The sequence below is a fragment of the Jatropha curcas genome, chromosome 4 (assembly GCF_041381405.1).
Source record: "Jatropha curcas cultivar XTBG-Jc1 chromosome 4, XTBG_Jcur_1.0, whole genome shotgun sequence".
NCBI classification, from domain to species: domain Eukaryota; kingdom Viridiplantae; phylum Streptophyta; class Magnoliopsida; order Malpighiales; family Euphorbiaceae; genus Jatropha; species Jatropha curcas.
Genome location: NC_143154.1, coordinates 23,361,576 through 23,423,223, shown reverse-complemented (window position 1 = coordinate 23,423,223; position 61,648 = coordinate 23,361,576). Strand labels below are relative to the sequence as shown.

General features: G+C 30.4%; 3 protein-coding genes and 2 long non-coding RNA genes across 8 annotated transcripts; 2 read left to right on the top strand and 3 right to left on the bottom strand.

Annotated features, from left to right (window-relative positions):
- The first annotated feature begins 1,148 nt into the window (after positions 1-1,148).
- Positions 1,149-5,016, top strand: LOC105636135 (glutathione S-transferase F11). 2 transcript variants are annotated; one of them, XM_020680104.3, is made up of 3 exons: positions 1,149-1,318; positions 3,047-3,095; positions 4,386-5,016. In XM_020680104.3, the coding sequence occupies exons 1-3, from the start codon at positions 1,172-1,174 to the stop codon at positions 4,835-4,837; spliced, it is 648 nt and encodes a 215-aa protein (XP_020535763.1). In that variant the 5' UTR covers positions 1,149-1,171; the 3' UTR covers positions 4,838-5,016. The 2 variants fall into 2 exon arrangements, with proteins under 2 accessions (XP_020535763.1, XP_012074702.1); XM_012219312.4 differs by having other exon boundaries at positions 1,150-1,318; positions 4,389-5,016.
- Positions 5,017-25,485: 20,469 nt separating this feature from the next.
- LOC105636177 (uncharacterized) lies at positions 25,486-26,304 on the bottom strand. The gene has a single exon (XM_012219376.1). It carries the CDS (start codon positions 26,302-26,304, stop codon positions 25,486-25,488), a length of 819 nt encoding a protein of 272 aa, XP_012074766.1.
- Positions 26,305-29,166: 2,862 nt separating this feature from the next.
- Positions 29,167-31,557, bottom strand: LOC149497019 (uncharacterized). The gene is made up of 2 exons (XR_016320684.1): positions 30,968-31,557; positions 29,167-30,040 (listed from the first exon to the last, which is right to left on the bottom strand). It is a non-coding gene; the product is annotated as an uncharacterized LOC149497019 (long non-coding RNA).
- A 4,019-nt stretch (positions 31,558-35,576) lies between these two features.
- SUA (suppressor of abi3-5) lies at positions 35,577-45,909 on the top strand. Of its 3 annotated transcripts, none has more exons than XM_012219309.4 (16): positions 35,577-35,738; positions 36,251-36,384; positions 36,601-36,641; positions 36,882-37,632; positions 37,729-37,800; positions 37,897-37,989; positions 38,077-38,156; positions 38,480-38,627; positions 39,723-39,810; positions 39,893-39,984; positions 40,069-40,137; positions 41,457-41,636; positions 42,212-42,401; positions 43,293-44,249; positions 44,412-44,602; positions 45,478-45,909. In XM_012219309.4, exons 2-16 carry the CDS (start codon positions 36,337-36,339, stop codon positions 45,664-45,666), a joined length of 3,189 nt encoding a protein of 1,062 aa, XP_012074699.1. In that variant the 5' UTR covers positions 35,577-35,738; positions 36,251-36,336; the 3' UTR covers positions 45,667-45,909. The 3 variants fall into 3 exon arrangements, with proteins under 3 accessions (XP_012074699.1, XP_012074701.1, XP_037496924.1); XM_012219311.4 differs by having other exon boundaries at positions 38,477-38,627; XM_037640996.2 differs by lacking the exons at positions 36,251-36,384; positions 36,601-36,641 and having other exon boundaries at positions 38,477-38,627.
- A 306-nt stretch (positions 45,910-46,215) lies between these two features.
- LOC110009707 (uncharacterized) lies at positions 46,216-46,883 on the bottom strand. The gene is made up of 2 exons (XR_002284586.3): positions 46,573-46,883; positions 46,216-46,475 (listed from the first exon to the last, which is right to left on the bottom strand). It is a non-coding gene; the product is annotated as an uncharacterized LOC110009707 (long non-coding RNA).
- Positions 46,884-61,648: the final 14,765 nt, after the last annotated feature.

The following is a 61,648-nucleotide window of genomic DNA, read 5'->3' as shown; positions in this document are numbered from 1 at the left end:
AAATAGTTCAAGTATTGTTGTGCACCTAAGGTTGGATTCGAACATCAAATCGTCATCGTTTCTATTAAAGAAGACTTGGATAATCTTAAAAATCTAGTGGATTAAAAGTTAGATCTAGGTATTTGATATATTTTTTTATAATGTTGGTTTGTCTCTTACCTTATAGATAACATAATGGAGAATATCAAGAGGTGTTCTTGAGGGGTGGATGGAGGGGGGTTAGTGTCGAACCACTATAAATTAATCCTTATGTTTATCTTTTTTTGACTTTAAGATATTGCTTGATTGGACTTGCTCTATACACACATCTATTTTATTTTTCTGGAAATGCAAAGTTGTTCATGTTTTTTTATGTCTAAATGTGTAATAACTTTATCGTTGTGGAAGTAATAGAATATGGAACTTTTATCCACGATTTCTCCAATTCTAATTTATTCTACTATATCTTAAGAAAATCTAAATCTAAGCAGTATTTTGTGCTTTAACTTTTTAAAGATTTACGAGGAAATTCTAACTGTGATAACTTGCTCTTATAAACTTTTACTATTTCCATTACATTAGAATTTTGATCTTTGGTTTTTAAAAGTTAAATTTTTAGAAAATCCAATTCACTCTCCACTCTTGTGCTATATATCGAGACCCACACTTAGGGTTGCTGACAGTGTGAGTTGCTCACAGAGAATCTATCAAGTGTCTGTTAGTTGTGAAGTCATATCAGATTCTTTCAAATTTGTGGTGGGATGTAAAGAAAATTATCTTAACAACACAATCTTCGAACGTAGAGATTCTAAAAGTAAAGATGAATGACCATGTGAATGTGGAGCTGGCATTCTTTGAGACCAACTAACAAGCAAATATACAACAAACTAACAGATTTTGGATGGAAGCTGATTGACAAGAAAAAGTAAATTTAAAGTAATATTGATAAAATTAAAAGTATTAACTAAAATTTTCAAAAACGTCAAATTTTTATGTTTTCTTTTCTGGTGATTTAGCCTTTTATTTGATGGGTTGTAATTTTTGATAGTGACAGGGCATCAAACATTCAGGAGCATAAATGGGGGTTGAAGTCTTACTGGGGGTTGGGGTCTTACTGGGGGTTACATAGAGCATAAGACGTTTTGGCACTATAAAACAATATCCGATGCCATAATGCAATTTGGTTCCCAAGATGGCAATTAAAGTTTATGGCCCTGCAAAGGCTGCTTGCCTACAAAGGGTATTAGCTTGCTTTTTGGAAAAAGACCTCCATTTTCAAATTATAACTCTTGATCTCAAATCCGGGGACCATAAGCATCCTGACTTCCTTCTCAAACAGGTATTATTATTATTATTATTATTACTAATTTTTCTCTCCCCTTATTTGCAATAAATGAATTCCATAAAATTTTTTTATGGAATTTATTTAGAAATACATATTTTGTGTTTGAAATGAAAAAAAAATTGTAGATTTCAATTTTAAGAATTCAATTCCATGAAATTAGACATGACTAAATGAAGGCAAGCGCTTTGCGCGGGTTAATTTGTCAGTTTGTAATTTATAATTCATAATGATAGGTAATTATAACATATAAAATGTACTGATTTATTTTCGCGGATTACTTTATTATATTACCGTATTATATATCAATTATAATTTCGTTAATTTATTTAAATAATTGTAAACTTCAATCAATCCTAATAAATTTTTAGTTAGAGTTTATAATTTAAACAATTTTAAATACTATTTCTTATTCTAGATAATTCTATATAAATAAAATTCTGCAATTCAAATAATGCCCATGTGAATAATATACAGCAAAATTTTGTATAATTTAATTATTTAATGATAAAATATTTAATTTTTAAACTTAAAAAAATCCAATGAAAAAATAAAAGAAAAAAAGAAAAAAAAAATATATACCAATTAAAAAAAAGTCAAATTATCTATATATATAGAGAGAAATAATTTCAAATAGATAAAATAGTAGCAAACCTAACCGACTTATGCTTATCTACATCAAATTATCCTCTAGGTAAAGGTCTGTCATTTTTAGGGAAATTATTTTAAATACTTGGGAGAATTCATAGCTACAAATAAATTATTCTCTTGTATCGGAGTCGTTTTCATTTTGTTTGGAAACAAATTGAGAAATAAATTACCCAATAATTTTAGTATTTATATCACTATATGTATCCATGGTTTTTAACTGTAAATCCAAATTTAAACATAAATAAATAGGTGTATATAATTAACCTTTTATCCCTTTATTGTCCAATTTTTTATCTCTACAATATAAAAAACATGCAAATAGTAAAGTAAACTTTTAAATAACATAAATAATAAAATGTTATAATTTCACAAGTCAAAGCCATGATTTTACATTTTTTAAGCTAATATTTTCTAACTCTTAACTCTTTTCTAAATTCATAGTTATTATTTAGAAAGATAAATAGAAAGGCAAGAAAGGTGATAAAAAGAATACAAAATTTTGTATTCAATGAAAATCAAACTCACATTTAATCTATGTTTTAGTGAGTCACCGGTAATATTTTTTTAATACGTAAACAACCTATAATTAAAAACTGTAGTCAAAATAATTAAAGTAGCCTGTAATCAAAGAGTATGAAGGCAGCAAAATAGCAAAAAATTTTTTTAAAAAAAAACTCAATTTAAGAAAAATAGCAACAAAATAAAAACTCAATCCAGGAAGAAAAGCAAAAAAAAAAAAAAAAAAATCACATAATCCTGCATTAATGAAACAAAAAGAACAACAAATATAAACAATATATAGTGGATATATGGTTAGAGAGAGATAAAAAAAAAAGGAGAAATTCAAAAGCTTGAATTTGCAAAAAAATTGTAAAAAGAAAAAAAAGCTCAAAATTTTGTAAAAAAAGAAAAATAGGAATATTTAAAAAGTAGAGAGCCAACTCATCTTTTTTTTTTTTTTTCGCTATATATATATATATATATAGAGAGAGAGAGAGAGAGAGAGAGAGATGTGAAATCAAGGAAATTTGTCTTTTTAGTTTTTCTGATCTGATTTTCCGATTTTGACCCTAGCCGTTTGGGCAAGTTCCGGTGGTAGAAGATGGCGATTTTCGACTTTTTGGTAAGATTGCTTAGTCCTTATATTTTCTTTCCATTTCTTTTCTACTTGTATGTTTATGACATATTCTTGTAATTGTCTTCTAATTAGTAGTTTTCAGGTTTTCTCACATAAAGCATCTCAGCTGAGGTAGAGCTAATTTATAACTGTGAATTATAAATGAAAAAATTTTCCTTTATACTTGATTTGAAATAAGATTTAGTCATTGTAGACAGAAAAATAAGATCACTAATAATTTTTTTATAAAAGTTTAAAAACATATATCTATTAAAAGAATAAAAATTACATCAATAAAAGTAATTTTATTAATAATAATTTTAAAATGAAGATTATATATTAATAATAAATTTTTGTTAATAATTTTGAACTATATATTAATAATTTTGAAAAATTAGAGACACAGTATTTTAAGAAATGAAATGAAGATTATAAATTACATCGAATCTTTTCATAAATTTAATATATTTATAATACTATTAATTATCAGACAAGGTTATAAAGTTTTCAAATTAGACTGGGGTTATTATAGATAATTTCATTACTCCCCTCATTATATATATATATATATATATGTTGAACTTTTTCCTTTAAAAAAATTGATAAATTGATTAATAACATTTTTCAAAAAATTAATTTGTATGGATTTAAATATACATTCATATTATTTTTTGTTTGAAGAACTTATTATTTAATTTTTTTAATTACACTCCAATTGAATCTAATGTGATATTTTATTAAAATCTTCAAATTTTAACCTTTGAATTTAAATTCATTTTAAGCTAATAAATTATGTGAGGATTAATTTTGCCAATCAAGTCTATTTGTAAAGCCTAAGGTGGCGATTTGTGGATTAAGAGGTCCAAGATTTTTGTGATTTTATTTCCACATAGATCTTCTTTCTCTGACTGTCCCTCAGTTTGATCCCTTTTAGCTGCATAATTTAACTTTTAAAATATTATCTTGAGCAATATTTTAATAAGCTTTGTTTTTTCTAGAGTATTGGGGGAGTTTCGAATTTAGAGGTCGTATATGCATTTATCACTAATCTATGCATTGATGTGCACATTTTAATCATCTTAATCCTTTTAAATAGAAGGATTTAATCAATTGATACTTGATTTAATCTTCATTTTATTGTTAATAAAATAAAATATATTAATTATTACAATATTACAAAATATATTATTTATTACTTTACATATGGTCCTGTTAATTTTTCTGTTGCTAAAAATTACTACTAATAGTAATAATTCCAATGTAGCTTGTTTGTGCTTATTTTATTCACTTTCCAAGTAGAATCGAGGGCAATTTTGAGGTACTATGCAGCCAAATATGCAGACAGAGGGCCAAACCTACTGGGCAAAACCCTAGAAGATAAAGCTTTAGTAGATCAATGGCTTGAAGTCGAAGCACACAACTTCAACGACCTGGTCTACAATATTGTGCTTCAACTTGTCGTCTTTCCTCAGATGGGGCAAGCTGGAGACCCAAAGGTAGTGCAGAACTGCGAGCAAAAGCTGGAGGAAGTATTAGACATATACGAGCAAAGATTGGCGACGAGCAAATATCTTGCCGGAGATTATTTCAGTCTTGCTGATTTAAGCCATATGCCTGCAATTAGATACCTTGTGGATGAAGTTGGGAAAGGGCATTTGGTGAGAGAGAGGAAGAAGGTTAATGGCTGGTGGGAAGATATCTCAAGCCGTCCTGCTTGGAAGAAATTAATGGAGCTTTGTGGTTACTGATTAATAATTACTTTCTATGTTGTATTGTTAGTTTATTACTACTATTACTATTAAACTTCGTCCTGTAATCTTAGTTTATTACTACTATTACTATTAAACTTCGTCCTGTAATCGCGTATTTGTGTTGATTTAATTTAAATAATTTTAATTAAATGATAAAAGGTAAAATTATGTGTTCTTTTTAAAAGCATTAAACTGAAATATTTATTATTATAATAAATTATTGTAGTTTAGTTAATATTATTTTTTTCTTTTTGAAATTATCATATATTCAATTGAAATGCTTATTAATTTATTAATCTTTTATAATTAAATGAGGTATAAAAAGATTTAATTGTGGTGTAATAGATTGAAATTCTATTAGTTTACCACATTATTCTAACTCCATTATCTAATTAATGTTTATTAATTATAACTACATTAGATTCTATAAGTTTGTAATTCTATTATTTAATAAAAAAATTTAGTAATATTTATTAAATGTTAACTCCATTAGATCCTATTAATTAGCTTATAACTACCATCATTTAATAAAAAAAATTTTAATATTTACTAAACATAAAAAAAATATTAATTACAATGAAAAATAAAATAAAATGTCACATCCTTATTTTAATATTTTAATATGTTGTCATATCATCATCAATGTTTTAGAAACCATATATATATATATTTTAAGGTTTAAATGCTTATGTTGCAACATATTAGAATATTAAATTGATGATATGATATTTTATTTTTTTATTATAATTAATATTTTTTTCATTTAATAAAAATTAATTTTTTATAAAATGATGGAGTTACAAGCTAATAAATTTAATGGATGATTTCATTATAATTAATATTTTTTGCATTTAATAAATATTGAGTTTTGTATAAAATAGTTTTTATCTATAAAAAAACTAATGGAGTTATAATAGAGCTATAATTAATAAAAATGAATTAAATAGTATAGTTACATTAACAAATAGAATTAAAATATTAATTTCAATTCACTAAAATTTTATTTCATTAAAATTAAACATTCTTATACCTCATCTAATTTGAATATATGAGAATTTTAAAGAGAAAAAAATTTAATTAATTAACTATATCAATTGAATTAAAATAATTTACTTATAATGATTAATTGTGTTAATTAATATTTCAGTTCATTACTTGAGAATTTCAAAAACAAAAAGCTTATAATTTTAATTGAAAATAAATAAGTAAATTATTTAAATTAAAGCAACATAAATATAAGTTACAATAATTTTCTTGAAAATTAAATTCAATTTAATTTAAAAAATATAAAATTATACAGTCCGCACATCGCGCAAGCACATGACTAGTTTATATAGATACTAGTAGTGTCTTGATCCATGTTCCTTAGATTTTGAAATTGATAATTTAATTTTCTTTATATTTTTATTATATTTAGTTTTGATTTCTGTATTATTTTTATTCGTAGTTGGAATTAAGCTTATAAATTTAATATTGTAAAATATTAATATAGATTAATATTTTTTATAGATATTTTTTAATTACAATTTTTAGTTGGTTTAGTATTTATTTTCTACTTATTTATTCTATATATATGGCCCCTTTGTAGTTTGAATTGCTCTGAAACAAATTTTTATTTTGTATTCAACTTGTTAGGAGTAGGTTTTGGCTTTCCCCTTTCTCTAATAATAAGCTTCCAAACAAAGCTCCTTCCTTCAGCTGGTGCGCAGGAGCGCACTTCCGTTTTCCCCTTACTATACAAGGGGGTGTAATGAATAGAGATCTCCCGCCAGCAGTCTTCTCTTCTTATCACCTCAATTTGCTCGAGTGATTTGATCTCATTGCACCTCACCGGCAGGGGAAGGAATGGATGGTCCGAGAGAGGGCTCGTACCCTCCCCCCCCTCTTCCTCTTCCCCACGCCTATTTGTTCCATCGGCCCAGCAGTGGAGCTTGACCCTCGCCCTACGCCGATTGAGATCTTTCCTTATACAGGTAAATTTAGCTATGGAGGGAATACCCCGATTTATCGGAACTTCAACCAAAAGAGGTAGACTTGGGTTCCTGGTATAGGTATAAGAAAGCCAATACAACTGAAATATTTTTTGTATTCCACCTTCAATCTCACCCACTCTTGATTTACAAAGAAGATGGTCGTTTTTCTGCTCCTCTGCTCTTCATCGATTTCTTTATATGTGCATGGATCAACTTCACTATACCTTGTGTTATAATCATAGCACAAGCAAATGCACCTAACTACCAATAAAGTTCGTCAATTTCAATGCCCACCACCTTCATTTCTATTAACATAATCAAGGCTTCGTTTACCATTCCTTACCTTGCATACCTATTAACTATTACACTATAAGAAACCAGACTTTTTTCAATACTTTCATCGAACACCTTTCTAAAGAATGGTAAGGAATGGTACTAGTTAATGAAGATTGCATGTAAGGACTTAATCTAAACCGTGATCACAATATTTACACATGAATATGCTTATCTTTTTTAAGGCCATGTTTGGTATGATATAATCAACCATGGAATGGAGTGAGAATTACATTACATGACTGATTACACTGTTTGGTTAGACTTTTTTTTTAATAGTGTAATGTAATTGAGATTGCATGTGTAATCTTTATTATTTAAATTGATGTAGTATTATTACATAAAAAAATATAGTATTGTTCATTATATCAATCAAATGTAATATCAAGTACATTAAGCCATCCTAATCAAAACTTTATCATTCAAGGTTATTTGACACTACTGCTTCACCACCACCACAACCACCGTTCCACCACCATCATAATCATCACCTCAACCACCACCACCGCTCTGCCACCGCCACCAACACCACCACTGCTCCACCTCAACCACCATCATTGTTGCCGCTCTACCATTACCATCATCATTACTGCCCCATCGTCACCGCCACCACCGATTAACATGATGGTGGTGGTGGTGGTGGTGGAGTGATTTATCGTGATGGTGGTGGTGGTGATGTTATGCTAGTTACATTAGATATCTATAAATAAACATAAAAATAAAATGGTGATTACATTTCATAAATTTTCTCAATTACCAAATATAATAATAGAATCTTAATTACATTGCATTACATCAAACCAAAGTGTCATTATATTCGATCAATATATAATCATTTCAATCTAGACACAAGATGTTTCTAGCTAGTTGCTGCTATAAAAGAAAGAGAAAAAAGAAAAAAAAATCAAAAATAAAAATGAAGAAAAGTAAATCACGTTGATCTATATCTACACTATATATAAAAGTGAGAATATGAGAGTAATAATAAGATTCTCGATAGCGCCATTGATGAAATTTGAATATCCTAAAATAATTTTAGTCATGACCAATTAGAAAATTATATGTTATTAGTTGATTGGGTATAATTTATTAAACTTATTTTTAAAATAAATACATATAAATAATTAAGTATTTCAAAATTTTAAGTTTTAACTTTTTAAAAATTTATTTTTAATAAATGTATATGAGACATTTGAAATTTTTATATTTTATTTTTTAAAATTTATTTTTAAATATTTTATTAAGGAGAGAGATTTAAAAAAAAGAAGAAAGTATATTTTTTATAATATTCTTTTTTTCTTTATTTTTGTATAATTTGATTGGATATATATTTAAAAAAAAAAAACATTTTCAAGTAGAACATATATAATTTGGCCTTTTAAAATTTTAAAATTTTTACATTTTATAATTTATTTTTAAATAAAATGAACATGTGCGTGTATTGGATTGCGAATAATTGAAAATTTTAATTTTAAATATATATATAACATTTTATTATTACATCTATATATTTATGCATTGAAACATATTTATTAGGTAAAATTATAGAATTATACATATACAGTTATAATTTTAGATAAATGACGATAGAAATTTAATTGAAGTGTGTGTATAAACGTACTGTTGTTTTATTAATTAACCATTATATTTACATTAATCACATATAAAATTTTGTTTTAACATTATAAAAATCTAAATAATATAAGACAAAAATTATAATCAATATTTAATATTAAAAATAAAAATGAGTATAAATAACAAGTGAGCAATAACATAAAAAATTGAATGAGTACGAATAACGAGTATAGTCAACGTACAACGCACGTCATAAATAACTAGTATAGTAAAAGAGAAAGGAAACTTAAAGGCCTAATACTAATATTAAAATTAAGTTGAACTTTATTCCTAAGATCATAAATCTAACTCTTATTATATAAAGTGTATAATAACTACAATATAATGAAGACAATGGCTTTTACTACTGTACATATAGTAATTATTTTGTATTGATAGATATTTATAGAAACATGTTGCAATAGATTTCTCGACATGTTATCTGCTTCTTATCTATATATTTTCTAACTTTATCATTTGTTTTCTTCCGATTTGTCTTGTATCCTCTCACCTATTATATATAATACATATATATATATATATATATATATATATATATATATATATATATATAATATTTTAATATAAAAATTAAAAACATTTTCTTTTCTCATTCCTAAATCTCATGATAAATATACAATTATCTATAAAAAAATATTAGAATTCAAATTTCATTTACATAAACATTTTCCTTTCTAGTGTCATGAATTTTTTTAAAAAATAAAATTCCTCATTATCATTGGGATTATGTATATGAAATATCATATAAGAGTGTTTTTACATATATAAAAGATAGGTAATTATCATAAGCATAAATTTCTTTTATATTAAGAAACTTGTAAAAATATATTAACTATAAATTCTATATTTCAAATTACAAATTTAAGCTTATAAATTTATGATATATGGATCTTTATATTATATGAATTCTAAACCAAACAAATTTTATTTACAAAGCTATATGAGTATATAAAATTTTATTTTTGAACAATGTAAAGTAGAATTTACGACAAAAATAAGATTGACCAAGTTGAAATTTAAATATTAATTTATTTTTATAATAATTATTTTACATATATATATATATATATATATATATATATATGGATGTGTAATTTGATATTTTCAAAAATTAAATAAATATTTTTATGACTAAATATACAATATGAATTATCTTTAAAAATATAATGAATTTAAGATAACAATTAAGATTAGTTAAACTACAAATTAGAAGTAACAAGGTAAAATTTAAATAGATTAATTTATATAGTTTGATATTATAAAAGGGTAAAGATTTACAAGTCAAGCATTAGAGTTATATAATTTAATTTTTTAATTAAAAAATATTATATCAAAAACATATAATATAATTTAAGTTTCATGATACATGATAAATGTTTTAAAAATAAGAAACTTATAATTATTTAATAAAAATTTAAATAATTTATTTTGAGCATTGAATTTGAAGTATTATACAATTATTTATTTTTGAATTTTTATGTTTTATAGAATTATAGTTGTGTTGAAATTGCTTTTTTTTAGTTTACACAATTAAATAGTTTTTTATATTTTAATAATAAAAAATCAAATCCTCTTCTTTTGATAACACATTCTATAGGTAAGAAGTCATTTGATCAATTTTAAATTTAATGGTTTATGTTTAATTAGTTTAACTCTAATGGTGAAAAATAATTATGTATTAGTATAGAAATTTTTAAATCTGTACTCTTGTTTACATGAAAATAATAATTACAACATAATGAAAGTAGAAGTTACAAAGTTAGTAGTTTTTTGAAAAACAAGTCTTGGCATAGAGTTGTAACCGTTGACCCCCCTCTCCCTTTCGCCATTAAAATTTTTTTTCCCTTCTCTCCATTGAATCACAAAATTCAGCATGTAGATATGGGGAGGGGCTGACTCTTGTCTCTTGTGATAGCCGCTTCTCATATTTTTAGTTTTGTTGCAAATTTTTATATTTTTTGTTAAATAAATTACAGATCTATGTCTATTCTGGCATAGATTCATGTTATTTATGTTTTTGCTACTGTTTATGTTTTATCTCCATCTTGTATGGAGTTTATGATCTCCCCATTTTATATGGAGTTTTGTTTTGTTGTTTGCATTTGTTTGATTTATTTGGATAGGTTGCAATTTATGGAGAATTTTTCAATTATATGATGATCTTCATCTTTTGGAGTCTGGTAGTACAGCCTGTTCCTCCATTGGATTTAGTAGTTCAAATCCTCTGTATTCGTCATAAGTAACTAATTCGTGGATAATTATGCCATGTATAGAAGATTCGGAGAATTTATATAATCAACCACTTTTGAAGATCTATTTGTTTTCTTCAAGTTCACCTTCTATTTTTTCTTAGGATTTCTTATTAGATCAGCGAACAATAATTATTTTATAATTTTTATTCTATGTCTGGTCTTCAAAAGATGGGTTATATCCTCCTATAATATTTGTATTGATTTGAAGTTTTGTAATGAAATCCTATTATCTTCAAAAAAAAAAAAAAAAAAGTTACGAAGTTAGCATAATCAAATTCACTCATAAATTTTACATGTTTAACTTTATAGTAACCCGAACTTTGTGAATGACATATTGTGCACCTGAATTGTCAAATTTTGGTAATATAATACATCTTTCACACTAATAGTAATAGTTTTGAGGATTTTTAATTTTTCTATATAAAATTTGATTTCACGTGTAATTAGCATAATTTTTGAAATAATAATTTTTATATTTTTAGCTATTAAATATGTGTTAAATTGAGCTAATTTGCAAATTAAAGTGCTCAATAAAATAATTCCACAAGTTGAAGTGTTCAATAGTAGAATTTTATAAGTTTAAGTGTTTAATTGGTGAATGTAAAAGTTGAAAGTGTTATAAAGTTAAAGTGACAAAATTCGAGGGTAAATTTATGTATTTAGTCGAAAGGATTTGATAAATTAGAACACCTATGTCATTATCATCCACATCATCCATTAAATTCTGAATGTTAACTTTGAAGAACGAACAAAGAAGAAAAGCGAGGACCAACCGTAGCGTGGAGAAGAAAAAGAAAGAGAAGAGAATTTGGGCCTTTATTAGTTAATGAAAAATAAAATAAAATAAATAAATGGCCATGTCATTTAATGGGCTTGTTTAACAACTATAAAAACAAAAATGATAATTATATATTAATGAACTTATAATGAGCTAATAGTATTTTAAATTATGGGCCAAAAATATAAAACTAACAAAAGAAATAGAAGGCTCTGTTGGACGACATTCTGTAGCGTTTTGACAAAGTTAAAACTCTATCTCTATTATTGTATCATTTGCTAATATAACTCTTTTATAATAACTTGTAAGTGTTAAGGGATTTTTTTATGAAACGTTAAACATTATAATGTTAAGCTTTTATCTTTTAGCATCTAGCTTTTAATTAATTTTTTTGGGCAATTACATACCCATTGTTTTTTCTTCGAATTCAGTTAATTAAACAACTAATGTCATTTTATTATTTTAAGTTAAACAACTAATTAAACAACTATTTTTACCTAACACTTTTAGTTTAAAAGCTACAACTAATGTCATTTTTATCATTTTAAGTTAAACAACTAATTAAACAACTATTTTTACAAAACACTTTTAATTTAAAAGCTACCAGCTAAAAGCTAATAATTACTAAAATAACTAATATAGTCGAACATACCTTAATTAATTGTATGGGTCCAATTTAAATGTTAAGCGACAGTGGCCCACCCAGCCCTTGCTTATCTGTAACGCCCCAAAATTTTCGAATCTTAAAATGATATTATTTTATCGAGTCATGAATGGTGCTACAGAAAGGGGGATAATATTTTATTTAGATCCGAGAAAGATATTGAGTATAATTAACTATGAATAGATAGTGATTTACCGGTCTGTAAATAGTACGACCGGTCTGTGAATAGTACTACCGGTCCGAAAGTCGGTATTATTTGGTCCGGAAAAATTACTATATATGTTTTATATTTTCTTTAATATTTTTGGAGTATGTATGGTAGAAAGTAAGTAATGAATATTTTTTGAGAATTTAGATAATTAGTAAATAGTGAATTATGATGCTTTATTAATTAAGGAAATTTGAGGAATTATTTTGATGGAGTAATTTGAGAAATTTGTGGAAATAAATAATATTTTGAAGGAATTGAATTGGAGAATATTTTTAGCCTTTAGATGAGAAAACTTTTGACTTAATCTTAGCCATCCAATTGTGGAAAAAGACCAAAACACCCTTAGTTGCTTTATAAAGATCAACTCCAATAATTGAGCAACCACTTTTTCTTCAACGCCAACTTCCTCTCCATCTTCTCTTTGTTTTTCTTCAACTTCTACTTGCTAAATCCACCAAATTCACCTCATCCAACTTGATTTAAGTAATTAATCTTAGAGAATTAAGCTTGAGAAGTGATTTGTGGTGATTATTTTCAAGAAATTTGGAGATTCTCTACTTAAGCCAAAGGTTGGGGAAACCTCTACCATGGAGGAAAGGCAAAGTTAGAGCTTAGAAAGTTTTAATTTAAGCTTGCTAAAGCTTATTTTTAAGGTTAGTGTTCATAAACACACTTACCTTACTCAAATTTTTGATTTTGTGCCTTTATGCTATTATGTGTATATTTTGGGATTTTGTATGAAATGATTGATTTGTTGAACTTTTGTTGCAATAGCATGCTCTTGGGTGATGTTTGATGAGTATTTAATATGTGGTAGAAACCTCTACCTTGTATCTATGTCTTTCATGTTCTTTTCATGGTTAAAGTAACCTGAATTTGGGATAATGTGTTATTGGGTGAGATTAAGGACTGTTTTTCAATCCTTTCTACTTCCCATTTGTATCTGAGTCCTTCATGAAAGTTGTAGGTCTACTTCTTAGCTTTCCAACCCATCCTCTTGTGTCCAATTTGGAGATATAGAGCTCAACTTATGGCTAAAACACCCAAACCGACTCTGTTATGTCGGGCCACATGCATCACTAAATTGAGTGCCAATTTTGACCACTATAATGACAAGATTATATTCTGAGTTCTTCATGAGAGTTGATGCCCTGTGTCTTGAGACTTCTCTGGTTTTGGATTGGTTTAATTTGAGTGTTTGGTTAAGTAGGAATTTAATAAACATTGGACTTAGTTCTGCTGAATCGGGTCTGAACTATTGGTCTGTGTTCCTAGCTTCTGTTTACCATCTTACACATTGATCTAGGCTATGGTCCCTTCATAACATTTGTATCATTTTGTCTTAGCTTTCTAATGAATCTAATTTCATACAATTTGGAGATCTATAACTCAAGTTATGTCTTAAAAACACAGGTCAAGGGTATTTTAATGCTAGAAATTTCCTATGCCTTGAATCATGGGTTTATTTGGATAAATGTATGTATGAATCATGTGTGATGAGGTTCTCTTGATGATTTGTATGTTTGAGGATTTATTTGACAAAAATAAGATATAAGTTTGAAAAGTGTTATTGTGGATATGTTTAAATGGATATAAATGGGAAAAATTATTGGAAATTTTATAAAGTGTGGAATTAGTTTAGATAATGCATTATGAGGATAGAAATGGATACCTTGGTGCATAAGAGTTATGTTAGTATGCTTGGTTGGAGAAGGAAATTCCTCCCCTTGGTTTTCATTAAGAGGCCAAACCACTCTAGGGTGGTAAGGCTTACTTAATTATTTTTTTTGTATGGTATGCTATCTATATATATATATGACATAAGTATGATTATTTTGATAATTTTCATATGTTTAGAGTTTTTTTAAAAAAAGGGTATTAAGGTGTATGTGCTTTGAATTTTGAATAAGGAAAGTATGATTTTATATGATAAGAAGTTTCTTATGATAAATGTCATTATGACTTTAAGAAAGTTTTAAAAGAAAAGAAATTTATGAGAAATTTCCTATATTAAGGAATTATGTTGAAGTATGAAGTTTTCATGAGTCACTTAAGTTCAATAGTAAGCTTACAAATATGATTTCCTATGATAAGAAAGTTTCTATGTTAAGTAATTATGTTTAAGTAAGAAATTTTCATGAGTTACTTATATTCTACAGTAAGCTTACATTATGAATTTAAGAAGACTAAAGAATAAGACAAGTTTTATGAGAAGTATTATGAATTAAGAATTAAAATAAGGATTTTGGGCTCTAATATACTTGGCGTGAATTTGATGCGAGATTTGATTTTATTATGTATGATGAGCATGCTCGGCATTTTGATGCCATTATGATAAGAAGCTATGATCATATGCTAGGGTTATCAGCCCTTATAAATAGGCGGACGCGCTTATTTGTGTGATGGAGGTGGTGCTTTCATAGGCCACGATTGTGTGATGGGGGTGGCGCTTTCATATGCCACGATTGTGTGATGCGGGTGGCGCTAACATAGGCCACGATCAAATCTACTTATATTCTCTTTCTCCTAAGTGTATGCGAGCCCCTTGGCAAATATTTGTAAGACAATTAAACGAATGAGATCATCTTATTTTAGTAACTTACTATGGAAATTAATGATTATGTTATCAAATGAATTTTCAAAGCATGATATTCCGGTACATGGTTTTAAAAATAAATAGTATATGTATTGGTATAATAAATGTGCAAGTAATGAATTTATGAGTTGAAAGAATTAAATTCTTTATGTTATTAATTAATAGTTTATTTGATATTTCTTTTGCTATAAATGTAAATGTATGTTGAAATTTAATGATTTTATGTAATTTGTGCTTTAAGTAAGTTGTCATCGCAACTTTAGTAAGTATGTGAATTATGAGCACTACTGAGTTTTATACTCAACGTGTTGATTTTTATCACGCGCAGGTTAAAGACTGTGGTTGCTGCTTGAAAACTAGAAGAGTAGCATCAGAGCAGAAGTGACTATTGTGGTAGTAGTAGATTGAGATTTATGTAATTAAGAATTATGGCATGTATAAGTATTATATTTTCGGAGATTGTGCTATTTGAATTATAATTTAAGCATGTAATTAGCAATTATGTTGGTGTATATATTCGGAGATAAGCATAAGATTCATTAAATGATTGAATATGAAATATTTCAAGAGAGTTGGTATGATTAGTTTATTAAGACTTTATATATATATTGAATGCAATTAATTGATGAATATTAATTGGGAGTTTGGAGATGTTGGGAGTGTGGAGTTTAATTGGGAGTGTTTTGTATTCACATGTTTGGCGAGCTCAGTTTTTAAAGGAAAATTCTTACAATATTTCTAAAGGATTTTTCCCAATCTATTTTTCAAAAAAAAAAAAAAAAGAGATGAAAACGAAATGAAATGATTATCTATATATAAAAAAAAACATATTACTCACTAAACTTGTGAATACTCAATTACTTCTAATTCATAATCTAATTTTATGATTTGTATGTTAAGTTAAGACGGTGTCTCTGGCACCGAATGTGACATCCGTCGTCGGGTCTCACGAAACTGGGCGGAGGGTGTTACATTATCCCTCTTGTTGTATAAGTTTGGCTAACGAATAATTTAAAATATTCAAATATTTATTTAAAAAATAATTTTTTAAAAAAATATAAAAATTTTCAAAAGCCTAATTATCTTATAAAATTTAGAATTTCTAAAAGAAAAATAAATACTAAATAGAATAAATTAGTTGATAAAAAATGGGTACTTTATATATATACTTACTCAAATTCTCTGTTTAGGGGAGAATAGGGTTTCCTCTATGGAGGCTAGGGTTCTTGCTTCTTACGATCATGTTCTTCTAAAAGGAAGTCTTTGTCTTTTTGTTTTTCGTTTTCTTCCTCTCTAGTTTTTCATTTATCTTTGTTTTCAGTTTCGCTTCATCTTTTCTCGTTAAATTGGTTTATATTTTTTTATTGTTCTTCTTATGTTGTTTCCCTTTGCCATCGTAATCGTGTCTGTAGGGATTTTAGGCTCTACTTTCTGCATGTTCTAATCTGCTGTGGACTTGCAGTTGCATCTGGATCGAAAGGAACCTCAAGATCTAAGAAATGTGGAGGTTGTCGTGGTGGATGTGTTGAACTTTATTGATGATTTTAGACCGTCACAGGCCAAGCTTTGTCTAGTGGGACATTTATGGTCAGATAGGGTTGTTAATAAATTTGCCCTAGTGGAAACAATGAAAAAGTGTGGCGTCCCAAACACGGTATTACAATAAGGGAGTGGTGTAAGAATGTGTTCCTCTTCCAGTTCTACCATTGGCAGGATCTTCAGATGGTTATGGAGCAATCATTTTGAAGAACACATTATAGTATTAAAGGAAGTTTTAGGTTTAGAGCAATCGTCGGAACTAGATTTTGTACATAATCCGATATGGGTAAGAGCTTATGACGTACCCGTTGATCTTATGAAAGAAACTATTACTGTCTCTATTAGCGAGACATTGGGGGATTTTCTATTATGGTATGATGGAAATGTAGCTGGAGCCAAGCTTATGCGATTCAGAGTTAATCTGGATCATTCTCGACTACTTTTACGGGGAACTCTTCTACGTTTTCATGGGAAGGAGTTGAGGTTTCCCTTTTAATATGAAAATTTGCCACTATTTTGTTATCTTTGTGGTACTGTGCGGCCATATATAACACTATGAGTTGATTGAAGATGACGATTGTGAGAATGTTTCTTTTGCATAAGGAGAAGAGTTGAAAGCCTTCCCCCAACGTAAATTTCTTAGGAGCAGTGTAAATTTTGATGTTGAAATAGGGGTTAAGAGGAAACTCATCTTTAAGCCTGTGGATATTGGAGGTAAAATGCATTTAGGTAGGGAGCGAAGAGTTAATAATTTAGCAAGTGGGGCTACTGGTGAAAAGTACAGGTAACAGAAGGAGAATTGTTGTAGAGGGAGAGGTGGGTGATTCTTAAGTCGACCAGCTACTTGTTCAAATTAACAATTAAAAGGTTAATACTACAAATAAGAAGATAGTTGAAGGCCCGCAAGTAGACGCCCGATCTACTGCATTCTTGGGAGAAAAAGGCAAGGCAAGCCAAAAATGTGAATTCTGCTTTTAGGATGGTCTTAGGGAGCAAAAGTACTGTTGTGTCTGTGGTTTTTAATATAGATAATGATGATGTAGCGAAGTCTAAAAGAAATCATATTTCAAGCTATGGATATTGCTGTGGGTGACCAAACTGTACTGGCAGAGGCTGGAGGGCAACCCTGCCACTAATCATGAGTTTGTTAGTATGGAATTGCAGGGGGCTTGAGAACCAACCTGCGATTCATCATCTTAAGAAGCTTCTAAAACAACAAGTTCCTAAGTTTGTTTTTCTTTGTGAAATAAAGTTATTATATGATGAGTTTGTTCGAATTAGAAATAAAGTTATTATACGAGGTTTGGGATTTGAAGGATATAGATTCACATGGTCTAATAATCAAACTAATAATGCTAATGTTCAAGAAAGACTTGACAGGTTTGTGGCCACTAAAGATTGGTTGAATATTTTTCCAGAAGCCTTTGTTCTCCACTCGTCGCCTATTGGTTTGGATCACTCCCTCTTAATTTATTATTCGAAAATAGAGAGATGAGGAAAAATAAGAAGAAAGGTTATGTTTTCCATTTTGAGCATATATGGCTTAGGGACCCTACTTGTGTATTGTTATGGTTTAAAATTCTTGGAATCCTGATGATTCTGATATGAATTAGAATAATATTACAAATAAACTCCATTTTTATGTTGTTGCATTAAAAAAGTGGGAGAGGCACTATTTTGGTTTCGTCAACAGGCAAATGGCGGAGTGTTATGTGTTTCTCAATTATGTTTAGTTTTTGCCTCAGAGTGGAGATAATGTTGCACAACAGAAAGAAGTAGAAAGCAAGCTAGATGAGCTCTCGAAAAGGGAGGAGATAATGTGGAGACAAAGGGCAAGAGTGCAATGGTGAGAAGAACGGGATTGCAGCACTAATTTCTTCCATAGAAAAGCCACAAGTAGAGCGAAATAAATGCAATAGAGTGTATTGTGGATGATAGTGGGGTTTGGCATAGTGAAGAAAGGGCAATATTTAGAGTTATGATAGACTACTTTAGAAATCTATTTGTAATTACTGGTCCATTAGATTATGGTGAAGTGTTGAATTCCATAGGGCTAAAAGTTACTGTAGATATGAATGACGATCCCTGTCACCCTTATACGTTAGAAGAGATTTCTGTTGCTCTTTGTCAAACGCATCCTTCAAAAGCACCAGGTCCTAATGGTATATCACATCTTTTTTATCAAAAAATTTGGCATTTCTTAGGTCCTTCTGTTAGTCGGGTCTTGCTTGATGTGTTAAATTTTAGAGTTAATCCACAGTCGATAAATAATACCTTTATAACTCTCATTCTGAAGATACCTTCACCTAGGCATACTAAGGATTTCAGGCCTATTAGTTTCTGTAATGTGCTCTTTAAAATAATTACAAAAGTAATAGCTAATAGGCTAAAGCTTTATTTACATTCTATTTTTCATGTTTCTCAATCGACTTTCATTCTTAGTCGGTTTATCACTGATAATGCGCTTATTGCTTTTTGAAATTTTCCATTATATGAAAATTGGTTCTAAGTCTAGGAAAGGTCAATTTGCACTCAAATTGGATATGAGAAAAGCGTATGACAGGGTAGAGTGGCATTTTCTTAAATATGTCTTGTTATGACTTGGTTTCACTGAATCTCTTGTGAATTTAATCATGTCTTATGTTTCGTCAGTTTTTTATTCTTTGTTAGTAAATGGTGAGCCTAAACATAAATTCTTTCTGTCCAAAGGACTAAGACAATGGGACCCCTTATCCATATATCTTTTTTTATTCTATACTAAGGCATTTTCGTCTTTAGTATGTAAAGTTGAAATTTCTAACCATGTGCATGACGTTAAGGTTCGTAGGGCTGCTCCATCGATTACTCATCTTTTCTTTGTAGATGATTCCATTATATTTGGCTGTGTTACTCTTCCTGAAGAAAATACTGTTAAGGAGCTTTTACCAATGTATGAGAAAGCTTTAGGTTAAAAAATTAATCTAGATAAGTCGGCAATTTCATTTAGTAGACAAGTGCCAGAATCTCAAAGGGAAGTAATTTGTGTAGCATTGAGTGTTATTGGAGTTTTCGAGCATCAAAGATATCTCGGTCTACCTACCATGATTGGGAAAAAAAAAGGAGACGTTTAGCAGTTCGATCGATAGAGTTGCAAAAAACTCGAAGTGGTGGAAAGACAAGTCCCTTTCTAACGCAAGCACTGAGATCTTATTAAAGAGGGTTATCCAAGCAATTCCTGCATATTTGATGAGTTGTTTTTTATTTCTAAATAATATTTGTGATTATATTGAAAACTCTTATGGCCAGATTTTGGTGGGGCCAGAAGGAAGAGGAAAGAAAGATACATTGGGCTTCATGGCGTTCTTCATCCAAGCCAAAATCAAAAAATGGACTAGGTTTTCAAGATCTGCATACTTTTAATTTAGCTTTCCTTACAAAGAACTGCTCGCGTCTAGCTACAAATGAGACGTCTTTATTTGCTCGTGTGTTTAAAGCTAGGTACTACCGACAAAAAAATTTCATAAAAGCTGAACTTGGGTATAAACCTAGTTATGCTTGGAGAAGCCTGTTGAAAGCACATTGGATCATTAAGAAAGTTATAAGATCGTTGATAGGTGATGGCCGAACCATTAAGATCTGGAAGGATGGGTGGTTGCCGAAGCAAAACGAATTCAAGGTTTGGTCTCTAGTTAAGATTTTGGAAAAAGATGCCACAATAAGTGATCTGTTTTTTGTTTGATTCAAGATCTTGGGACTTTAATCTTATGAATGATATTTTTATCCCTTTTGAAGCATCCTAAATTTTGGCTCTACCATTGTCATATTGTAGAGATAGGGATATGCTAATTTGGAATCTTACTAAGGATGGATCATTTACGATAAAATCAGCCCATCGATGTGCCATGAAGTGCCAATAGCGTAATAAAGTTGGGACATCTTCTTTGCATTATTAAATAATTTCTCTCTCTAAGGTAATTTGGAGAACGAAGCTCCCATCTAAAGTTAAGCACTTTGCATATAGAGTTCTTAATAAAATATACTCGTTACTAAGGTGAACCTTTCTAGAAGAGGTGTGGAATGTGACCCTGTTTGTGGCAGGTGTGGATTAGAGGTGGAAGACAATGAACATGTTTTTCTAAGGTGCCATGAAACTAGAAATGTATTTTACTGCTCACCTTCGAGGCTATCTATGCATATTTCATAAGTTTCACTCACATGTTGACTTCACCATTTGTCACAACAATTGCTGAGGGAGGAGATGGTGTTGATACTGATGTTGTGGTGGTCAGTTTGGTTTAGTCGAAACATCTGGCATTTTTGGCAGGTGTGGCTGGATTTTAGTCAAGTGGTTTATACTGTTGTAAAAACTTTGCAGGAGTATCAAATGTCCCAGATGTCGCAAGCGGTAATAATTAGTACAATAGTTGATCACAACTCAATTCCTTGGTGCCCACCACAGGTTGGTTTTATAAAAGTTAATTCCGATGCGTCATTACGACAGCTTAATGGTGAGCAAATATGTTCACTGGGTTTTGTAGTCAGAGATCATAGTGGGGAAGTAATATCATTGGGGGTGAAGAGTGTTTTGTCGGCATTGAATCCTGAAGAAGCGGAGACAGAGGCTGTTATTTTTGCATTGATGATCGCTACAAATTTGAACTTTACAAAGGTTGTGTTAGAGCTTGATTGTTTGTTGGTGGTGCGGAATATTCTAAATATCCAGCTTTTGAATGGGGATCCAGTTTATTGAATTTACATGATCTAACCACTTCTTTTCTTAAGTTCTGCATTTTCCATTGTTTTAGGGAAGGAAATAGAGTTGCACATCACATTGTTGCTCTTGGCTTTGAGTTGTAGGTTGATGTTGAATGACAAATACTGCTTTGGATGAAAGAAGTACTAATGAGTATTATTCCTATTGTACTTGCCGAAAAGGCTTAACTTTTGGCTAATGAATATGGTTTTTTCCCTAATAGAAAAATTTTATATAAGAAATGAATTAGGATCCCATCCTCTAATACTCAAAAAAAGAAATGATGTAGTATATTCAAATATTTTTTTTAAAAAATAAAAAATTTTCAAATTATTATTCAGAGTAACTTTCTCTATATAAAAAATACACATAAAAAGGAAATTTTCTTTAAATAAAGAAAACAGAGGGACAAAAGGAAATTTTCTTTAAATAAAGAAAATTCCTTATTGGGTGTATTTTTTATATAGAGAAAGTTACTCTAAATAGTAACTTTGGGATGCAAGCCAAGTTAAAAAGACTAGAAAGCCTTTTGAGTATATGTGTTCTTTTAAGATTGAAGCTCAATGATCAAGGAAAGTGAGACATAAATATTCTTAGCATTTAACGCACGCGTGTTTCAAAGGACAAGTTATCAACTCACTTTTTCATTTCATTTTATAATAACAGTGGTCGTTTTTATAAATTTGGCCACATAAATACATAGTTAACTCTTACTTGTATGTTTGATGAATATATGTCCACTTTTATCATTGTAAATTTGGCCACAACCTTTATTGTTAGGAACGAATGTATGTTATACTTAGTTAAGTTTTTAAAACGGCCACGTTTTGTTTTTAAAGGTGCAGGTGTATTTTGATTATTCAAAAAGGGAGAAACCAAGATTTTTGATAGAAATCATTCTTTTAAAATCCCTAAAATTCACCCTCTCCCTCCTGTAACCGCCACTAAGCGACGGTTCAATTAGCGCCGATGACTTGTATAAATGTCGACGAAGAACAAGAAGGCAAGCATTACTTCTAAACAATAAAAAATGGTGACTGATAAGGAAGAGAGTTCGAATCCAGTTGAACGAAAAACAAAAGTCATGAAAGATTTGAGAAAAACGGCAGCGACTATTTTGCCTTCCAAAAAGAAAAAAAAGGGGACTCATGGGAAAGGGTTAGCCTTAAAATCCCTCTCTCTTATCCCATCCCAAAAGAAATGGCCAAAACCAAAAAATGACCTTCCAAACATAGGAAAAATCCAACCCCCAGAAAGCCACCTCATAAGAAAAGAAAAAGGATTGTTGAGGAGTCTGAGACAAATGAGACAGAGGAAGAACAATCTAAATCAGACAATGATGGGAACAATGCATTTTTCATGGAAACGTATGGGTTCATTTCTAAGGATAGGGCAGATTTTTATAATCAAGTTATAATGAACAAAAAAGGTGTAGGTGAAAAAAATGTAGATTTCGAGGATTTGAAGAAAGTTGGATTAAATTTAGACATTTTTTCTGTTGAAATGAAGTTGTTTGTGTCTTTAGATAATCAAGTTTATGTTAGGCTAGTTAGACTATTTTATGCAAGCTTTTTTGTGGAAGAGCATAAAACTGCTGAGGGGATTAAGATTGATTTAGTTTTGGTAGTAAAGGGTGTAGAAGTTAGAATAATGAGTCTACTTTACAAAAAGTTGCAAATATCCCAATACTTGGATTTGAATGTCTTTTTACTACTGATGATAAAGCATTCGCAGACGATGTCGCAGGATTTAATAAGACTGCGTTATTTGAGGATAATAAAGAAACTGTGGCAAATGAAATAAATGTTATACCTAGATTGATACATCTAATTATGGCCAAAAATATATTACCCAAAAATGGAAGTAAGGACAATGTCACAAATGATGAAGTTGTGGTTTTGTGGCATATAATTCTTAGAGAAAAATTGGATGTAGCATCAGTTATAATTGCAAAATATAGCTACCATCCACAAAATTATAATTGCTGAAAAGTATAAGAATAGGAAAATTTTTGTATAGTTGTTATATGCTAGGTTAATATCCAGGTGCATTATTGATAGTAATGTTGATATGGGAGGAGAGAAAAGAGAGAAAATCAAGCAGTCTGATATGATTAATGCCTAATATCTGAAAAATTGAAATATAGTGAAGTCAAGGGATAGGGGGTGGACACTCTTGAAGTTTGTGGCCAAAGCCGATGTTTTGGAGTGGGGATCCAAAGATGAAATTGTACACTAAAGGAGCCAGCTACTTTTCCAAGAAAGGCTGGAAGAATGCCTTCCGTTGCAGAGAATAATGTTGAGATTTTGAAAAAATTGGATGTAATTACTACTCTTTTGGCAACATTGGTGGAAAAGATAGATAAAAACATTGAGTAAACATAAAAAAATATGCAAAATTGAAAAACTGCAATCTTTTATTGTTGATTTGAGGCAGTTTCACTAAGGAACGAGTTAGTATTCTGAGATTCCTGAAACACCTATTGGAGAAGAAAGTGGCTAAAAAAGTAAAGATGCGTCCAAAGGTAGTAATCATCAAGCACCCGTAGACTCAAATGAGACCCACCCTCTTACACAAGAACCATGGATAAGAGGGAAGTTTATTGACTCTCAAGACCCTTTTGCAAGTGATGAGATAAATGACTCAGTAGGAAAAATTATGGAGGACACACTTGTTGCTATTAATGCTGATCTAGGTAAAAATTGTGACAATAAATAGGTTAATGTAGACTTTTATAGATAGTAATTGTGTACTTTCTGATTATTTTTTATTTTTTTGTAATTCACTTAGTGGCCTTTTATTTTTAGTACTTATGCACTTTTTCTATAGTTTTTTTTTGTTCTTTATGTTAGTTAATGGCTGTGAACTTCTGTAAGCCACTTTGTAGCTATTTAATTAATTATTGTGCGCTTTTGTAAGCCATTTTGCAGCCATATTTTTAGTATCTGTGCACTTTTTCAATGGTTTGTTTCTCTGTGTTAGTTAACGATTCTAAACTTCTGTAAGCCACTTTATGGCCTTTTAATTATTCGTTGTGCACTTTTGTAAGCCATTTTGTGGCCATGTTTTTAATACTTGAACACTTTTTCAATGGTTGTTTATTTTCTGTGTTAGTTAACGGTTTTGAAATTTTGTAGGCTACGTTGTGGCCTTTTAATTACTAGTTGCGCGCTTCTATAAGCCATTTTGTGGCATTGTTATTCTTAGTTGTGCACTTTTACAAATTCTTATAATGGTTGTACTCTTTTGTTAGCCACGTTGTAGCTTTATTGTTATTATTTGTGCACTTTTCAAAATGTGAAGTTGTCACATATTTTGCTAGAGTGTGCACTTTTTTTAAAATATTATGCATTCAAACTCACACTAAAACTCGAATTTTAGTACTCACTTTCAAATTAGGTCTTGTTAAGAGGCTAAATACAATAGGTCAAGTAATTTTTAGGAACGCGTAAATATATGAATATAAATTGAAAAGATAAGATAACAAAATTACAAATCGAGAAGAGAGTTAATGTCATTAATTTAGATCAGATTAAAGAAACTTGGGCAAAAACTGAAAAAAAAAAATCAAAAATGCATATTTAATGAATAAACTCTTAAAACTAAATATAGCTAACCATTTAAAGACATAAGTTCAGAGTAATATCAATCCTAAAAAAAATTTACAATTGGATGGTTAACAAGACTCGCTACATCCTTCACTAACTATGAATCAACTTCAATTGTAGTTGGTAACTTGTCATTCCTAAGCGATTTATCTTTAGACATATGTCTGATACGATAATTGTTTCCACCATTGCACTTCATAATGTCAACCATGCATGTATGCAAAGTTAGAAAAACCATATTCATTGAAATAGCAAAGAAGTCATTATATGACTGAATAACAGCATCAATAAGTTCACCCACCGTGTTTGGAGCTTTCTTGTCCTTTATCGAATTAATGGCTCTAAAAAACCTAGGTTAAGCACATTTAAATTAGGACTATTTGGTGGTTGGCACGACAAACGTATATCCATACCAAGGTCCCTAGCAGCTTCTACAAATTTGATATAGTGAACGTAAATATGTGGCTTGGCATTGTCTTGCTGTGTGAAGATAGTTGATGAACCATCTAATTGTGGCCACTTTTCTTTGATTGTGGGCAAAAGTTTAGTTATAGGAACCTCACGTATTACTGCTTTCGTAATTAACAGCATAGGCTTTGTCTCAAGAGTCCCAACTTCACGATTCTTATTATTCCATTTCGCACATTTTTTATTATTGAAGGGCCATACATCAATCTTGCCATCAAACAACACATGTGAATTTGTGTTAAACCAGGGTTGTGCGGCACCAGCAAAGAACATTATTTTCGGTATAAACTTCTTGCTTTTACATTTTCTCAATGGTGCTTCTTCACCAGCTGTTAGGTAGTATCTCTGAGCTGCTTTGGTCAAGTAGAACCATTTTTCATCTATATGAAAAATATAATGCATTCCATTGAAAGAGGGTTGAGCAATTTCATCTATCATTGAAATGCAAAAATTAATCATTGAAATTTTGTTATCATTTTTCAACAATGGTTTTATTGCATTTGAATGAGGCTTGATATCGCCATCTTTGATTCGTTTATGGACATATGAAGCACAAGCACCCAATTCAATATCCAAGGCGCTAATAGTCATGCGCCTTGTGAGGGGTATTTCCTTTGTCCTATCAGCTGAGATATGCACTCTTTCTACCCTTGTTCCAAGGACGTTTAAAGCCATTAGAGTTACCTTTAGGATTTATCCTTGCATTTCACCATATCTTATAAATTGTCTTCATACAGATGCCAAAAGCGATTGTCAACTTTTTCATAACTGTGCACGTTCAACTGACCATATTCAAATTCAGATAGAAGCATGGTGCTCACAGAGATTTTGACATCATCAGCTACATTTTTCCTTCTGTTCTCTCGTCTCACATTGCTTTGAACAAAATTTTGGGGGTCACTCATATTATAGACAACTATAGCTATTTCTGCTTCATTATGTATAGGATTCAAGTTTGGAGGATGCAAAATAGTGGGAATTTTTAGATATGGTGTGACCGATTTGGATGTTATGGAGAAGCTAATAGATTTTCCTTGAATCAGATCATTAACTATGATTCCATTTATATGTGGCCAATGTTTTGAAGTCGAATAGTCTGACTATAAAATCAAAAAAATTGACTCCAAATTCTATTTCATTTTGGCCGCAATGTATTGCATTTGGGCACTACTTTTTGAATTTCATTTCAATTTGGAGAAACCAAAATTTTGCTTTTAATTTTGAATTTGAATTGAAAATTTATTTAAATTTAAACAAGTTAGAGCCAAAATTTTAGTTTTTCCTCCTTTATCTTAGCCAAAAATTTTCAAAATTTGTGGCTTTCAATGAATAAGTTCAAAATTTTGGCCTTTAATTTGACTCCAAAATTTTTTTCGTTTTTGTCCACTTATTATGTAAAACGTCCCTGTTCTAACGAAGTTAAATGGAGTTAATAAAGAAGGTTGAAAGTGATGCCCAAATGATGCAAGTAGGCAATAAATGAAGGGTATTTTAGGGAGAAAACTTAATTTAACTAACTTTCTTAATCCAAGAACTTTTTTGTTTTCTCTAAATAAAAAAAAAAGGAGGGAGTATATATTAAGTATTTTCAGAATTACAAATTTGTATACTCTGAGTTATAATTAATAAACCTTAATTAGATAATGGAGTTACAATAAGTTGGTTAACTAACGGAATTAAAAGATAATTTCAATTCAATGAATTACAATTAAATCTTTTTATACCTTATTGAATTATAAAATATCAAAAAATTAATAAGAATTTCAAATGAATGTATGATAATATCCAAAGGAAAAAATAAATAACTATATTAGTGGAATTACAATAATTTATTATGATAATAAATATTTCAATTTATTACTTAAAAATTCAAAAGAAATATATAATTTTACCTTTTATCATTTAATCAAGTTCCTTAAATTAAATCAAATAAATATAAATTGTAATACTTTTTTGAAAAATTACTCCATTTAGATCGATTAAAAAATATAAAATTACATAATCCCCGCATTGTGGCAAGTACATGACTTGTTATCTTAAAATTTTAAATTTTTTAAAAAATTATATAATATATATAAAAGTACGAATGTAGGAATATTGAGTTCCTAAAATATCCATGTTAAGTTTATGAATTGTCAAAAATATCATTAAAGACTTTAATTTTACTAATTTTTTATGATGTATTGTCACAATCAAAACCGTGAGCCGGATCGACAATAGGGCCTATATAAGCTTAAGGCCTCCGAGACCCGTAGTAAGCCTACTCACTTTAAATCCATTTCTTTAAAGCCGATTCCAGGAACAATAGGCCCATAATATGACGATATTAAATCATACTATCGAATCATATCCTTGGCCCAACTTTCATTTTTTAACTAATTCATAGTTCAGACCTGTATTTCACATACCATTTACGTCGTCCACAATATGAGCAAATTGGGCCAATCCTATTGTTAGAGAGTCAATTAGAAATTCCACAGGTTTATTGAACAACACACGGATAACTTTTACATAATAATTTGTATTACATGAATCCCTAACTGCGAAGCTCAGAATAAAGATGGATACATTTTTATACACAACATTGTACTTTTAAATATTACCAAAAACTGAAAATTACTGTTGTAACTTTGTGGAGAAAGGAGCAGAGCATATATGAACCAGCAAGATGTCTACCTCCTAAAAAAAATTTATGAGAGAGTGTGAGTTTCACAAACTCAGTGAATAATAATAAATGATGCATAACCCAAACAGTCAGAGAAAATGCTTTTCAACTTTATATAATGAGCATTCGTTTAATCAAGCACATGACTCATCATCAACAACCACAATGATATCGCATTCAAACAATCACATCAAGTAGAGGTTGCTCAGTGGGATTATTACCTTCTCATTTCACAAGTAATCTGATAATCATATTTCACAATAAAGGAGCCAATTCCTTTATCGGAGCACGAGGAGTTCATCCCCAATTACGGACTGAGGAGCTCATCCCCCAAATATGAGCCGAGGAGTCGATCCCCCATACTTGGACAACTGGTCTATTCCTCACTTGATCAGTCCTCTCATTATTTTTTTCATTCTCTTTTTCATTACCATCAGGAAGCCACTCTGTGGTTTTGTGTCACGACATATTTCATTCCATTTTCACACGCAAACAAAGCACAGTACAGCCACATCGCAAGTAATCCAATCAACTCATATGATATAGTAATTCACATAGGAGATAATAAGCACATATAAGTGTAATTATGGAATATATATAAATATAGGTGATAAGGAACCGGGATCGGGAATCAAAGGAATGGGATATAAGTTCGCCTCTATGGCACCCCACGTTTATATTGAAACGGAAACACCAATAATCGAGATTAATCGCTCTATGGCACCCCACGTTTATAGTGAAACGGTAACACCAATAATCGAGCAAAGAACAAGATAAACGCCACAATGAATTGATAAGTTTACCTTAATTCTTGATACAATTAGAGGAAGCAATTTCTCACTATCACTCTAAGCAAGGAGAACAAGCAAAGCTTGAACAAATGAAGTTTATCAATATCTCAAAAAGTTCTGTTTACAATGAAGATGAGAGTATTTATACTAAACCTAAACATATTAGGTTACAAGATAACAAATAAAGCATAAAACATAAAACAGGCATGAGTCGCGCTCGCGCATTGTAGGTTCGCGCTCGCGACTTATGCTAACTAGCTCTCTGCCTCGCGAGTTGCGCTTCTCGTGCTCGCGCAGTGTAGGTTCGCGCTCGCGAGTGTTGGTCGCGCTCGCGCATGTGAGGGTCGCGCTCGCGCATGTGAGGCTCGCGCTCGCGAGTTGCGCGGCCTAACTCTCTGCCTCTCGTTTGCGCTTCTCGCGCTCGCGCAGTGTAGATTCACGCTCGCGAGTGTTGGTCGCGCTCGCGCATGTGAGGCTCACGCTCGCGAGTTGCGCGGCCTAACTCTCTGCCTCTCGTTTGCCCTTCTCGCACTCGCGCAGTGTAGATTCGCGCTCGCGAGTTGCACCAGTGTGTAGCAACTGTAGCAAAGTCAAGTTCAACTGTAGCAAAGTCAAAGGTACTGTAGAAAAGTCAAATTTACTGTAGCAAAGTCAAACTAATTGGCATGGGCACTGTAGCAGGCGTGCTTTCCTCCATTCCAACTTCACATGCCACCAACAACATTAGAAGCCTAGGAATGTCTTCAAGTTCCACAAAACACTTGTTAAATGCTTCATCATGATGCTCGTGTGATTTGGACTTGAATATAAGAACATGGCTGCCCATATCTCTTTGCATGACTTCTTGTAATTAGCCCTTTAGGAAGCACCAATGGATCTCCCATGTTATATCCCATATTCCCTTGAGCTCCATGGTTGAGTATCGGCGAATCCGTATCAATAGGATTCTCATATGCTTGTAATATTATAATTTATACAATGATTATCATGTAAATAATGTTACTTTGATAATATAGAATTAAAATAATGAAGACCAAGTATCATTTGTATATATAATTATAAGATGCGAGATGGTCAATGCATGTATGCAAATGATGGTATGCATCATTTATTATTACTCATAGTGATAACAGATAGAGCAAACTTTAGCTTGAATTTTGATTAGCAGGAGCAGTAGACAAACTCGGACGATCTAGATAAAATACAAATATAAAGGAAAGACCGCATTAAACAGATGATTTTCCTTAAATAAGAAATTAAAGAATTAATTTCATGTATATCTACTTAAACATTAACTACTTAATACACTTATCGATTATTACTCTCATAGCCCATCTATCGGGCAATTAATAATCCAAATACCAATCATCACAAATAATTTTGTATTCAACTCTTAGCTTTCGATTCAAAAAAATCATTCAATTTGATCTTAATATATCCCTAATATATCCCCGTATGTCATTCTAGATTAGTCTCTTAAAATTAGTAACTTCTATTAACTTACCATCAGTAGGTTCCCTTTTATTTAAATTATTTTCAGTCTCCCGATAACTCATGTAGCACTAAGTAATCAATTTATTTCTCATTTGGTCCTTAACTCTTATCAATTTTTAATTCAATCTAAATTAAAAAACTAATATAATTACATTCTTCATAACCAGGCATTTTAATTTATATGCTTTGCTTAATTTATGTAAAATCCATATTTATCAAATTTCTCAATTATTTTTATGGCAGCAATTATAGCTTGCTTCAATTTATTAGAACCCTTATTTTATTCTTAATCCTCAATTATTTTAATCAAAACTAATTTTAACTCAATAATAATAATTTCTAAACTTGAAATTTACATTAATTTAATAAACTGAATCTTAAATTGTACCGATTAAAAATTGAATTTCGATTTCAAGTTCAGTGCATAATTTTCAAATTTCTGCCTCCAAGAGTCTCGCCAAATACTCGCCGGCGCCGCCGTCTATGGTGGTCAGAAAGTCGTGGTTGCTTGGAATCGAACGTTCTTCACACCAGCAGGCTCAAATTTCATTAAAGAGTCCATATTTGGTGTTGGTTGGGCGATATCGGCACTCTAGTTGGTAGGAACAAGCTCGATAGGAGCCTAGAATCGGCGTTCATGGTGGTTTCACAAATCGGCCACGAACCTTGTAATTTTTAGAGGGTAATTGCTCATAGGGATGAAAAAGACCGACCGATGCCCGCTCTCAACACTGGTACCATCCGAAACGGCGTGAAATTGCTGGAGGTCGGAACTGCACCATGAGTAAGGTCTTAATCTCGATTCTTTATCAATTCGAACTCGAATCACACAAACTAACGCTCGAATCCAAATTTCTGTAATGTGTAGATGATCTTCAAGCTTTGAATCACTCCCCTACATGGAGTTTGGTTAGAAAGAATGAAGGAGAGAGGGGAAGGTAGGTTGCCGCTAGAATGAGAGGAAGAAAGAAGAAAAGAAAAAAAAAAAAACTTCTAGGTCTTTCTAGGGTAATTCGGTTCAATCTGAACCAGATTTGGTCCAAATCAAAGGTTTAGTCCGATTTACCTATGGTTTACAGGTTTTTCATCCGGATTTGGAGATTCAAATGGGTTTACGGGTCCAATTTAACTATAATATAATATTTTATTTTAAATTTTATTATATAATTTCATTGGTTAGGATTTACAATTAAATTTTTAAATGTAAAATCTATGAAAATTTATTTTCGAGTTATTTTACGGACGTTGCAAGTTAATTATACTCATGCAATTTTTTATGTCATTACTCACTTTTACTTATTATTTATATTCATTTTTATGATTATAATTTTGTCTTATATTATTTAGATTTTTATAATGTTAAAAGAAAATTTCATATGAAATTATATTGAAATGGTTAAAACATAATCAAATTAAACAAATATAAAAAAAAATTATAAAAGAATATATTTTTTATCTCTCCCGTAAATAAAAATAATCTAAATTATAATAAAAACACAATCAAAATTTTAAAAATAAATTTAAAAAATTACAAATGTCTTATTATCATATATATATATATATATATATATTTAAAAAATAAATTTAAAAATAAAAATAAAAATTTTAAAATTTTTAATTTTCTCGATGTATTTATTTAAAAAAAATTTAATAAATTATATCCAATCAATTAATAAAATATAATTTTCTAATTGATCATGACTAAGGTTATTTTAGAATATTCAAATTCATTAAGGGCGCTATTAAAAATCTCATTATTCTTCCATATTTCAACATTTAATTGTAGTATAGATTTGTTGAAAAATAAAGTTAGTTTAATTTTGATTGGTTATGTTAATTTTTTATTTTGAATCTAAATTTTATTAGGAAGTTTAATCTAATTCTAATTAGGAAGTTTAATTTAATATCTAATATATTATTTAAAAGTTTTAGATTTAATTGGTTAGTTTAATTTTTTATTATGTAACTTTTTTAAAAAAATTTTCATTATGTAATTAAATAGTATATTTTAATATATTTATTTTTATATATTAAAATTTTTTAAATTTTTTATTATATAATATTTATTTGTTAAACTTCTCAATTGTCTATTTCTGCTGACGAGTATGGATTGCTTACAATTTCATAGGTACTCACATAATTCAATCTATAAGTTCACTTAATGAACTCGTGACCCAACTTAACTCCTAAATTATATAGATAACTCACTCAACTCAATCTAGATTGGATCGATCGAATTAAAATGGTACACCCTCTAAATCTTGATTTACTCTAACTTATATAATCGCTCTTTTGTTTTTCCAATTTTGTATAAGAAAAATATATTAATTAATCTGTCTATCTATCGATATTATACATAAATGTGAGAAAGTGGGAAAATAATGGAATTTTTGATGTCACCCTTAATAAAATTTGAAATATCCTAAAATAGCTTTAATCGTAGCCAATTCGAAAATTACATTTTATTCTAACGAGTGTTTGAATGAATATTCAAATTCATTAAGGGCGCTATCAAAAATCTCATTATTCTTCCATATTCCAACATTTAAATGTAGTATAGATTTGTTGAAAAATAAAGTTAGTTTAATTTTGATTGGTTATGTTAATTTTTTATTTTGAATCTAAATTTTATTAGGAAGTTTAATCTAATTCTAATTAGGAAGTTTAATTTAATATCTAATATATTATTTAAAAGTTTTAGATTTAATTGGTTAGTTTAATTTTTTATTATGTAATTTTTTTAGAAAAATTTTCATTATGTAATTAAATAGTATATTTTAATATATTTATTTTTATATATTAAAATTTTTAAAATTTTTTATTATATAATATTTATTTGTTAAACTTCTCAATTGTCTATTTCTTCAGACGAGTATGGATTGCTTACAATTTCACAGGTACTCACATAATTCCATCTATAAGTTCACTTGATGAACTCGTGACCCAACTTAACTCCTAAATTATACAGATAACTCACTCAACTCAATCTAGATTGGATCGATCGAATTAAAATGGTACACCCTCTAAATCTTGATTTACTCTAACTTACATAATTGCTCTTTTGTTTTCCAATTTTGTATAAGAAAAATATATTAATTAATCTGTCTATCTATCGATATTATACATAAATGTGAGAAAGTGGGGAAATAATGGAATTTTTTATGTCACCCTTAATAAAATTTGAAATATCCTAAAATAGCTTTAATCGTAGCCAATTCGAAAATTACATTTTATACTGACGAGTGTTTGGATGAATGGTTCATCACTTTTTTTTCCTTAAGTAAGATTGAGGCTTAGACTCTCATAGATAGAGTAAATACTCACCGGGAGCATTTTACCCCTTCTTGAACCGATCCGGTGGGAGCAGAATTTTGTTTTAGCCTAGTGGACTTGGGATACCTGTGGTTAAGACAAAAAAAAAAAGAAGAAAAAAAAGTATAATTTCTTTTTCTGTATAGTTGTAGGGAAATTGAGGTTTATTTGGTGAGAATAAAATGTTTATTTTATGTAATCTTTTTAATTAATTAATTTATTTATTTATTTTAAGTTTGCAATTTAGAAAAATAAAGAGATAAAATTAGATGCTAACATTATTTGCTTTGTAATTTTCATATCAAAATTATTTAATTGGCTATAATCTTTTTTTTTTTATCAATACCAAATTTTATTAAATTACAGCATTTCCAGTTATAGAAGGGGTTGATTTTTGAAATTCAAACTGGTAATTTTTTTAATATAATTTGTTTCTTGTTATATGTTGAATTCCGAAAATAGTTCTATTCTTAATAATAATTTTTTTTTATTTTTTTGTTATTAAATTAATTTGTAACTACTATCACTTTAATTTAATAAGAAATTTATATCTCCCTTGCAATAAATAAATAACCTCTTGATGATTAAAAATTTTTAATTTTCTTAATATTTTTCTATTATATTCTAAATTTGTTTGACTTGAAAGAAAACAGTGTTTATAAAACTGAAAAAAACTAGAACTATATATTTCTGTTTTGGAGTTTCAAGAATTTGTGTATGTGCATATATTCTTTTCCCTATTGCACTCGGTAAGTAATATTGTCACTATAGGCAAAGTAATTACCATTATCAATTTAGATTATCTGCTCATTTCGTTTTTTTATCAAACAGTAAAAAATAGTTTACTATTTTTTTCATTATAATTGTACATAGATATTGATTTGGGTTGAGGGCAGGAAGTTGGAGATTGAATTATGACTTCTTTTTGGGCACTTATAAAAGTTTTAAGAATCTGTATCTATAAATTAAGGATTAAAGATTAGGTTTAGGGATTGAATTGAATTTTATTTTGAGGCCACTTTATCATAAATAAAATAGAATTAAGTACATAAGAAGTAGCATTATAAGTTGCTCGTATGACAAAGTCCAATTTAAATTAACTAATAAGAAGTAGCATTACAAATAGTTTGTATAACAAAGTTTAATACAAATTAAGTAACTGTATTTATTTTAATCTAAACAAAAACTTATGCTTTAATATTATATAGATAAAAAAAATAAAAGAGTACAAATATATAACTAGCATAGTCAACGTGCAAGACACTTCATAAAAAAGACTAAATGTAAAATACGAGGACGAGTCGAGACTAGGGGTGAGCGATTCTCAGTTTCTAATCAAGAACCGAAACAAATTGATTCAATTCGGTCAGTTTCGAATAGATGTTTTAAAAATTTTTGTTACCGATCGATTTGGATATATTATCGGTTTGTTACCGTTTAGTTTTCGGTTTTTAATTCAGTTACCATATATAACTAATCAAATTTATTTTAAATTCAAAATATTTAATTTGATTTAAAATAACTGAATTTAAATCGGTTTAATTCAGTTTGAATCATGTAAATACATAAAAACATATCTGAATAAATCAAAACAGAGTTAATTCGGTTTGGTTCGGTTTGATTAACCAATGCCACCCCTACCCGGGACAGTTTTTAAGTTACCGACGCAAAGTCAAGTTAAAGTTGAAAAAAGAGAAGAAACAAAAAACAAAAACCAAAAAGAAGAAAACCCTAAACAAGGACGAACAAGGAACGGAGACGGAGAAATAAAAAACCAGAACAAGAGTAGGTGGAGGAGGACATAAGAAAACGTCCTTTGGCAGATCGTAATCGCAGCTATCTTTTAGGTATGCTAATCTCTATTAACTCTGATTTTAATCTTCTCAGTGATAGGCGTAGGGTTGTGCATGTTTTGGAATTGAGAGGTTGAGATATTCATATGGTAATTTGTTCTAGAGGAAACAGAATCTTATTTTCTGAACTTTATTTCTGTTAAATCTTATATATAAATTTGGTCATTTTCATTTTGTGGAAGATCAATGATAATCGATTGAGAACATACATTCCTGAATCTTATTTCATGTTTGTTAGGAAATAGATTGAAATTTTGATTTTTTGATTTTAAGTTGTATACTGTTTGCATTTTTTCTTAGCTTCGTTTCGCTAATGGATGTCTACTATCAAGATGCTTCTTTTTCTTTTTGTGTTGAGAGAATTGGAGAATAGGGTGTTAACTGACTTTATGGAGAGTGGTTTTGACGATTGAAGTTGTTAAAGAAGAGGCCAAGGTCAAACGCGTGGGATTGTTGCTTTCTGGTTCACCGTGATATAACCGTGTCTGTTTGTGCATATATTACAGGAAAGGATTTAGAACATTCTGAGCTATCACCGAGAGCTTGCAGGGCAGGGGGGGGGTTTCGCTGGCGGTTATTTGCTTGCAAAGAAATGGATCCTGGTCGCTATAGTCTCCAGCAAGGATGGGATAATAACAGCGTAATTGTGGTTTCCTCCTTAATAATCACATATATGGGATCATAATACAAGAAATATTTTAGGCCTTATGTATTTGTCCGTTTTTTTCGGACATCTCATCCTTTAGAGAAAAATAGAGAAAGCTGTGGGGGCACTGAGGATATGGAATGGATTTGCCTAACCTCATATCATGATTGATATTTGTTGCTGACATAGCTTATTCTCTTGAATCCACAGGCTCTGGAGGGGTATGGTGGAGTCCATGAGCCAAACTACCGGTGAGTGCTGGCCAATGCTTGTCACTGTGAGAATGGTTAAGTAGTGGTTATGGTAAAAGCATTTATTTTAGAGTTCCTACATTTAATTTTAGGTTCTGCTCGTAAGATTTATGCTGGGTATCTGAATGCTTCATTTATTATGGTTGTGGTGAATTACTATTAATTTTATTTATTTTTCAATTTGAGTTATAATCTTGGATTTTATCTTTTCTCTTCCATCCAATTTTATCTTATTGGCAGGGCTGGTGGTTCATATGATGAGAGGAGGTTTCATGATGAAAGGTATACCAGAGACAATGTCTACCCAAGAAATGCTTTTCATCGGGACATTCTAGAGAGGGATAGCTATCCGCCACCTCCTGCTGTTGGTCTTTGGTCTCAATCAAGAAGGAGAAGTTATGAAGAAGACTATCCACTTGATAGAGAGTCAAGAAGAACTGAAAAACCATATGTGGATTCCTACCATGATATGGATACTTTCCGTGATCGTGATATTGATTCATATCAGGATCTCGATAAGTTTCATGATGGCTATCACAATATGGATACCTATCGTGGCCATGGGTTTGACCGAACTGCTAGGTTTGGTGGGCGTGATCGTGATGATTATGCATATGATGATTATGATTATAGGCCCCGTGTTTCCAGTCAAAATAGGGAGGACAGCCGTGAGAGGGATTATGAATATGGCCGACATAGTTATGATTCAGACTATGAGAGAGGTAGCAAAAGAGAGGGGAATTGGAGGAGGCGTGAATCCCGTGATCGAGAACGTGATAAGAGAGGTTTGAGTCGCGATAGAGATCAGAGTCCACAAAGACGGCATGAACGATCTCACTCTCGTGGACATGATGACCGCCCTAGATCAAGGTCCCCTCGAGGTCGAAGTCATGGTCGAAGTCAACGAGAAGACAGCTATGATGATGGTCGAAATGAGAGAATTGAAAGGCGGAGAGACCGTGATGAGAAGCGACGAGGGACTTTCACAGTGGTATGTTCATTGACTAATTTTGGGTGGTGTTTGTGACCATTTGGGCAAAGTTGCAAGTTAAGATGGGGTTTTAACAAGAAATCTGTTTTGTTGTAGGCGCCATCTGCAACTGTTGTTGTGAAAGGTCTCTCTCAAAAGACTACTGAGGAAGACCTTTATCAGATACTTGTAATGGATTTATTTTATTGTTTTGAGTTCTGTCATTTTATTTCATTAGATATTACATGTTTGCCTTGACATTTCTTCTTTCTGGTTCTCTATTAGGCTGAATGGGGACCACTTCGCCATGTCCGTGTTATCAAAGAAAGGAATTCTGGCATCTCTCGTGGATTTGCTTTTATTGATTTTCCTTCTGTGGTACCTCTTATGCAGAACTGGCAATGAGTTATATTTGTTGGTTTTTGAGAATGGCATAAATAGTTTTTTTTTTTCTCTCCAAATCAGGATTCAGCTAGTGCTATGATGGATAAAATTGGAGATGATGGTCTTGTTGTAGATGGCAGGAAACTTTTCTTTGAGTATAGGTATTGTTTTTTCCTGACTACCATTGTTGTTGCTGACGTTTTGATGGAATTCTATATTAGAATCCTTATTGAATTCCTTGTTAATAATCTGTGTCCCCTAAGCTCGGAAAGCATGATGGAATTCATATATAGGTGAAATCTGGAAACATTCTTTCTTCTGCTTTTACCTTTCTGGCTCTGTTAAAAACATTTCCCATCAAATTTATGCAATAATACTGTGATGAACATATCATGCAGTGGCCCCTCTTCATATAATACCTGGTGATGTAGTAATGGCTTCAAGCATAATCATTGCCATTTTGAATTCTGTTGTCTTTCAGTAGTAAGCCAACCGGGGGGGCAGGTGGACCTTTTGGTCAAGATGCTTTGAGATCAGGGCATGTTAACCACAGAAGCATAACTGTGCCATCTGATTGGATGTGTACCATCTGTGGTTGTGTCAACTTTGCTCGGCGGACATCCTGCTTTCAGGTTTATTTTACCGCTTCTTCTATTTTTAACTCTTTGTTTTATCATCCAATTCTGTTCAACCACCTGAGCTAGCTCTAGGTGGTTTCTTCACTTGGTTTTTGATGAGTTAGTACTCATGGGTTATGCCTTTTTTCTTTTTTTTTTTTTTTGGGGGGGGGGGGGTGGGGTGGGGGCTGTTGGGATTGAGTCACATCGCAGTTCTGATCTCAGTATTCAGGGGAAAAAAATCTGTATATACATGTAAATCGTTTATTTTATACAAGCCACAATTCTAATTTGTCTTCTGTGTTAGATGTGTGCTTCTTGTACATCATGTGCATTGTGCATCATGTGGAAAGCTGTCATATGTGTTTTTCTTTGTAGTTTGCTATAGTTAAATGACATAGATTTGTGTTGATTCTATAAAGGTGCTGCTGAATATTTCAGTGTAATGACCATGAGAACTTTTGAGAGGAGTCCATAACAGCTAAGTTACAGGGTAACTCATGCTTTAGGCCTTAGCTTCCTGCTCACTTTAATCATCTGGTACCATTGGAATAAATATAAGAATTTGAGGGGGTAAAGTTTTTAATAATGCAGTTTAAAACCATCCATTTTAATGTATAAATTCTAGTGCTCATCAACTGGAGAAGTTAGGTATATAACTTGTCAGTCCATCTGATTAAGATAGTTCCATTTCAAACATTATGGGTATGCTTCAATGGACCTCAGAGGACTCTCTGAAAGAAGTGTAGTATCTTCAGAAGATTCATTAGTATCTTTTTTGACTTGAATTTTTTATTTTTAGTTAATTGTTTCTACTTTTCAGGTGAACTTTTACATTCTCTGCACAGACGTTTTTCTTTTATTAATATAATTTCGTTCTTAGAAAAAAATTCCTAGGACCAAAGTGCAGCTGAACTTTAGAGTTCATGGACTAAAGTGCAGTAGAAGTTGGTATGATTATACCTCAAGGAATGAAGTGCTGCTCTATTTGCAAACCACCGGAGCTAAAGTGCATTTATGGCTGGGACCTTAGGGCTTACTATGATAGATCTATGTATATGCTTGGGTTTGTAATATCAAATAATGTGACCTCTTTTGGCTTCGTTGCAGTGTAATGAGCCAAGAACTGAAGATTCACCACCAGCAGATATAGCCATGTCAAATGCAACTTCTTTAGGGAAGAAAGGATTTGAGGCAGGTTAGTTTAAGCTTTTACTTTCACTTTAGTTGTTTTCAGTTGCATTATTTGTGCTGAAATTTGCTAAGTAACACTTTATCAGGTCCTACCCATGTTTTGGTTGTTCGTGGATTGGATGAAAATGCTGATGAGGAGATGCTTCGTTACGAGTTCTCTAAACATGCTCCAATTAAGGTATACAAAAGTTGATCTTTTTGGAAAAAAAATTTGTTCTCCTCCTCTTGGCATGTAAAGAAATTTCATTCTTCGTTTTTGCAGGATCTTCGTCTTGTTAGAGACAAGTTTACTCATGTTTCAAGGGGATTTGCATTTGTTCATTTCCATTCGGTATGTCCGCTTGCTATTGGTGACTGCTTTCTCAAAGTAGTTTATTTTTCTGATCAATAATCGGTTGCTTGCAATTCAAACTACAAGAAGTCCAAAAAAGACCAAGTTTTTGAGGCAAGCTAGCAGCATTAGGTGTTAATACTACAGTGTTGATAGATATGGATCGTATGTTGTTATCTGACATATGATATTAAATCTAATGAAGCATTTAACTATTGTCTAAACTACAATAACAAAGGTATAATACTAGAATGTGAAATCATAGAAAATACAAAAAACATTGTGGTTCAAAATGCTATTGGATGTTGGATGTTCTGCAGTTATGTATGTGCTCGAAGTTAAAAAGAAATTAAAGATTGAGTTACTAATTGGAAAATTACGAGTCAACGTCTTGGCTATACCTTTGGATGCTTCATGGTACTGTTTGGGAATTCATGTTGTTGCATGATATTTTTGTTTTTTAGACATCTCAATTGGCTAGTTTTTAGGTTTCAACACTATATTCTCTTCAGTATGTGATGCAGCAAGGGAAAGAAAGGGTTTTCTAGTTACTTTACAAAATTTAGAGATTTAGCAGCTTAGGGGTCTTATTGTGTTGGAAAAACTTTGACTTTGATTGGCTGTTTTATGAGTAATTGATGGTTAAAGTAGTTTCGAATTTGAGATTTTATGTGATCTATTTTCATTCTTGCATTGAAGGGTATTAAATATAAGTCTTGAGCTTCCATAAGTCTTAAATGGTTTAATGCTTGTGATCTTTGAATCTGAGTGAGTTTTTCAGTTCTCATGAAAATTTTCTTAGCTAGGTTTCTAGATCTTATTAGGACAAGCATTGTTCAACAGTGTATATATACATATTAACTTATATTCTTGGACTTCTGATATTGGCTTGCTTGACATCATTAAATTGACAGGAGGAATGCTACCCTTTGTTTTTATAGAACCTTTTCTAGTACATAATGTTACTTTCTTTCATATCTTTGATGAGAAAAGGAGAAAAGCTGACGATGATGAGTTTCCTGAGTATAACCTGAAAGCCGTGAGTAAATTGATGCTGTAGAATGATATGGGAGTAATATTTTGTTATCTTGAGCTTAGCTCTTAAATTACCTTCAGCTTTGAGCAAATGATATATTACTTAATTTTTGCTTCCTCAAAGCTTTTATTTGAAAATGTTACTATGCTTTCATTAACTGCCTTCTTACTTTTCCTGTCTCTGAGTTGATCTTTATGTAGGATTGTATTTACCTTATGCCATAAAGGCTATTCACTTTCTAGAAATATCGTTCTATATGATAATAACATTTGGTACTTTGTAGGTTGAAGATGCTACTAAAGCTCTTGAAGCAACTAATGGAACAACGCTTGAGAAGAATGGACAGGTCTTAAGAGTAGCATATGCAAAAAGCATCCTGGGTCCAGGGTCTGGGACATCTGGAACTTCACAGTCAAGCAGTCTAGCTGCTGCTGCAATTGAGGCAGCAGCATTTGCCCAACAGGTATTCCACCCCTCAATTTTGGAGGTTTCTTTTAGATGACTTAGTTTGCAGTAATTTTTTACTGGTGATACAAAAAGAATAATATCAAAGGGCACCAAAGGGCTGTCAACCTGCATATGATGCATAATCATTTAATGGACAAAAATGGTCCAGAATATCTTGCATACCCATATATGCTACAAATTTAACTGAAAAAACTCAATTCTTCTGAAGAGGTATATCTCATATTAATTACATTACACTGTAAGCTATATTACCAACCCTTTCATCACTGTCTTAGTTAAATACATATATGTGCTTTATGACTTGCTTTACACATCATAAATATTTATTTTTGTGTGGTGAATTGAATGGAAAGGACTCCTGGGTAATGGTTCTTAGCTTACAAACAACTTAATAATGCCTATGAATTTTTGCAGATAAATTTTATATTTGACTTCAAAATCTTTTTATTTCTCTCTCTTGATCTAGTCCACTAATAAGATGGTACTACTATTTTTGCTGCTTGGTGGTTTTCTCTTTATACGCTGGTTGTGAAATTAAATTCTTTGCTGTTTTCCTTTTCGTGGTTTTAGTATGATGCTGTTGGATGGGCACCAAAGGAATATAATCCGGATGACAAATCTACCAGTGGGCAGGAGCAAACTGGTGGGGAGGCTGCTGTTCAAAAAGATGGTTCCGCTCCACAATCTGGATTTGTATGGGACGAAGCATCCGGTTATTACTATGATGCTGCTTCTGGGTTCTACTATGATGGAAATACAGGTCCTTTTTCTATTTCTTGTTATATTATTTCAATGAAAATAAATGATTAGCATAAATTTTGGACCAAATAAATCAACCTGCTATATACATTGAATGGGGAAAGTTTCCAATTGGCTGTCTGCTACAAAATTCGTAAGGTTGCAGGTGTGGCATGCCTTTTGATGATGGAAGCAGTCAATCATGCTTTCATTTGTTTGACTTTCCCTTGTTGATGCATTTTCAAGCATTGGTTCTAGGTGCTAACTTCAGCTGGTAACACCTTGCCCACTCTCTCCAAAACACAAATGAAAAAATGAATAGAATTTTTTTTTAATTTGTGCTGCCATGAGTTTGTTTTTCAGAATACATGAGATAGAGAAGGGAGAATAATTCACTTGTGAAACTTGGAAAATGACATCCATGTGTTACCGTTCTTGGCTGTTTTATTATGGATAAAAGATATTGAACATTTTGCAAGTTGCTTTCATTGAAGTGAAGAATTTCTAGATTATCTCCTATGTTTGGTTGTGTTTGATTGTCCAAAACATAGCATTGAATTGACAATGATGTTTGTCAATATGTGCTGCATTGTGCAGTTGCACTTGCATGTGCTCATATTTATATTTGGGGATCTTCTGGACTTTGAAGAGTGAGAATTTATTGGTTTAAATCCTTGAACCAGTATCTGCCATGTGGGTGAGTAAATTATCTTGCTAACATGCCATTTATTTTTGACAATAGTAACTATTGTCAGCAGCCATTTCTATCTCAAAAATTGGATTTGAACCAATCAAGCTACTTGCTTTTTAGTAGATCGTGAGTGGGTTTCATCACTGAACAAGTTTTTGTCATTGTAGTTAATCTTGGATGCTGTCCTTGTCTTACTATTTTCTCTTCACTTGTATTGTTCAGGTCTTTACTATGATGGTAACAGTGGGATTTGGTATTCATATGACCACCAAACTCAGCAGTATATCCACTGTGCAGATCAAAATGACAGTAAAACAGCTGATAAGCAGTCTGAGCATTCAAAGCCATCAGATAATTCCAATAATAGAAAAGTAGTAATCTCTGCACCGGCTGCTACCATTACATCTGTAGAGAAGGCTGCCTCATTACATGATGCAGTCCAGGCTGCTGCTACAGCAGCATTGGCTGCAGAGAAGAAAGAAAAGGAGAAGTCAAAAGAGATAAAACTTGCTTCAAAAAGCAGTATTTTGGCTAGCAAGAAAAAAATGAACAATGTTCTAACAATGTGGAAGCAGAGGAGCCATGAAGGGCAAGCAACTCGTGTTGCTGTTGATGACAACCAGCCATCTGGCTCAGCAGATGATAAATCTTTTTCAGTTGGACAATCTGCAAAGAGCAAATTCAAATCTGATCCAGTGACCACAAAGGTGAGTGCTCTCTCTAGTACAGTTGGCACAACCTCCCTAGCTGCCCAGGCTGGTTTGGAGTCTCCGGTGAAGTCAAGACCTGTAAGTAATAGCTCAGGAGGGACTCTGATGGGTGTCATAAGGGGCTCTGGACGAGGGGTTGTGAAATCTGATACTTCATATTCAGGATCATCTAGTGGAGTTTCTACTTCCAGCCCTGTTGCTGGTTGGTCAACGGCTTTGTCAACAAATATGGATACATCTGCCATTGCTGCCCCCTTCAGGACTGATGCATCAGCATTGGGATCTTATGTGCCACCTGTATCTACTGGGAGTGGCAAAAGGAGGTTTTCTGAGATGCCGCTGCCTGCTTCTACTCATAAGGACCAATCTCAGTCAACTTATAGAGATCGTGCTGCTGAAAGAAGGAGCTTGTATGGTTCATCATCTTCTATTGGAGATGATCTGCCTGATATTGCTTTCGGGGATTCAAGTAAGTTCTTTGATATGATACTTTGTTTCAGAGTGACAATGTTAGGAACATGTGACCTATATCTAATCTGTCATCTTAGCCTGGGTCCATTGCTTTGCTTGTGTCTTTTGTTATTCAAATTAACATGTGAGACGTCCTCTTTATTATTCTTGAACTTTCAAGATCGAGATTTGCCGTTCAAAAAGGGTTCCTTGGATTCAATGCCATTCCCCCCTGGTGTTGGTGGAGGACGTGGGGCTGGAGATGTGAACATCAATTCTCAGAGTTACGAGGTGATTACAGCAGACAAGGCTATTGATGAGAGCAATGTGGGCAATCGAATGCTCCGCAGTATGGGCTGGCATGAAGGCTTGGTATCATTTCCTCCTTTTGCACTCTTTTAACTACTGATTTATTGCTTAACTGCTGGTTGATATGCAGCCAATAGAGTCGCTTACAATTTTTGTTTGTTTTGAACTTTTTTTTATAGATGCCTTTAGATTAGGCATGACCCCCTTCCAGTTACAAGAAGGGTGGAACCAGAATTGAACAATTTTTAGGCGGTTTTTAAGACAGTTTTAGAACTGCCGGTTTCAGTTCCATTCCGGATTGGAACTGAATTTAGATGACCCTTCTCAAGCTTTTTATTTTTTTTTTAGTTTTGTAGCTTGAATAAATAATAGTAATAAATAGTACTATTGAAAAAGACTCTCCAGTTTAATAGAAGTGTTAAAATTTATTTCTGAAAACTATAATAAAACAAGAAATATATTAGGAGTTCCTTTAAAAATATTTTTCACGGTTTCAAACCTAAACCGTTGGTTTTAAACCAAAATTGTCGGTTCCGGTTTCAAAGAAATGAAGAGCCGGAACCGATCTGTGGACACGGTTTCGGTTATCGTTTGAAGTTTATACGACATAGTGCTGGTTTTGGTCTGGTTCTGGTTTGAAACTGAACCATGGTCATGCCTCACTTAGATAAAGCCTTGCATTAGAAATTATGATCTCCACACCATATAAAGCATAGTCCTGTCGACTTTAACCTGGTTCTGTTGGCCAGTCAAAAGATGCGAAAAAACTAGGCTCAGCCTATGAGTGCACCTTTCTATCAATGTATGTGGACTGTGTTATTGCGCATCCCGAAAGTGGAGTAGCGGCCATTGGTGGTGCTTTTACAGCACTTATTCAGCTTGATTCTAACATCTCTATTCTTGGGATTTTCTCTTTTTGTGTTTGATATTGTAAAAAGGGATTGGGAAAGGATGGAAGTGGAATGACGGAACCAGTCCAAGCACAAGCCACTGAACATCGAGCTGGACTTGGGAGTCAGCAGAAGAAATTGGATCCTAGCCTGGAGGTGCAGGCTGGGGATAGTTACAAAACTCTCATTCATAAGAAGGCCCTTGCTAGGTTTCGAGAAATGTCTGGTACGCCGTAAGATGCTAATGAAATGATCAGATTACTTGTTTTATGGGGCAAACGAGTCGATCAAGGTAGAAATTATGCTATTGTGCATTAAAAAATAATGTGCAGCTTTAGGTGATTCAATACCCATTTATATTCTAACTGAATTTCTTTTTGTAAGAGCCTCTAGGCTTTGTAGATTTGTAAAAAATTCATATTTGTAAAAGATTTTGGGAATTTTTGTCAAATTATTTAGTCATTTTCTCATGACCTATAATGCTGTGAAACAGATGGAAATTGTACTCGCACTGCTGTCATATATGTCTATAACGACCACAGATTATTCAACTAACCTAAAATTTAATGAATGAATGAATATTAGCAGTAAAAAACTTTGGGCAAGTGTTGAAAACTTATCTAACCAAATATTCTAAAAAAATAAGATGATTTTGGTTGAAAAAATCCGAAGTACCTGTATTGGATGGTTTAAATTAATTGGCTGGCATTGTCAGAATCTTTGGTTTTTGAAATAAATGTACAAGATAAATGAATTATCTAAATTAAATTTGAGATTTTTGACATATATCACTAATATAATATTTTATTAAATACAACGATAAAAAATACATATGCTTTTTTTCTTTTTTTCTCTCTTGAATAACCAAATGCACACGAGAACATAAATAACACGAAAAGACTGTTTTTTGGGCAACAGATTAAGGAGAAGCACGTTTGGATCTGATATAATCTTCAAGGGCTTCCATTTGTTCTTTAGACGGCGGGGTTTCGTTGTTCTTTATAGATCTATGCACGTCATACGTTGTTGAAGCCAAGAACACAACCCTGTTTATATATATTTCTACCAATCAATCAATCAATCGATTGTGATTTTTCTTTTTCATTTTCTGAAAGTGAAAAATTTACATAAAATGTTACTTACCCAGAAGCCATCAGCATTATTTGCCCTGGAGATACGTATTTTCCGAAGATCTTCATCGCCTCTCTCTCTCTCTCTCTCTGTCTCTCTCTCTCCGTGAAGCTTCTTGGACAGCGAGTTGGCTTCGAGAAGACAACGGAAGACTTTCATTAATATAATTTTTTTTTAATTTCAAAAAATTAATGAGCTTTCTTTTTCTTATGTTATACGCGACTATTTTTTTCTAAATAAAATAAAATAATATCAATATTGTGGTTGGGCAAATAAAAAAAATATCAACATGCTTCTTTTATTTATTTATTTATTACATTCAAGTCTTTTAATAGCATCTTCTCTTCTTCAACGCTAAATAATAGTATGAAGTCTTTATTTTTTTTCCAAGTCTTTCTGCTTTCGTTATTGTCAGGGTTACCATTTTAGCATCTTTAGACTGGGGATTTTTTTTTTTTTTTTATTTTATGGACATTATCAAACTATTCTTTAAAATCAGAAGTAACAGAAAATAATTTTAGGGTTGACTCAATTGATAACTAACGTTACAAATTAGAAATTCAGATTTAAATTTCGAGATAAACTATATAAATAATTATCTTTTTTTCTCATTTATAAATCTCTTAAATTTGAGGTGAATAATATTGGATGAAGGAGATGAACTTCATATTATAATATGCAGAAATAACCTATTATTATCTATACTCCTCTACAATTAAAATTAGGAATAGTTATCCTGACAAACTAAATCTTACATACTAAAATATTATGACAATCGATAACGAGGTTTGGTCTCGTTATTCTTTCCACTCTTTATACAAATAAAAAAGTGAAAATTTTTGAGTTTAAATTTTTTTAATCAGAGAGTTTTTACTAATTTGATGAGATTTAGGCTCCATTTGTTTTTGTAAAATAGCTTGTAGGAAAATATTTTTTATAATTCTCTGTAAAAGAAAATAACTTCTCATTTTCAAATGAGTAAAATATTTTTTAAACATCGATAAATTTGTTATAACCTTATAAATTCATATTTTTTAATTCTATTAATCATCAGTAGCCACTACCATTAGTCACCATTAACCACCGACCATCATCACCGATCACCGGCGACTTTCATAATTTTCTATTTTTTTATATTCTTCTTATATTTAATAATAATATTTTTTTTAAAATACGAAATTTTTATGATTATTAATATTTTTATGGTCTTATAAGTTAAAAATTTTAATACTTTAAACTAATTTTCAATATTGCAACTAAACAACGGAAAATAAGTTATTGGAAAAAATATTTTTTAAAAAAAATACAAAGTTATAGTAAGGCAAACTTTCACTTGAATAGATTCTTGTATTTGAAGGAAACTCAAAGACTTCCACTTGATATTGGTAGTATAGAGGAAGACCACTACTATTACTAACAAAGACAATTGACCTTTGACTAGCAATGCATGCCTTCACTTTTCATAAGGTGAAAAAAATTCTAACAACTTGAATTCCAAATCAAACTTAGATAATTCAATTCAAAATTTCAGTCAAAAAAAAAAAAAAAATCCAACTGTTGATGGAAAATGAAATCCCATGGAAAGTAACAAATTAAGATTTAAAAAAAACACTTTTGAACACTATTTTATTTCTCCAATAAGGGCTGCCCATCATGTTATTAGTCAATTGACTCAATTTTATCTTCAATCATCACATATCAATTGCATGTTTACCTCATAATATAAAATATGAAAAAATGTATTATTACATATAATATTATTATACTAATCTGAAAATGTTAAATCCATTAAGGAATTCCGGCTTTGAAGAAACTGAAAGTGGTGGGTTAGGGCTGCTATTGGTTGTCTAATCCATCCAAACCAATTGGATATAACATTAAATATTGTATTCCATAATAATTTAAATATACAACTTTGCTAAATGGCAAAGTTGTGGTTCACGAAACTCGTACGCATTTACAATTTCATTCTTAGCGTGACATTAGTAATATTCTGTGTCTATTTGATAAAATTAACTGTTTTGATAATTATTAGCTGTTTGAGTAGCTTTTCATAAAACGCTAAAAGCTAAATGTCAAATGTTATGTTATCGAATGCTATACAAAGATAGTGTTTAGCATGTTGACTGGTTAAAACGCTAAAAGCTAATTAAAAAGCTATTATTTAACATAGCCTAAATTTGTAAAAAGTTTTTTAAGAACATTATAATCTTTTCATTTACATTACAAATTCTGCCAAAAATGTTTTTAAGAGCATTATAGTTTTTTTTTATATATTTAATTACATTTAGATGTAATTCATTTTTCCAACTTCATAATTTAAAAAATAATTATTTCATCCTTATTTTTCAATAATTTTAATTTTATGAAATGGTAGGAATGATTTAGTAGTATGTGAACGCTACCAGAGTCTTTGTTTATTTTCTTTTCTTCTGTCAGGTGGTTTCCATCTTCTTTCAAGAAGGAAAAAAGAAAAAAGAAAAAATTCTTCCCTCTCATTTCCTTCATATTTCATGCAAAAGAAAACTATTTTTCTCCACATTTTCTCTTCATCTTCCTATTTGCACCTACTTTCCAAACAAATCGAATAAAAGAAAGAGATAATTTTCTCACCATAATAGTTTATGGCTTTCTTTTTCACAACTAGATTAAAATTAAATTATTTAGCAGGTTGTTGTAGTATGTTTATAATTAAAAAGGCCTGAAAAGAAAATTTTTTAAATTAGGAATTAATTTGCTTTTGTGTAAAGAGTGTTATTATTTTAAGATTTTATTATGGGAAGAATACTCAAATCCAGTCACTTCATTTGGACTATACCCAGTCCTTGAAAAATTCAATTATGATCATTTTGTTATAAAATTTATATTTTTTAATAAATTTTTATTAAAAATTTTAATTCAATAAATTAATTCCTGCAAAAACTCTATTTACAATATTAACTATTGGAATAACCTTTCTAATAATTTTTATGAGCGGTTAGATATTAATTCTTAGTAGTTAGCTATTTATATAATGATTTAAAAAGTGAAAGTATATGGTAAAAATAGTTACTTGATTAAGTGTTAAATATAAATTATTTTAAAAAGTCTAATTAATTGTTGTCAAATGTTAAACATCAAAAGAGGTGACTCTTTAACAAACAGCCCTCAAATTTTAAATTCCATTATAAATGTGAATTTACGGGACAATATTGTTAACAAATAGGTAGAATTTAACTCTAGTTAAAACATTTGATGCTATTTTAAAAACCGTCACCGAAAAGTATCAAAATCATAGGACTGTCAAAATGGGTTGGTGTGTTGAATTCCATACAGATTCGCCTAACACGCGATACGATTAGGGTCAATATGAACACGACCCGTTTAATAATCGTGTCAAATTTCTCAACACGAACATGACACGAAAAATTAGATAGGTAACACGAACACGACACGTGTAACCCCGCTAATATCATAAGCAGGTTAAGTGAGTCGTGTTGACCTATATATAACCCGTGTAACCCACTCAATATTATAAACAGGTTAAGTGGATCGTGTTGACCCGTATACAACCACTTAACCTGCTATGATATGTTTAAGTTTTAATCTATTTAACTCAATTTATATTTAAAAATAAATTTTTATACATAAAATGTAGAGATTCTCCAAATTTGGTAATTAAAATAACAAAAAATTAATAGAACAATAAATTTTAAATAGGATTTTAGTTGGTTATTTATATTTGATACTAAAATTATCTCTTTATCTTAAAATAAACGGTTCACTCGCCTAACTCGTGTGTCAACCCGTGACACGACACGTTTATACTCGTGTCATGAACAGACGATCCATTTATAACACGAATTCGTTTAACCTCAACCTAACCCGTTTATTCCCCATATTAGAAGAATCGTGTTCGAGTTTCATGACCCATTTTGACACCCCTACAAAATTATATCCTGGATATATTGCAAAATATGTTCATTTATATCTTGGATATGCTGCAAAAATATAAAAATTGTTGTATAAAATTATCAAACTTAAAAATTTGTAATAACATAAAAATGCTTAATTTTGAATCCTTTGTTGTAATTAATCCCTTACTTTTTTACAAATTTAGATTTTTAAATTTATTTCAAGTGTGAAATTAATCAAAATAGAATTAAATTGAATTGCATTATTATATATTTTGGTTTTCAAACACATCTAATAAATTTTGAAGAAGAAAGAGGGGAGACTAAATTATATTCACACATAAAAAGCCTTATTTGATTAATATCCTGTTGGTTTAGCATTTGAGAGTAAAGATTTGCATTTGAAATGTGAAACTCTATTCATATTTGGTCAACATTATTCAGTAGTTAAAATATTTATCAATTAGGTATTGTCTGGTTGATCTTCTAACTTACCATAATTAGAGAGTTCAATGGAGAATAGCTAATAATTAAGACTCGTTAAAAGAAAATCGCAAATCTGCTTATAAAAAAACCTTTCCCACATGAGGTAATAACTTATTTTTAACGTCTCATTAGATTGGATAATCATTTAAATTAAGAATGTTAAGTGGTTGCTCTTTTTTTGTTTTTCCATAATTGGAATCGTAAGACTATCCATTTATTAACTCAACCAAACTGAGAATTTATTTTTTTATGTTCTGCATGAAATCAAGAATTCAAATATTAGACCGTTCTGGCAAACATGAAATATACATAGAATTCTCCATTGACATGCATGCTGTTTTTTCCATTCTTTTCTTTCAGGTGCACTTAAGAGCTGAGTACTCTAGTTATCCTGGAGTCTAACGACTCCCTGAATTCTCTTTATCATATCAATTTCCATTAAATTCACTATTCATGTTATATTCAATGTGAGATGTATCTTCCAACGGTTGTTATCAACAACCGGTAGCTGACTGCAACTACTGAATTAAATAGACCATCAATATTTGACCGTTATTTTGTAGTTGAAGTCCCAAAATCTAGAAACTCTAACTTTTAAGTCCAGAGTTGGGGTGGCTATAGTTCCGGTTTCAAAAAATTTGAAATCGGAATTGAACTAAAAATTGACGGTTTCGGTTACGATTTGAAATCAAATGGTTACGGTTCTGGTTTCGGTTCCTTAATAGTTTCAGAATCGAAGGTTCCGGCCGATTTTCCGACTGATTTTCTGGCAAATCGCATAATTATAAAGTAAAAAAAGTAGAGAATATTTTTTCTTCAAAATTTAAAATTTAAAAATTTGTGAAATAATTTATAAAAAAAAAATACCTTTAAAAAATTAACAAATGCTTGAACTTAATTTTTTTTAAAAAAAAAGACTTAAACTTAATTTTTTTTTAAAAAAAGTCTTCAACTTAATTTTTTTTGTTTAAAAAAGTTGGAACTTCTAAAAAAAAAAAAAGAAGCATGAACTTAATTTTTTTTTTCAAAAATTAAGTTGCCTAAGTATGCTCTTAGGTTTAGAGGAATCAAAGACCACGTAGTTCTTATTTACCTTGTACCAATTTCACCCATTTTACTTTAGTCGCTACTTCCCGGTTGATGTTCTCGTTGAGGACCCATCGTAAAGATCATATAAATCTTCATTTTCTTTGATATTCTCTTGTGCTGTTAGTTTGGCCTTACTCCAATCATCCATGCATGATTGTGCTTCTAGTAAATTGAGTTTCATACTAGATCGCGTTTCATCAAGTATGTTTCCTCATTGATTAAAAGCTTGTTCAACAGTAATAATGGAGACCGGAGCTGCTAAAACTTGTTTTGCAATTAGTGAAAGGGTTGGGAATGTATTGGCGTGACGACTCTACCAATCTAGAATTGGAAATTATTATTTGCAAAACTTTCATCAAATTCGAAAGAAGTGATAAGATAATTATCAAGTTCGGAAAAAGAACCGGATCCCCTAGGTCTTTTTTGTTTTTATAATAATATGCGATCAACAACACCAACACTCACCTTTTTAATTGGGAATGATTGATTATTAAATTGAGAAGAATTAGAAGAAGTAGATGAACTAGAATATTCAACAAATTCAGTTTATAACTTCAAGCAATACTACATTTATATTAACACTATCTTTTATATCAGGATTTAATATTTTATAATAAAGAGCCAAATATTCAGATAAAATTTCAAATTTACATCTAGGATGCTTTATTTTTAAATATACAAGCACTAAGAAAAAAAGGATGGTTTATTTTTAAAATAAGATAACCATTTTTTTCATTGATAAAAAATAATTTTGTAATCATTTTCAAATACTTGAAGTGCGCTTGAGATGTGGGATAATAAATCACACTAACTTTATATGTAGCATCATTAAAAAATTTTAAAATATCCAAAATTTTTGCACAAATCTCCCAATTTTGTAGATATAAATTAATTTCTTCAATATTGTTAGTAATAAAAATGCACAATAATTCTTTATATGAAGAAGACTCGTTTAATAATTCATATGTTGAATTCCAATGAGTTAGGACATCCCTTGGAGGGATAATTTGAAAATTTCACAAAACTATTTGAAGAATAATAAAAAAAAAAAGCTACTAGAACTGCTGGTTCTAGCTGTTTGACATAAAATTCAAAATCTACTTGGAACCACCGGTTCAAACCGTCGGTTCTAATCGACTAGAAAAACGATTGGTTCTGAACGATTCCAGTCGGTTTTTCGAATCGCTAGTTCACGGTTCCAAAAATACTGAAACCAGAACTGAACCGTAGGCCACCAATTCCGATTTCAGTTCGGACCGGTTTCGATTCCCACCAGTTCGGAACCAACGATTCCAGTTTTGAAAACCGTAATATGGCCACCCCTAGTCTAGGAGTCTAAATTGTAGCCCCAGCACACAGAAAATCATCTTTTAGTACTATTTAACTAATTACAAGAAAACCTAACATTCATATTAATAGTAGTTTAATTTATTTATTTGCAAATTATATATTGTGTTAATCTAAAGAGTCAATTGTTTTAAAACTCATGTTATTTACAATATTTAAATAAATTATTTATGAAATAGCATTCAGAAACCCATGTCTTCACTCGTAGAAAGTGAAAATAGGATACATGTAAATTTAATGGATGACTTTTGTAAAATTATAGATTTAAAAAAGCACTTACGAAACTATGAAATCGAAATAATGAGTTAAATAAAAAAATGTATAAAAAATTTCTGTTCAATAGAAATACAAGAATATATTTTGGAAACATTAATATTGTTCAAATAATTTTGTCAAAATACACTAATCTATAAACTTTTCTCTATGTTTTGCATTTGTTATACTATTTTGTCCTTCCGTCAAAAATTATAAAAAATATAAAGACAAGCAAGTTAATTTTGACAAAATATAAAGATAATATACCCCAAACTTTACGTCTTTTAGCAATTACACCATAAATCCAACTTATTCCTCAGGCACAACGAATAGGTTGACAAAATTATGAACACCCTAAATTTTGTTGCTTGTAACAATTGTACTCCAAAACGACTTTAATCGTTCGATACCCTAATTTTAACTTATTATCACAAATGTACCTCGAATTCAAATTATGGCAAATATACTGTCATAATTGCACCTTGAATACAAATTAGAGGTTACATTTAATTACAATTTCATCCTAAATTTAAATTTTATCTTATTTTAATAGGGCAACCCTAGATTACTAGAGAAGAAATAAGTAGAAGGAGATAAGTTCATAATAAAGCAAAATACTCTGCAATGAATTCAAAATAAAGCAAAATACTCATAGTTTCTATTTTTTATTTAATAATTTTGTCATAATTTGAATTTGGATGTTTAGAAGTTTAAGGTTGTTTTGTGGTACACCATGTTTTCTCGAGTAATTTAGGATTTACACATCAAAATGAAATGAAAATTTGAATTTAGAGTTTAATTATGATAATATATTTGCCATAATTTACTTTTTTCCGAATTCATCTCTCATTTTTTCTAGTAATTTAGAGTTTGCTCTATTAAAATAAGATAAAATTTGAATCTAAGGTAAAATTGTAATTGAATTTGACCCATAATTTGAATTTATGAAGTAATTATAACTCTATATTTGCTACAATTTGAATTCAAGGTACAGTTGTAATAAAAGATTAAAATTGGAGTATCTAAGTGATTAAGGTTGTTTTGGGTGCAATTGTTATAATCGCTAAAGTTTGGGGTATTTTATATAATTTAGCCAACTCATTCTTTGGATTAACTTAACTCAAGTAGAAGCTATAGGACCCACATCTAATATATTTTATTCACTAATTTTGACCAATTTTTGAATTATTGTATAATTGTGACAAAGAGTTTCAGTTGGGATGCTTGAAGGATTAAGTTGGATTTAGGGTGAAATTATTCCAGGACGCAATGTTTGAGGTATATTTAATAGTTTCCTGTGACATCCCGATTTGGAAAAGCGATCCTAAGAGGGCGTGCAGAGCAAAGCTCCTGGCTAGCTTATAGGATGACATGCTAGCTATGGATAGTAGAATGCTGGACACATGAATAAATCAAATCATATATCGAAAGTGAGGAAACTAATCATTAGAAGCACCTTTTGGTAGAATGGCTTGAAGAGTTAAAAGAACTTTAGGGTTAAGCATACTTGCTTAATGGAAAATCCAATGATGGGTGACCTCTTAGGAAGTTCCCCATTTTACCTGCGGGACAAAACTGTGCGGGTCTTGCCAATCCAGTATGGGATGAAATTGGTTTGATCCAAAGTGGTCAATTCATCTGGTGGTTGAAGTTGAACGTGATATTTACCCTTTTAAAAAGTAATATATATTACAAGTATACACGTAAAAAATTTCAAAAAATTGATGACTAGTGACTTCCTTTTTCCTTCATCACATCCTATTAGGTGTACTTTGATTTTTGGATAAAGGAAAAGCTACAAAATGAAAGATTGATCGAAACACTTCTTGCATTAGAAGCCAAATAACTATGACCCTTGGGTGGGCGAGTGAAGGGACTTCCTAATTTGTTTCTTGATTTATTACCGATAGTGATTCTCTACTTACATCGATTAAGATGCATGCATTTGATACTCATCTTCAAAGTAAATTTGAGATATCGAGTGAAGCATAAATTAAATAATAATAAAGAAAGAGCTTGATTGCCTATCGCTTGACATGGAGAATTGACATTCTTCAATGACAAAATAAAGTGTTTTCCAATTAAAAGATTACTATAATATTTTACATTAAGCCTGGTAATTTGGTTAGATTTTGCGTTGAAGCCATCAAGTAGAAAGGTTGAATCTCTAAGGACATTTCTTAATCTTGTAACTAAAAGACTTATTTGTCTTCCATAATTGGCTTAAGCGGACATCTCCTTAAAGTGATCGTTGAAGGCAGACTTCGGCCAAAGTAGTGTAACAAATGCAAAATAAAGATAAAATTTAGTATATTTTTAAAAATAGTAGGAATAAATTAATTAATTTTGACAAAATAATTGAACAAAATAATAATTTTTCATGTACTTTGTATATTTTTATGATACTCCTATAAATATCTTGTCAATTGCCAGTTAGGTAGTCATCTGAATGCGTATAGCCTTAATTGTTAAAAGGTTGTTATATATGAACCACACAAGCATGATCTGATCAATTCAAAAGATATTTTAAACTGTTCTTGAAAAATAGTATGTGAACTCAAATCTCACTCTCCTTTCTACACCACAACTGTTTAAAAAAAAAAAAAAAACAAAACAAAAAAAGACAAAAGAGGAACAAAAGGTCACTTTTGAAACAGGAAATCCGCATTGACTACTTTATGGTTGGGCATGTAAAATAGCGCGCCACCATGAGATTCATGACTTGCTAGCGTGACACGTGGGACCAGTATATTGAATACATGTCTCCTTTCTTGTCCAATGTCCACGCATTCCACGCTATGACCACATCACCAAAAGTAGAGTGGACCCCACTTGATCTTTTCTTTTGAATTTTGTGAAATCCAAATTCTTTTGGAAACCACACAAACACTACATATTTTTTTTCTAATTTTTCTGATTTTTCTTTTTAAAATAATGTTAGGTGTGGGAGTTCTTCTATATTCACTAAAATAATTTTTAAATAATTTATTTTTTTAATTAAAATTGTGTACTTGAATTTGCATTTTTATATTATTTTTTTATTTTAATATTTATTTTTTGCAATTATGTTTTCTAAATTCTATCACATATATAATATAAAGCTAAAAAAACCTTTATATTATTTTTATATTCATTGTTTTCTATATTTATTATTCATTCTATGTTTGGTTTTCCTCTCCTTGAAACTACGGGTGCTTCTGATTCTGGCAATGCTTGAAACAATTTTTATCTTCTCAATATTATTATATTTTTAGAGTCAATAATTTTATATGAAGAACCGCTAAATTCAGTTATTTGCTACCATTACTCAAATTGTATCAATAATTGATTTCTAGATTTCATCCTAAACCTAATTAATTACTTTCAATTATGTAAATCAATACCTCAAACCGCACTTACGTAAATCAAGTTATGCCATTTAACATAGACTCTTTTCTTTTTTAGTATAGAGACATCAATATTCTCATTTACACCCTATTTATTCTGATTCATGATAAATCTTTTCTTAGAAAGATAAAAAAACAAATTTATGATGTAGATTTGTGAGTGGGTAATTGGAGAAACAATTAATAATTAGGTATATTCTTTTCTTATGTATTATGTGATCTTTTAATTATGCTTAAACATTTTTTAGGTATCAGAAAGCACTGACCTAATTGTAAGTAGCAAACGTTGTGTATTTGGTTAATGCCAAAGGGAAAAGCATTATGAATTTTGTCGGAGAGAAGTTCTCGTGATTGACTTGAATGGCTGCTCTTCCTTGTTTGGTTTTATTTCATTTTAGGCGGTGTTATTGTCATGAGATCATCCAATTTCATCACAACTCTTAGTTTATCGATCCACCTAATTGCAAATCTTACCATTTTGGCTCACATTTGTATATGTTTTTCTACACATGATTCTCATTTTGATAGAGTTAGCCACTTTTAAATTTTCGTTAGGATTTTTTTGTCAAACCTTTTGTATTTTACTCCAAAATTATGTTAATTGAGTGTTTGTAAAGAAAATTAAATATTTCATGCCAACTTATTTCCATTAACACATTTAATGACCTACATCTATAGTTAAATAATGGATTACATCAAAATCTGACCTGATTTTCTGCTAATTAATGGCAACTTAACAGTCTAATCAAATGTTTAAATTTTGTCCTTCCATTTTTGTGAAAAGAATTTGGTGGGAGTCAGACATGGCCACGGTTTCGGAACCGTCAGTTTTGGTTTCAAATTTTTTAGAACCGAAACCGAATCGAAAATTAATGATTTCGGTTACGGTTTAGAATCGAATAATTCCGGTTACGGTTTCTCAAGGGTACCAAAACCGACAGTTCTGGCCGGTTCTCCGATCGGTTCGGGACAGTTCCGACCGATTGCGGACGGTTCCGACCAGTTCTGGACGATTCCAACCGGAACTGGAACTGCCGGTTCCGATTGGTTTTGAGAACCGCAGGTTCACGGTTCCAAAACTGGTGGAATCAAAATCAAACCGGTTCAGACCGATTTTGGTTCGGATCGATTCGGAACCGACAATTCTGGTTCCGAAAACTGGATTTTAGCCACCCCTAGTGGGAGTAATATAGATCTTCATTGATGTACAATCTATGCTACAGATTATATGAGTAATTCACACTTAATAACTTAAGAAAATTATACTAGTTTTCAAGCATAGATTGTACTGACATTATATTAAAATGAGAAAATTAAATTCATATACAAATTTCTGTTTTTATTTTATAGCTAATAGGAGAGGTACTCAAACTTGAATATATTGTAATCATAAATACCCTAAATATATACTAAATTATATATAGCCAAGTGTGTAAGTTCGTTCTTGTATTTTACTAAAAAATCTTTATCGCAACTTTAAATTTTAGAGAAAAGTACCTATTGATGATGGTTTCTATTCGTGCCATCTATTAGTTATATAGGACAACATCAAATCTCAAATTATTTGGCGCCTGTACTGGTTCCTGGTATAATTCGGCCTAAAGGTTTTTCATCCTCCCAGTAAAATGCATTTTTTTGAAAATCAAATTTATATTTTCTCACTTTTACGAGGATTTAGGTCACTTATCACCCAATCAACACCTTGTTGATATGTATTCTTGCTCCTTTTAGTAGAGTTTGATAATATTGTAACCCATGTCAATAATATAAATTGTATAATATCCTTTACACATAGTATAAACAGAAAAAATAAGGTTTAATTACTTTTAAATTGGCCAAACATATAAATATACCTTTTAAATCTTAGCTTTGAATTTAACAATATTTCACATATTATTACACTACCAATAATAATTTTTAAAATTTTTATCTTATATATTCAAATTACTGGTTTGATATGTGGTCATTATATCTTTTAATAAATTTTAACTATTTAATGCGTGTTTAATCAATTTAATTTACTGATTAGAGTATTCAATTTCTCAAAAAAATTGGAGTATTCAAAATAATTTTGAAATTTAAAGTATAATAGATGAAATTTTCAATGAATCAAAATAAAAATTGAATGTGTCATTATACTTTTTTTTAAAAAAAAAATTCGAATGTCAATCTATTCATTTAGTCAATTTTTTAAATTCATATATATATATATATATATATATATATATATATATATATATATATATATATATATATATATATATATATATTACTCTCTCCATTCTACTATATTTAAAATCAAAGTAGCATTAATTACTTTATTTTTGACTTTATATTTGTCTTGATATCTGCATTAAATTTTTTAATTAAATGAGCATTAATTAAAGAGTAATTTGGTTAATTATTCTTATTTTTTTTCTGAAAATGAGATAATTCAATCATTTTCTTAATTTGTGAAAAAAAACTATAAAATTTAAGAGAAAGAGAGTATAATCAAATATTAATATATATATATTTTAAAATTAATATATTTTTGATTAACCATTTACAATCTTTTAACTTATAATCAAATATTTTTATCAATCCATAAACTTAGTAGGATTATTTCTAAAAATTCTAATATTTCCTCGTACTTCTACTTTTATATATAGAAAAAATTATAATTGTACTTCTATGATTTATCCAAAAATAACTATTTTACTTTTGTATTTTTTAAGATACATACTATCCCCTTTTGTCCACTTTTTGTACTTTCAGATATTAAATTTTTGTGAAAGGACACCAATGACCCTAACTAAAAGATAGAATCAACTTGTTGACCCAGCTCTATTATACTCAAATTTAATATATATTGGTTGTTAAAACTAACTTTCTTATTTTTATCAATTACTCTTTATTTTCTAATGGTATTATCTATTCAAAGTAACTTTAAAAATTGGAAATGTGAGTGTCTACTAAGTTTAGCCAATTTTAATACATATATTAACCGATCTTAAATAATTAATATTGATACATGTAAAAAGTAATAATAGATTAATGAGTATATTCAATATTAAAACAAAAATATAATAGAAAAAATACATGTAAATTTATATTTTTAACTAAAATAATTAATTTTTTTTTTTAATTTTCAAGAATTAGAAAATGTGCGTATCAACTAAGGAGAGATGGGAGTATATGGCCCTGGAGAAAGGGAGAGAAGTGGTATGTGAGAATAACGGACATGCTCTAGAATGAACTCGGCACGTGATAAGGGCAAGGAAAGTTCTCGCTTTCATTTTTCTTGTTGAAGAATTAAGTATTCTCATCAAGGAAAAGTTGTGATGTCATCTGAAGCTCTTGGAAATTACACTCACACTTATATGTTATTTCCCCATCATTGTTTCCAAACAAATTTTCAAGGTCCAACACACTAATATTCTCATTCCCATGCAACTTCCTTCTGGTCCATTCTTCTAAGTCATTGCTCCACAATTTCAGTGCTATTCCATCTGCATTCAACAAGACTTAGATTCTTATTGATCTTCATCCCAATTTCAAAAAAGAAAAAAAAAAAAAAGAATTATTCGTTGAATTAGTATTTTTGGAAAACAAAAGGAAATGTATTAAAAAGAAAATGTAAAAAGAAACCACATGTTCACAATATATTTTATTATATTTTGGATTGAGCAATAACCAGTTTCTAACTGAAAACAGAATTGAACTTATCCATTTTGATTTCGTTTAATTAGAGGCTTTAAGAATTCAGTTACCAATTTATTCGGCCAAAGAAAACTGATTCTTTATTCCAGTTTGTTTATTATATAATTAATTGAATTTATTTTTACGCTAGAAATAATAGATTCAGTTTGAAATAGATTTGATTTGGTTTATTCAATTCTTTTATTATTTTTGATTTTAAATTCGGTGATTATAAAAAGATATTTGGTCAAATTAACCGAGCTGACTTGGTTTGGTTAAATTGAATGCTTACCCTAATTATATTTAATTTTGTACAAATTATATTAAGTATACTTTTATTAACTGCTCAAAGTTTGAGTTTACATAAAATAGCTGTAACCTCCCATATTACAACTGCTCTCCTGCATTTTACTATCATTTTAGTCAAATAATTTCAAATTCATTTATTATCTTTAATTCAAATTATATTATTTTTTAATTCATGAGAAGTTCAATGGACTAGAATAGTATTGCGGATTACACTAATAACCCTGCTCTTTAAATAATATTCACCAAATTAGTGATAATTTTTGTGTAGAGATAACTCAAGTTCGAGACTCTTCACTCTTTATATCCTCTATAAAATATGAGAAAATCAACTGAATCACATCTAATTGGCAAATTCAAATTATATTTCGAGTTAAATTTGGATCAATCTGTCGTGAATCTGATAAGTCTAATAATATATAATTCAATAAATCAATTTCTTCATATGGTAATAAATCCAGTCTTTCATTTGAACAAGGAGATTAAAGACAAACAATACTGACAAACAAACAATAATTTATGGTAAGACTAAGAATATACGATCATCAGCCTCAATTTGTTTTATTTGGTCAAATGAGAAGAGTACGAAATTACAGTAGTTTTGCCGTGTATTTTGCATTATATATATATATATATATATATTTT

What these genes read in the sequence shown, in the direction of transcription:
- LOC105636135 (XM_020680104.3), top strand. Translation starts at nt 1,172, where the DNA reads ATGGCAATTAAAGTTTATGGCCCTGCAAAGGCTGCTTGCCTACAAAGG. An exon ending in CTGACTTCCTTCTCAAACAG is followed by an intron (nt 1,319 to 3,046) that starts GTATTATTATTA and finishes TTTTGACCCTAG; the next exon opens with CCGTTTGGGCAAGTTCCGGT. An exon ending in TGGCGATTTTCGACTTTTTG is followed by an intron (nt 3,096 to 4,385) that starts GTAAGATTGCTT and finishes TCACTTTCCAAG; the next exon opens with TAGAATCGAGGGCAATTTTG.
- LOC105636177 (XM_012219376.1), bottom strand. Translation starts at nt 26,304, where the DNA reads ATGGCTTTAAACGTCCTTGGAACAAGGGTAGAAAGAGTGCATATCTCA.
- SUA (XM_012219311.4), top strand. Translation starts at nt 36,337, where the DNA reads ATGGATCCTGGTCGCTATAGTCTCCAGCAAGGATGGGATAATAACAGC. An exon ending in GACGAGGGACTTTCACAGTG is followed by an intron (nt 37,633 to 37,728) that starts GTATGTTCATTG and finishes GTTTTGTTGTAG; the next exon opens with GCGCCATCTGCAACTGTTGT. An exon ending in AAACTTTTCTTTGAGTATAG is followed by an intron (nt 38,157 to 38,476) that starts GTATTGTTTTTT and finishes GTTGTCTTTCAG; the next exon opens with TAGTAAGCCAACCGGGGGGG.